At 38.6% G+C, this 71601-nt stretch overlaps 5 protein-coding genes across 7 annotated transcripts; 1 reads left to right on the top strand and 4 right to left on the bottom strand.

Annotated features, from left to right (window-relative positions):
• The first annotated feature begins 1750 nt into the window (after nucleotides 1-1750).
• On the top strand, nucleotides 1751-8059 carry LOC104100132 (PX domain-containing protein EREL2-like). Of its 2 annotated transcripts, none has more exons than XM_009607305.4 (10): nucleotides 1751-2140; nucleotides 2903-3013; nucleotides 3295-3393; nucleotides 3596-3682; nucleotides 3850-3958; nucleotides 4117-4889; nucleotides 5652-5816; nucleotides 5903-6145; nucleotides 6368-6586; nucleotides 7645-8059. In XM_009607305.4, the coding sequence occupies exons 1-10, from the start codon at nucleotides 1901-1903 to the stop codon at nucleotides 7888-7890; spliced, it is 2292 nt and encodes a 763-aa protein (XP_009605600.1). In that variant the 5' UTR covers nucleotides 1751-1900; the 3' UTR covers nucleotides 7891-8059. The 2 variants fall into 2 exon arrangements, with proteins under 2 accessions (XP_009605600.1, XP_009605599.1); XM_009607304.4 differs by having other exon boundaries at nucleotides 3572-3682.
• Nucleotides 8060-8471: 412 nt separating this feature from the next.
• On the bottom strand, nucleotides 8472-19447 carry LOC104100134 (signal recognition particle subunit SRP54 1). Its single transcript, XM_070197608.1, has 9 exons — nucleotides 19051-19447; nucleotides 18857-18956; nucleotides 18545-18698; nucleotides 13941-14091; nucleotides 13726-13874; nucleotides 12742-12842; nucleotides 12495-12652; nucleotides 9089-9203; nucleotides 8472-8987 (listed from the first exon to the last, which is right to left on the bottom strand). The coding sequence occupies exons 1-9, from the start codon at nucleotides 19279-19281 to the stop codon at nucleotides 8662-8664; spliced, it is 1485 nt and encodes a 494-aa protein (XP_070053709.1). The 5' UTR covers nucleotides 19282-19447; the 3' UTR covers nucleotides 8472-8661.
• A 15611-nt stretch (nucleotides 19448-35058) lies between these two features.
• LOC104098148 (uncharacterized) lies at nucleotides 35059-46426 on the bottom strand. The gene is made up of 11 exons (XM_009604815.4): nucleotides 45970-46426; nucleotides 45110-45178; nucleotides 44609-44701; nucleotides 43305-43423; nucleotides 42330-42525; nucleotides 40126-40301; nucleotides 38451-38580; nucleotides 37642-37802; nucleotides 37468-37559; nucleotides 35893-35998; nucleotides 35059-35433 (listed from the first exon to the last, which is right to left on the bottom strand). Exons 1-11 carry the CDS (start codon nucleotides 46312-46314, stop codon nucleotides 35388-35390), a joined length of 1533 nt encoding a protein of 510 aa, XP_009603110.1. The 5' UTR covers nucleotides 46315-46426; the 3' UTR covers nucleotides 35059-35387.
• Nucleotides 46427-47289: 863 nt separating this feature from the next.
• On the bottom strand, nucleotides 47290-51170 carry LOC104098149 (uncharacterized). 2 transcript variants are annotated; one of them, XM_070197607.1, is made up of 6 exons: nucleotides 51013-51147; nucleotides 50686-50940; nucleotides 50217-50337; nucleotides 49256-49476; nucleotides 48772-48945; nucleotides 47290-47708 (listed from the first exon to the last, which is right to left on the bottom strand). In XM_070197607.1, exons 2-6 carry the CDS (start codon nucleotides 50881-50883, stop codon nucleotides 47622-47624), a joined length of 801 nt encoding a protein of 266 aa, XP_070053708.1. In that variant the 5' UTR covers nucleotides 50884-50940; nucleotides 51013-51147; the 3' UTR covers nucleotides 47290-47621. The 2 variants fall into 2 exon arrangements, with proteins under 2 accessions (XP_070053708.1, XP_009603111.1); XM_009604816.4 differs by having other exon boundaries at nucleotides 50686-51170.
• A 517-nt stretch (nucleotides 51171-51687) lies between these two features.
• LOC104098150 (uncharacterized) lies at nucleotides 51688-53534 on the bottom strand. The gene is made up of 3 exons (XM_009604817.4): nucleotides 53321-53534; nucleotides 53067-53221; nucleotides 51688-52715 (listed from the first exon to the last, which is right to left on the bottom strand). Exons 1-3 carry the CDS (start codon nucleotides 53347-53349, stop codon nucleotides 52012-52014), a joined length of 888 nt encoding a protein of 295 aa, XP_009603112.1. The 5' UTR covers nucleotides 53350-53534; the 3' UTR covers nucleotides 51688-52011.
• Between the last annotated feature and the right edge of the window lie 18067 nt (nucleotides 53535-71601).

Here is a 71601-nt window from a genome sequence, read left to right as displayed (position 1 = left end):
TATTTTTATGATTATGAAATGAGGTGTCACATGGTGACTTTTAAATTGAAAGAATTATATTCAAAATATTATTTGGAAGGATCTTTTTATTCAAAAAGAATTATATGAAAGAATTGTATTTGAAAGATATTTATTTGAGGAAATTATATTTGAAAAAGAGTTTTATTCGTAAGAATTATATGTGAAAGATATTTAATTGAAGAACTTGATTTGATTAGGTGTAATTGTATTTATCAATTATTGAGCGATATTAATGGTGATTTTATTGTCTTACTGTGCATATCACTGGTTGTTTTATGTTGCCCTTATTGTTATTTGGTTCCTATTATTTTATATATTATATTACAAGGTTATTAGACTAGTGAGTGTCTTGATTGTACCTCATTTCTACTCCACTAAGGTTAGTCTTTATACTTACTGGGTACCGACCATGGTGTACTCATACTACACTTCTGCACATTTTTGTGCAGAGCCAGATATTGGAGATATCGGATTTGGGCAGAGTTTAAACGGGATCGTAAGGATTCAAGATAGAGCTGTTTGGTCGTCGCAGTCCCTTGGAGTCTTTTCATTTCATTGTACTGTTAATTTTTAATCAAACAGTATTGTATATTCGGTCCTCGTGATCATCCCATGTATTCGGTTAGAGTTTGTGACTCAGTACTATCAGTCTTGGGAGATTGTATATTCATATTTGTTCCGTTGTTAGTTTTGATTACTTATTTTTTTTTAAAATAGTTTCAAAATGTAATTGAAATCGGCTTACCTAGTCTTAGAGACTAGGTACCATCACGACGCCCGTGGTGAGATTTTGGATTGTGACAATAGATAGATATAGATACACACAATATTAGTTCCTATTAATTATTACGTACTTAATCCACAGAAAATCTTTTACATAAAATATTTGATCAACTTATTCTTTGTCATGGATTCATGGTAATGATAGTCCAAAAATAAAAGAAGAAAAATTACAGAGGACCTATAATAAACAAGACTAATGTCAAATTTGATTTGATTCTTTCAACTCCTTATTTACCGTTTAATTCAAGTCTTCAACACCATAAAGAAAGTATAACTTATCGGAAGTTTCTATGTTAGGTTTTATATATTACTTAATTACTATGTTTATCTTATAGGCCTATAAGGTAAATCTTTAATTAATATTTAATTTTTAAATATTAGAATTTCTTATCTAGTAGTTCAAATAAGGTAATTATTTAATACGCAAGATTTTTAGTTGATTTTAAAGTCTTAATAAATATTAGAATAATTAAATGATTATTTTACCTAATATGAAATTAAATTTTAAAGGGCAAAAAAGGCGAATGACATTATATATAAAAGTTGGAACCATGGGCCGTTGCCTTGGGTCATGGGACCGAGTTTAGGTCCGAGCTCAAAACCGGGGGTGGTGGTGGTCCAGTTTGTTTCTCATTCGGTTTTCGGGGGAGGGGGGTCGAGTTGTGAGACTAGTCTGGTAGATAATACTGTGTCTTACTACTCTTTCGTTTCTCACAATGTCCTGCCTATCGCTTTTACTTTGCATCTATTTTCTGATTTTTATATTGTTGTTATTTTTATTATGATCTCTATGATATTACTGATATTGTCTCTTTTTGTCTTGTTGAGCCGAGAGTGTTTCGGAAAAAACCTCTCCGGTGCTTCGGGTAGGTTAAATTATTTTTTATCGTCGGTTTTGCTCCGTTTCATTTTGGGAAAATAACGGGATTTTAGTTCTTGAGGATATTTTAAGTCAAAGAGACAGAACAGGGGTACAGGACCGTTAGTTGAGCCCAAGGAAGCTAAATTCGGCAGTTGAACTTGGAAGAGAAGAGAGCTGCCGGAGCTGAGTTGAAGTTTACCACAAAATATATTGACACTTAATTTGTTATAGGCGATGAACCTCTACGGTAATTACTCATTTCTGGACTTGGGATTTAATGATCCCACTTTCATCGAATCCCTTTCGCTTTCTCGCACTTCGTCGATCGACGACGACGATGAATTACAGCCGGCGAGGATTTCTTCGTTGCTTGACAAAGCTAGCAAAAGTCTAAGGAGTCCACCTAAGCACCGGCACGACGGCACCTCGCCGCTTCCGTTAGGGATGGATTGGAGTCCTCCCCCTCGCGTTTGGGTAAACAAATTCTCCGTTTTCCTCTTCGTCAGCTTTGTTGTTTGTTCTCGATATGAGTATTGATGTGCAGTAATATTTAATGAGTTCGTGGCTGGAGTTTCGTGTAGATTTCTGGCTATATATGATTATGTTATTATCTAGGAACATAATGTTGGTCAAATGAAAATTTAGCTGGTCTGCAGTAGCATATACATGTTTTTTTCTAGTTGCTTAAGGAAAGTTAAATTCTTCTTGGCACAAGTGTGAAATTAATGATATCCTTGAACTGCATACCGTAGAAACAGCAAAAGTCACTCAAGTTTATACTCTCTGAAGCGTGAGTGAGCAGAGACAAAAGGAGCTAATGCTTATTCCTTAAGAGAAGTGAGTTGCCAGGATTATGGATAAAGACACTGAGTTGTCCAGACAAGATAAAGACACTGTTTCAGCCTTATTGATGAGTATCTATGCGTGTTAATTTGCACACTGAGGCAAAAGTGTGATCCGCTAGGTTTTCTCTAAGCAGTAGGTCAATGCTAAAATCTTTCGGAAATCATTAGCTCCTTGAAACCTGGACAAACTATTGTTAGCTTGCTCTGTCATATTTGAAGATTCTATTGGTAGTTTAATCTGATTTGGAGTTTGTCTAATCTTTTGCTAATACATACGGGTCCCTGATTAGTTGTGAAGATAAACTTGAAGTGATTGTCATAGACATTTGGTTTAATTTGGTACAAGAACTTTCAGTGCATCTTCAAATGAGTGCTCCCGTATTTTACACAGGATGGACATGATACCATTTGGCCACATGATTCTCATACAGGATGGAGTTACTGTGCCACTATTCCTTCTTGGACTATCTTGTCACGCCCCAGAGGTTCAGCTACTGTAGTGGTATTTCCCTGTGAACTTTTTGAGTCAGGTTCTTTAATGCATTGAGCACTTAAAAAGGAATAAGCTATATTAGCATTCAAAAATGGTGTTACTTCCATCCAGGATTGGAGTTTAACTTGAAGATCTTTAGGTGTTTTCTTTTTCTTTTTAATGGTGAGCTGTACCTGGTCAAACGGGGGATTACCCTAGTGTATTTTCTTTCAGGAAAGAAAAGAAACTCCGTAATAACTTGAACAACTTATTGTTTCTTGTTTGAGATATTCACATTCGAATTGGGACAGTTGTACAGGGTTCAAATTGGTATACAATCACCTGATGGATTCACAACCACGCGAGAGATACTACGAAGATTTAGTGATTTCTTAAAGCTATCTTCAGAGGTAAGCTAGTTTCTTCGAGATCCTGCATAGTGTAACAAGTAGGATAATATTTCTACCCTCTATTTGTGCATATAAATGACATCTATGGCTTCATTAAGAATTGATTGGTTATTGGACTAAATCTCCATACTTTCTAGATATGGTATTAGTTGACCCAGTTGATCACTTAACATTGCAGTTTCACACCTCTCATTTGTTGCAGCTGAAGAAAGAATTCCCAAAGAAAAAGTTGCCCCCCGCTCCTTCAAAGGGGCTTCTGAGAATGCAAAGCAATGCACTTTTGGAAGAAGTTAGTAACATCCTATTTCTATCGTTCTCTTTTAAATTTTAAAAAAATATAGTTGCATGATTACTTCAATCCTAACCTGAAAATTGTTCTTGAGGAATGAGCTGGTAATAGGTGGTTCTTTAATATGGAATAAATCTTGGTATGTGCTCAAGCTGGTTTCATCTCAGCGTAGGTGTTTATTGGAGGATTGGATGACGAAAGTATTGTCTGACATCGAGTTATCAAGAAGTGCTCGCATAGGGATCTTTCTTGAGCTTGAAGCAGCTGCAAGGTCATGTAGGTGTCTCCTTGTTCCTTGTTTAAGTCTTGTGTTTTTTTCCTTGTACTTTCACCAAACAGTTGAAAGTTGTGTAATCAACCAGTAGGCAATGATTTATCAACCAGATCTTTGTTGAATTGATGTAAACCTTTTTTTTCTTTTACGAACTTCTCAGCATTCTATGAATTGAATCAGAACGCTGCAGATGTGAATTCATCCATCAGCGTAGTTCCATTGATCCAATTCTCAAATAGTTCAGATGTTTCTTTGCTTGCTGGTCAATCATCATTTGCTTCTGATTGCGGCAATGATTCTGCTTATGGGACCCCTGAGTTGGGATCACCAACAGAGGGCATGAGCAGGTTCTGCGAACTTGACAACGCAGCATTTTACCAGGGTTTCACCCCTTCAGTTGAAGCAATTTCTGAAGTTGCCAGGTTAAAACATGGTGATAGCAAGCCAGCAAAAGATTCTGAACAAGGGAACCAGGAGAATCGTTTGAAAATGCCTTACACAGAAGATAACGGTGACGTTTCCGCCAAGAGAATCATAGATAATGCTCAAGTCGCATGCAAGGATGAGATGGAGCTTTTCTCCGGGAGAGAAAATCTTACAGCTTTTGGCCATGATAAACAGACTCTTGAAACTGACATTTCTTCAGAAAGAATCTCTGACCTCTCAAATTTCCTGAAGCTTGAAGCATTGAGGAATACCTCATATGACTCGGCTGAAGGTGCTGAACTTTTAGAAGGACTAAATGCACCGGCAAGCTCCGACTTACAGTTCCCGGGCCGCTTAAAAGTTGTTATTCAATTGGAAGAACAAACTAAAATGAATAGGATTCTTAGTGCTATGCAACTGAGGCTGGCCACAGCAAAAACTGACATGGAAGATCTCCTTATGAGACTGAATCAAGAACATGCTGTAAGACAGTATCTTGCCACAAAGGTGTGATTCTTAGTCCAAAATTCTGCAATTTAGACATGCAACGTTACATTTTTTTCTCTGATCCAGTTATCTTAGCTGTTCAGACCATGTAGTATGTAGAATTGTGAGATTAAGATATATTACTTTCGATAATAAACTACCGAGTATATTGTCGTACATTACTCAGCAAATTCTCTTTTGCTTACTGCAGTGATGCATCACGAGATGTCCTCTGTTTGCCCTTTTCTTATATCAATATTGGAATTAATTCTTTTAAAGTTTCCAGAATAACAATTGGTTCCAACAATGCCCCAGAAAAGCCAGTCTTCCCAACTTTTTGTCTTCTGCCATTCCTCTCCTCTAATATCCTATCCCTAGCTAAGCTCTCTAATGACAAGCTCCTTTCCTATGCTCATAAATTTTCAGCCCCTACATGTTCGTGATTTTTTTCTCCTTGCGATCCCACCACTCTTTCCTCACTGTCAAGAGAGCTTCATTCAGATATTTCCTTACATAATATGCCGCACTTCTCTCTTCCTCCTTATTCCATCCTAAGTATAGGTGGACAATAGGAAATAGGGTTATGAAAGGGCCAGGTAATTTTAACGGATATAATTAGCAAACATTTTACCACTTAGAAGCTTATCTCAACCTGTAGACCCATACTTATTTTAACGGCTTACTTCTCTATTTGATGTGTGGGAGTTATGTTACTCCTGGCTTCTCTATTTTGCGTTATGATAATGATGCTATGAATGTTACCATCTGGGTGGTCTTTGACAGGTTAAAGATTTGGAAATTGAGCTTGAATCTCTAAAACAGAGTGGCAAAGAGAACCTGCAGCAAGCAATTCAAATGGAGAGGGAAAACTTTACTCACATGCTATGGGATATGGAGGAACTTAGAAGAAAGTGTGTGGAGATGGAATTGAACCTGACGTCTGAACAGGTATACTGACACTCTCTTCTATTGCAAAATGGAATATTTCTTCTATATCTTGGACAGTGAGCAAGTTCTTCTTGAAAATTGTTAAGGCTTACAAGGTTCAAATGGAATCAACTCAAAGAATCACAATACAAGAGAATGAAAGAATGTACGAAGAGTTGAATGCTGCTCAACAGCAGATCAATAGCTTGCGGAAACACCATTTGGAGTCAGAATCAAAGTCCAAAGCAGATGTCAAACTTTTAATCAAGGAGATTAAATCTCTACGAACTTCCCTGACAGAACAGAAGCAAGAGCTCTGCAAATTGGCAAAAGAGAAGGCAGAAGTAGAAGTAATCATTCACTTGATCAGTTCTTTACTAATGCATAGTCATTCTTTAAATGAGCTGGATGAGTAAAAGTGTAGTTGATTGTTTTGTTTTTAAGGTCAAACCAAGGGTTTTTATGTGCTTTTCACATTCTGTTCCTGGGGGGAGGGTGAGGTTGTAATTTTCTTCAAAAAACCATCCGTTACTTCAATAAGCTGTGCTTATGGTAATGTTGCTTTCTTTCAGAGGATTCTAAAGGAGGAAAGGCAAATTAGGGAACGTGCTAATGCTGCAAATATTAAGCTGCTGCATGAGTGTGAAATTGTTCGCAATAGACTTGAGGAATGCAGCGTCAGTTTCCTCATCGAGGAAGAAAATAAATTGGTCCTGGAGGCATCTAGCCCTTCTGATGCCATTGATATACTGTCAACATCTGATAATCGAATAGGTCTACTTCTTGCTGAGGTATGTCTCTTTCCTTTGTGTGTTTACCTTTGAGTTACTCTTGATGGGCTTTCCTAAATTCTCCAAATTGTATACATTTTCTCTAACAGAAGTACTCTACATACAATTTTTGTTCTACTTATCAAAAAAAAACATAGTACAATTTATGCTCTACTCAAATGCTTGAGATCATTTACGTCTCTTCCTAAGGTATAGATAGACATCCCAAACATCTCAGCAAAAGGAGAAATGAATACGAAGGAATTGATTTCCTGCCCTAAATGGTATTATTTGATTGAACAATTGGAGTAGGTTATAAACATTTCTTTTGCAGCTTGTGTGGACTGAGCGTTTTTTTTAACCGGGTTATATGAGATAATATCATAGTATTATATCGTGTACAGCCATTTTTATGTTGACCTACCAAACTAGCAATATGAATGTCCGAGATCCAACCCTATGTGGATGTCTATCAGAATTGACGAGCTATCCTTTACTTGTAATGTAATGTGTAACATAATTGGGTTATATCTTGCACTTGTAAGACAAGAGTGGGTTGCTCTAGTGGTGAGCACCCTCCACTTCCAACCAAGAAGTTGTGAGTTCGAGTCACCCCAAGAGCAAGGTGGGGAGTTCTTGGAGGGAAGGAGTCGAGGGTCTATCGGAAATAGCCTCTCTACCCCAGGGTAGGGGTAAGGTCTGCGTACACACTACCCTCCCTAGACCCCACTAGTGGGATTATACTGCGTTGTTGTATCTTGCACTTGTACCTTATGTTGGTTGCCCGTGTCATTATGATAATGAGAGAAGCTATATGAGCATGTTCATTCTTTCTACTTACACGGCTCACGTACACAAATAGTCCTCAAAGTGGATAGTCTTGAATTTTTTTCTCCACTTGCCCCATGGGCAGAACTTCAAGTTTAACAAGTGTTGCCTGTCGCTTGCCCCATGGACAACACTTATCTTTTGACCTTGAAGTTCTGCCCCGTAGGGCAAGCGTATGTCAACAGTTAAAGACCACACCAAAAAGTATCATATCTGCAATTTTTTGCTCAACTTTTTCTCGACTTAAACAGGCCCAGCTGCTTGCAGAAGATGTTGAAACTACTATTGCTAGTAGAAATCTTGATGGAGGTTATTCAAGGACAGCAGTGGATGAATTGAGGAAACAGCTAGCTGATGTTTACGTTGACAATGCCAAATTGAGGAAACAGATGAACTCCGTCATTCGTTATGCACTCCAAATATCTAATAGATTGGAGGAGAATGAAGAAGAAAGTCTTCCAACAAAGACAGCTCTTACGAAGTTTTTAGAGGGATAATTTATAAAATGCAACACACGTATCTATAACATGTATAATAAGCTTGTACAATTTCTCCTCCTTTTTCTTCTACTTCTCTAATAACCTTGTATATATGGCTTACTCCTTCCACATCATGTAATCCTGACTAATTGGAAAATTGCAATTGAAGATGTAAGTTTGAAATAAAGCTTTCGAATGTGCTTCTATAACCCAAGACTACAGAGAACCACCAGTATTTGTTAAAGACCGGTGATTTTTCACGCGACGTATAATTGTACTGTATAAGTGGTCATTGAAATGTTTTACCACACTCTGCAATACAAGTTTGTGCCACTCTTGAAAGTTCAAGAGCTTCTCGACTTCTCCACCAGGTGCAGCTCTATACACATACGCACGCTAGAGGTCAAAGAGCAACTTGGCTGCTCGTTATCAATCAACGACGAATGTCATCCAGTTTACAGATAATTTACATGGAGAGCCCTAAGCTTTAATAGCACTAAACAAGTTGAAGCTGCTCAAAAGGATGACTAACATGCCATCCTCCATGAGAAAGTATTTTGAAAAGATTGCACCTATAAAAGTGGATCATCAAAATCAAGTAGTGCAACCAATTATACCACATTTCATCATTCTAAATCAACCAAATTCACCAAATACATCTGATTCCAACAAATTCCAAAGATAGGGAATGACAGCTCTGGTTATATTCTTTACTACCAAACATGGATTGACAATGTAACTTCCCTATATATTTAACTCGTAAACTGTACTTTAATTGTGACCACAGTATTACTCTCCACCACCAAACATACCCATCATATCCTTCGCGGAACCCATTTGTTTCATCAAGCTCTGTAGACCACCCATACCACCTATCTGTTTCAACATCTGAGGGGGAAGAACTTTGCTCATGTTTTGTGCATTCATGTTTCTGGACAAGGAACTCATCTCTCCCTTCTTTGGAATCTTAAGCCCCTTCATCTTGCTGCATATCTTGGCAAGTCGTTTGTATTCTTCCAACATCTCCATCACCTCATGCACTAGGCGGCCTGATCCCCTAGCTATACGCATGATTCGAGATTCAGTCATAAGCTTTGGGTTGGTACTGTCCAATTCTGCAATTATGAAATCAATTTCAAATGAGAAGGTTACACATTATTTTAAGTGAGGTGTATAAATAGCTTAACTGAAACTCCATAAAATGTAGCTCACTTGCCTTCATTAGTCATGGAGTCCATCATCGTCATATACCGCTTAATTTTTGCTTGACTTTCCTTTTCGCGACCTTTTGGCATCATCTCTGCACTAAATCCGGGAAGCATTGAAAACACCTATACCACAAAAAAGGAACATCAATGATGTGCAACAAGAATGATGTCAATCAACCTCTAGAAGGACAAACAAGTAGGCATGCACATGCTTTGTAAAAGAAAAAAGACCCAAAGAGTGGGGGGAACAGCTGGCAGTCCGTTTCAGCAATTTGGCCCGGCATGCACCGGCCTTAGTTGCCACAGTCCGAGAGAGGGTTCGACGGTTTATTGAGGGACTCCACCCCAGCATCCTAATTAGTATGGCTAGGGAGTTGGAGATGGATATTTCTTATCAGCAGGTGGTGAGTATTGCCAGGAGATTGGAGGGCATGCTTGCCCGGGATAGAGAGGAGAGGGAGGCCAAGAGGTCTCGAGAGACTGGTTATTATTCTGGAGCTCATATCCCAGCAGCTCACCATGGTAGGGGTTATGTGAGTCGCCCAGTTCATTCAGCTCTTCCAGCCGCCAGTGGTGTTCCAGCTCCTTCTAGGCCCCGGGAGCCTTATTATGCCCCGCTAGTATCTAGTGTGCCTCCTGCACGGGATGTTCCTAGTGGCCAGTCCAGCAGACCTGGCCCGAGCCAGTCACAACAGCCACGCCCTCCCAGAGCTTGTTTTGAGTGTGGCGACACTCGCCATATGGTGAGGGATTGCCCCAGATTTAGGAGGGGTGCACCTCCACAGACTTCTCAGCCACAGCGTGCTCCACCGGGTCCTCAATTAAACTAATGTTTCATGTGTTAAAAATAATTGTGGAAAGAAATTAATGCTCAGACTAGATTCAACTGATTTAAAATCCATTAATTTATTACCAAGAATAAGCATCAAGATGCTTGAAAGTCAGTATATCAATGTTTCCTCAAGATGCATCTAGTCTCGATCGTCAAGTCAACTTCAATCAAATATTGTCCAAAACCTTACAAAGTGTTTTCCAACTATTTTCAGTGGATATCAAATTCTTTCAACATTTTATATTTTTTTGAAGAAATTCTTTCAATATTTGGTGGCATTCGAAATCCTTTTGCCATTTAAAATCCCTACGGTTTTTGCAATGGATAGCAATATAGGAAATTAAAATCAACATATTCAACTGATTTAAAATATTAATTTATTACCAAGAATAAGCATCAAGATGCTTGACAGTCAGTATATCAATGTTTCCTCTAGTAGATGCATCTAGTCTCGATCGGCAAGTCAACTTCAATCAAATATTGTCCAAAACCTTACAAAGTGTTTTCCAACTATTTTCAGTGGATATCAAATTCTTTCAACATTTTTTTTTTGAAGAAATTCTTTCAATATTTGGTGACATTCGAAATCCTTTTGCCATTTAAAATCCCTGCAGTTTTTGCAATGGATAGCAATATAGGAAATTAAAATCAAATACATTAATTTATTACCAAGAATAAGCATCAAGATGCTTGAAAGTCAGTATATCAATGTTTCCTCGAGATGCATCTAGTCTCGATCGTCAAGTCAACTTCAATCAAATATTGTCCAAAACCTTACAAAGTGTTTTCCAACTATTTTCAGTGGATATCAAATTCTTTCAACATTTTATATTTTTTTGAAGAAATTCTTTCAATATTTGGTGGCATTCGAAATCCTTTTGCCATTTAAAATCCCTACGGTTTTTGCAATGGAAAGCAATATAGGAAATTAAAATCAACATATTCAACTGATTTAAAATATTAATTTATTACCAAGAATAAGCATCAAGATGCTTGACAGTCAGTACATCAATGTTTCCTCTAGTAGATGCATCTAGTCTCGATCGGCAAGTCAACTTCAATCAAATATTGTCCAAAACCTTACAAAGTGTTTTCCAACTATTTTCAGTGGATATCAAATTCTTTCGACATTTTTTTTTTGAAGAAATTCTTTCAATATTTGGTGACATTCGAAATCCTTTTGCCATTTAAAATCCCTGCGGTTTTTGCAATGGATAGCAATATAGGAAATTTAAATCAAATACATTAATTTATTACCAAGAATAAGCATCAAGATGCTTGAAAGTCAGTATATCAATGTTTCCTCGAGATGCATCTAGTCTCGATCGTCAAGTCAACTTCAATCAAATATTGTCCAAAACCTTACAAAGTGTTTTCCAACTATTTTCAGTGGATATCAAATTCTTTCAACATTTTATATTTTTTTGAAGAAATTCTTTCAATATTTGGTGGCATTCGAAATCCTTTTGCCATTTAAAATCCCTACGGTTTTTGCAATGGATAGCAATATAGGAAATTAAAATCAATATTATGAAAAGGTTTGCGTGTATACAATAACTTGCCTACTGACAAATTTAAATTCTTGGAAGGATTCATAATCTACCAATCAACTAGCAGGCTCCAAATAGAGCTTAAATCAACTTGGAGGCTCCAAATGATCTTCGACTTGCTCAAGTTAATAGATCAGTATTTATAGGTTTCTAAAACAGAAGAACAAGGACAAATGGAAACAAGCCTAAGAGATTTTCTAGAAGAACAATGAAAAAAAAAAGACCTTCTAAGCTTTTGTGATATACTATAGGAAAGCTGTTTTTCCCAACCGAACTGTAAATAATGAAAATTCTCCAAACCAAAATTCTTCTTTTGGTATGGTTTGGGAATTTGTTTTGGAAACAAATGATTTTAGGTTTGGCTATCGAAAACAACTGTGTGTTTAGATTTAATATTGAAAAAAAAAGAGTAGTATTTCCAGATATGAACTACTGAAATGATATTACTAAATCCCTAAACCATCGAAACCAACTTCGTATGGTTAGAAATCCCAGAAATATTAGGAAATCATCTTCATTTGCAACTAAATTTGCCATTGAAAAACTTAAAAAACAAAACAGAGAAAAAAAGGGAGGGTAAAGGAAGGGAGAAAGAAAAGAAAGGAAGAAAGAAAAAACCAACTCTCTGGCCGTACGATACTAACAAAGGGAAAGAGAAAAAGAAAAAGCAAGGTGGGAGCAGTTGGAGGGGGGAGGGACTGTTTGCCCATAAGGTTCAAAAAGCATTAAGTAATAAAATTGGCCTAGAAACGTATCAACCTCTTACCTCAATGAACAAAAAGAAGGCTGAAAATCAAAAAGAAGACTGAAATCACTGATTTCTAATACCAACTTGTATTTTCATGTAGGTTTTACAACCTAACACCAAAACTGTTTGTTCCAGAAAAAGCCAGAAAACCAAAAATATTAGTTCTAGATTTGTGTCACGAATGGTATAATATTCAGAAAAATTTGCCAAGTTTCAAAAGAGAAGAGAGAGAGGGAGGGAGAGGATGCGCGGGGGGATCAGATTAATGTATATGAGCAGCAAACCTGGCCAAGAGGACCCATTTTAAGCATGTTCTGAAATTGCTCGTACATAATCCTGAAGGTAAAATGTCCTTCTGATAACTTCTGAAGAAGCTCAGGCTGTTGATCCATTGGGACCACGTCTTGTATCTTGTTCACCAATCCAGACAAGTCACCCATGCCTGGTATTTCAGGAGAACAAAGTCAATGGCAGTGGAAAGAGGAACATAGTTCAAGCAAAGTTGAAAATATCAACAGAAGAGATGCAAACCTAAGAGACGGCTGACAAATGGTTTAACATCAAAAGTTTCGAACTCGTCCATGTGTTCACCAGTTCCAATAAATATGACCGGACTTTTAGTTGCAGCAACTCTGCATATGGAAAGAGCAAAAGAGCAAATATATAAATCAAAAGAAACAGGTCATAAAAATTCACCAGAACATTTGGAGACAACTTGATCCTACTTATAATTTGAGAATATCAATAACCAATCCTTGTGAAGCCCCCAAGGGGATATGTCCTAGTGGTTGTGGCACAGAGTGACAACCTGGATATCCCAAGTTCTGTATCCCAGTTACAGCACTAGATGTGAGCCCATTTGCTCCTGCCTTGGTGAGCAAGATTACCACGGTAACTTGTGCCTGTGGGCTGCACAGGCTGTCTAGTGGATTAGTCGAGGTGCCCGCAAGACCGCAAACTTGACCCAGACACCACCAATATAAAGAAAAATTCGTGTAAACAAAAGATGCATATATCTGCTACAGAGGCAGTAAAGTTTTTTTTTTCCATGATGCAGTAAAAGTTGCAATTTTGCTGCTTTTTGAACCATAAAGCAACTTTAATGCCGATGTACAAGCCAAATCGTGTGTTGAAATTTCAAGGCTTAAGCAGTAGTTCAATTTTTCAAGGTTACAATTTCGCATCAATTGTTCAGCATCAATTTCTACATCTTGTTGGATAAAGAATAATCATTTTCCGCAGAGTATCTTTATGTTACTAGAGTATTTTGAACTGGTAACCAGAAAGAGATTCCCTCTTAACCAGAAAAGCAAATTAACAGCCTCTATCACTCCCAAAACAACAGCAACAACAACAACAGTTCCAGCAGCCTGCAACTTTGAGCTACCATAGGTGAAGTTTCTAATCTTAAAGAACTGACATCATGAGCTTAACATATGTTCCATATTTGGCAGAGTACCCAGAACTATAAGAAGAAAAAACTTTAAGGCTACATCCAAGTCATTAAATACTTACGCACTTAGGGCACCACCTCCTTTTGCATGGCCATCCATCTTAGTAATAATCACGGCTCCAACTGCAACACTTTGCCTAAATGCTTGAGCTTGATCAAAAGCAGCTTGTCCGATGCTACTATCCATAACAAATATCACGAGATCCGGTTTCTAGGGAAAACGATAAGATGAGCATCTAATTAAAGGGAAAAAAAAATAGAGCAGAGTAAAACATACCGTTGCTTCAGAAACTTGTCGCATCTCTTCAAAAAGAGCTGCTTCTTGTTTGTGGCGCCCACTGGTATCCACAATTATTAAATCACAATTTTCCTTCTTAAATGTCTCTACACCGTCCACAGCTATTTTGACTGGGTCTGATTCTGTATAGCTGTTGCAGAAACATTTGTTCAGTTTAACCAAGATGACCTGTAGTGCTGATCAGAACAATGATGCAGTTCAAAAGGACTTGATTATTAATTACAGGTTCAGTCCTATTCAGCAAGAGACACAACAACGGTAGATTCTATTCAAAGCAGGTAAACTGTATATTCCAACAACCTAATAACAATAGGAATGGCTTTTTCCTCCCTCCTCCTATACCCTTTTGGGGAAAATTCAGCTTAAAAGAATTTTAAAGAAAATGTTGTAGTAGTAGATGATGACTCTTGGGCAACTGGCAGCTAATCAATTTTAATCTTGTAACATTCTTTAGCAAAGTACCATTCAATTTTCACTATGCATGTAACGACCCGACTTGTCGTTTTAAGAATTTACGCCCCGTTCAGTGACTTAAGGTTTCGAACAGCCTCGCAATATGTATTATGACCCGCGTGTGTGGTAGAGTTTGATTTACGGATGATTCGGAGTGATTTGGGACACTTAGTCCCTAAGACGGAAGCTTAAGTTTTAGGATTTTGACCGTAGTCGGAACTGTGTGAAGACGACTCCGGAATGGAGTTCCAACGGTTCCGTTAGCTCTGTTGGGTGATTTTGGACTTAGGAGCGTGTCCGGACTGTGAATCTGAGGTTTGTAGCCAATTTAGGCTTACAATGGCGAAAGTTAAATTTTTGGGAAGTTTGACCCGGGGGTTGACTTTTTGATATCGGGTTCGGAATGCGATTCCGAGAGTTGGAACAGCTTCGTTATGTTATTTGGGACTTGCCTGCAAAATTTGACGTCATTCCGGGTTGGTTTGATAGGTTTCGGCACGAGTTTTAGAAGTTGGAAGTTTTGGAAGTTCATAAGTTCGATTCGTGGTGCGATTTGCATTTCCGGCGTTATTTGATGTGATTTGAAACCTCGAGCGAGTCCGTGATAGGTTATGGAACTTGTTGGTATGTTTAGACGGGGTCCCGAGGGGCTCGGGTGTGTTTCGGTGAGGTTACGGACCAAATTGGAGTTGTTTGTACTGTTGTTGCTGAAGTCTGGTTTCCTTCTTCGCGAACGCGAAGGGAGTCCCGCATTCGCGAAGAGGAATTTGAGGGGCTGATGATTTGTCCTTCGCGAACGCAAAGTTGTGAACGTGAACGCGAAGAAGGAGCAGGGCAAGCCTTCGCCCAGGCAACGCGAACGCGAAGAAGAAAAGGAAGATAGGGGCCTGGGGTCGTTTGGCCTTCGCGAACGCGAAGCGTGGAACGCGAACGCGAAGGAGTTGGTCAGCTGGTCATCGCGAACGCAACGAGGACTTCGCGAACGCGAAGAGGAAATGATGGGGCAGAAGCAGTTGGCCTTCGCAAACGCGAAGAAGGATTTGAGGCAGCTGGATTTTGGCCTTCGCGAACGCGAAGGAATGGTCGCGAACGCGAAGAAGGTGTATCTGGGCAATATTAAAAGTCCCAAAAATGGGGGTTTGAGTTTATAACACAAAAATCAAATTGGGAGCTCGGTAGAAGGCGATTTTTGGAGAAATTCTTGCGTGGGTGTTTGGGGTAAGTGATTCTTATCCAGTTTTGATTAATTTCCATGATTATGTCTTTGAATCCATCATTTAATTCGGATTTAATGGAAGAAAAATCAAGATTTTTGTAAAATCTTCCAAAAACGAAAATTTAAGATTTGGAGGTCAATTAGTTATTGGAATTCGATAAAATTGCTATGGTTGAACTCGTATCGGAATGGGTGTTCGGATTTCATTAAAATTATGTCGGGTTCCGAGAGGCGGGTCCCGCGTTGACTTTTGTTGACTTTTTGGAATAAATTTTTAAGTCGACATATTATTATCCGGAATTGTTTCCGACGAATTTTAATGGAGTTATACAATTAATTTGGATAGATTTGAGTTGTCCGGAGGTCAATTCAAGCAAAAGGGCTATTTTGGAATATCGGCCTAACTTCAAAAAGGTAAGTGTCTTGCTTAACCTCGAGTGGGGGAAATTCCCCTTAGGCATTGAGTCTTATGTGCAACTTGGGTAATTGAAAACCATGTACGCGAGGTGACGAGTACGTACTTGGTTTATATGTGCAAATTTTATGGAGTTAAGGTCTTGAACATATTGTGTAGTAAATTGAATAATGGTTGGCATATATTTAATCATCTACTTGTCGTGCCTAAACCCTTGTTGTTGACTCTGTTGTTATATGACAATGTGATGTGATTGTTATTTGATTATTTATGAAATTTCGTGAATTTGCTGGCTTGATAATTATTGGAATTTAATTCCATTTTGGGATTTTCCCCTCTGCAAATAATTAATTAAACGAGCTTAAGAAGAGGTGTTTATATAACTATTGAAAATTTGATCTTTTATGAAGACTTTGCTTTATGTTGAGTAATTTCTATCTCTATTGATTGTTTTTGGGTGTTATACACATTGTGTGGATCATTTGGCTATGTGCTGTGAAATTAATTGACTTGGTTGTAGCTTTGAAATTTGGTTGTGGCCATTGGGCAAATTGTGATATGAATTGGTTTTGTTATGTTGTGATAATTTCCCGTATAAATTGTTGTGTTGTATGAGTTGTTATTTTGGGGAGATAAAGGTGGCATTTCACCGTTGATGTTATGTGGTTATAAGGGCGGCATTTCACTGTTGTGTTTGTTGGCTATTGATATTGTCTGGGCGGAGCGATAAGGGTGGCTATATGAGCGATAAGGGTGGCAATAGGAGCGATAAGGGTGACTATTGTCAGGGACGATATGTGATGATGTGGGGTTGTGGTGTTGACAATTTTCATGTAATGTTGTGATTTTCTTGTGTTTATTTTTATACCTTGTGCAACTTATCTTGTTGTTAGTAAATTGATAATAATCTGATTTATGTTGAAATTGGAAGCCTGTGGCTATTGCCAGGCGATTTATAAAATAAAATGTGGGCACGAGGTGCCGTGAATTTTGATATGAGATAGGGATATTGGCACGTGAATTGTCCGTGCAGTTATGATATAAAATGTGGGCACGAGGTACTGTGATGAAATGATAATGATATTTGGCACGTGAATTGTCCGTGCAGTTGTGATATGAAATGAGGGCACGAGGTGCCGGGCAAATATGATGATTTAATTATGGGCACGAGGTGCCGTGGAAATATGAAAATGGGCTGAGACCCGTATTTACGAAAAATATGAAAATGGGCTGAGACCCGTATTTTGATGATTTTGAAATGAGGTGTCATGTGGTGACTTTGTAATTGAAAGAATTATATTCAAAATATTTATTTGGAAGGATTTTTACTTAGAAACTATTATATAAAAGAATTGTATTTTGAAAGATATTTATTTGAGGAAATTGTATTTGAAAAGATTTATTGAAAGAATTATATTTGAAAAATAATTATTTGAGAAAATTATATTTGAAAGAGAGTTATCTGGAAGAACTATGTGAAAGACATTTATTTGAAGGGCTTGATTTAATTGGGTGTAATTGTGCTTATTAATTGTTGAGTGATATTAATGGTATTCTTGTTGTCTGTTATGCATATCACTGGTTGTTTTATCCTGCCTTTATTATTATTTGTTTCCTATTATTTTGTATATTATATTGCACAGGTTATTAGACTAGTGAGTGTCTTGACTGTACCTCGTCTCTACTCCATTGAGGTTAGTCTTGATACTTACTGGGCACCGTTGTGGTGTGCTCACTCTACACTTCTGCACATTTTTGTGCAGAGCCAGGTATTGGAGTTATTGGACTTGAGAAGAATTAAAGTGGGATCGTAAGGATTCAAGGTAGAGCTACTTGGTCGTCGCAGTCCCTTGGAGTTTTTCCATTTCATTGTACTGTTAATTTTTAATCAAACAGTATTGTATATTCGGTCCTCGTGATCATTCTATGTATTCAGTTAGAGTTCGTGACTCAGTACTACCAGTCTTGGGAGGTTATATATTGTAATTATTTCCGATGTTAGTTTTGGTTACTTATTTAATTTTTTTTTAAAAAGGCTTCAAAAATGCAATGGAAATCGCCTTAGTACTACCAGTCTTGGGAGGTTGTATATTGTAATTATTTCCGATGTTAGTTTTGGTTACTTATTTAATTAAAAAAAATTGCTTCAAAAATGCAATGGAAATCGGCTTACCTAGTCTCTAAGACTAGGTGCCATCACGACTCCTGTGGTGGGATTTTGGGTCGTGACAATGCACCAGGCAATGCTTCTCAGATTTCATCCTCCACTTACCTAATCAAAATGCACTTTGAAATTAGCAACTCCTATGGACCTATGACGTGGTTTATTGATTTGATTAACCAAGCAAAAATTGATGAGTTTCGGCTTATTCTGTCAGGAAGAAGAACAAAGTAACATTGGTCATCATTACTCGTTAGATAGGAGAATGAGCATCATGCTTCTAAACGTGTGTACTGGGGAGATAAGAATAAAACTAATAGATTCAGAAGAGGATATACCTTCCATAAAAGGGAATTTTAGCTTTTGTTGCATTCTGCTTCAATTGATCGAATGCACCAGCTCTGAATGTATCTGCACACACTAGAGCTGGCTTCCAACCTTTTTTCTGGTGGTAAAAAGCATATTTTGTACATGTTGTAGTTTTTCCAGACCCTGCCCGAAATTACAAATAAATAAGAATACCATCTTGTAATTGAAAAATAAACGAGCTTGTAATTCTTCATTATAATAAAATTAATGCTAGCTCAGGTATTAGCTTTGCTACAATATCATAGAACATAAAACCAAAGTAGAAAATCAAATGAACACACCTTGCAAACCAACAAACATTACAACACTAGGTTTCCCTTTTTTTGGTGTAAATGAAGGCTTCCCAGGGTCCAATATCTTGCACAGCTCATCGAACACAGCCTATACAATTGAAAGAATGCAGTCAATTTCCAGCCTGTAATGAACATGTCTCAACAATTGATATAAAAAAAAGTAAAGAAAAAGAATATTGAACCTTTTGGATGATCCTACGCTTGTTGTGTCCAGCGGCAAGATCATCAAGATTGACAATTTTTTTTATATTTGTGGACATATCGCGGACAAGTTTAAATTGAACATCGGACTGGAGAAGAGCACGTGTGATCTCATTGAGGCATTCGTTAAGGACCTTCTCGTCAATGATTGTGGCATTGCTCATCTGCTGGAGAGCACGCGAGATGCTCCCCCCTAATTGTGCTAACACCATCTTGACGTAGATCTAGAAGCAGATCGATTAACGAAATCAACAAGTAGAACACAGGGCGTTTAAAGGAAATTAGTTCGTGAAATTGATTGGGGATACGTCTTTGGGGAGAAAAATTTGTTAACCGGCGGTAGACTGTCCAACGGTTTACTTATAAGGATATGCTTTGGCGAGAAAGAGGAACGCCGTCTTTGTTGGACCCGGATCCGAGAACTCGAACCAAACCCTCTTGTTTTTGTGGGCCCGGGCTTCAGAATTATTATAAGAACAAAGAATTATTATAAGAACAAAGAAAACTAAAATTGTGATTCAATTAATTGAGTATATGTTTCAAGTGTATTTCAAAATAAATCTTTTATATAATGAATTTTTTTACGATAACAACAACAACAATAACATACCCTTTTGGGGAGGGTAGAGTGTACGCAGACCTTACCCCTACCTTTAAAAGACAGAGAGATTGTTTCCGGAAGACCCTCGGCTCGGGAAGGGGAGAAGGGATGGGTAATAACAAGCAAACCGATCTGACAACCAAAGCAAAAAATACAAACCGAGCAAAAGATAATGCAATCACAAAATCAAAACACAAGACAACAGTTAGTAGTAAAAAGAACAAATACAAGATTAGGGGTACAAATACAAAAACAAAAAAAAACACGAAAGGCACCAAGTGGTGTATCAAAGCTACTGCTACAAACAAGGACAACACTCGACCACCTAACCCTTTACCTTAATTCTGAACCTCCACACCTTCTTATCCATGGTCATGTCCTCAGTGAGCTGGAGCAATGTCATATCTTGTCTAATCACCTTTCCCCAATACTTTTTCGGTCTGCCTCTACCTCTCCATCGACCCTTCCATACTAGCCTCTCATACCTCCTCACCGGAGCATCAGTGTTCGTCCTCTTCACATGTTCGAACCATCTAAGTCTCGTCTCCCGCATCTTGTCCTCCATAGGGCCACACCCACCTTGTCCCTAATAACTTTATTTCTAATTTTATCTAACTTGATATGCTCGCACATCCACCTCAACATCCCCATCTCCGCCACCTTCATCTTCTGTACATGACATGTCTTGACCGGCCAACACTCCGCCCCATACAACGTAGTCGGTTTAACCATCGCTCTATAAAACTTATCTTTAAGTTTTGGTGGCACATTCTTATCACACAAAACACCGGAAGCGAGCCTCCATTTCATCCACCTCGCCCCAATACGATGTGTGACATCCTCATCAATCTCCTTATTCCCGTGTATAATAGACCCAAGGTACTTGAAACTTTCTCTCTTAGGAACAACTTGTGACTCAAGCCTCACCTCTTCGTCCTTTTCCTGAGTCGCGCCACTAAAATTGCACTCCACGTATTCTGTTTTGGTCCTACTCAACTTGAAACCTTTAGACTCCAAAGTTTGTCTCCAAACCTCTAACCTCTCGTTAACATCACAACGCATCTCGTCAATCAGTACAATGTCATTTGCAAACAACATGCACCACGACACCTCCCCTTGAATGTGACGCGTCAGCGCATCGATCGCCAGGGCAAACAGAAATGGGTTGAGGGTTGATCCCTGGTGCAGCCTCATCAGAACCGGAAAGTGTTCTGAGTCCCCTCTCACTATCCTCACCCGAGTCTTAGCACCCTCGTACATGTCCTGAATAGCCCTAATGTATGCAATAGGAATGCCTCTAGCCTCCAAACATCTCCACAACACTTCCCTCAGCACTTTATCGTAAGCCTTCTCTAAGTCGACGAACATTATCTGTAAATCCCTCTTCCTCTCTTTATACTGCTTCATCAACCTCCTAACAAGATGAATAGCATCTTTAATAGAACGCCCCGCATAAATCCTAATTGGTTCTCTGAAAATAAACACAATCCTCCTCACTCTCAGCTCCACCACCCTCTCCCATACTTTCATAGTATGGTTCAGTAGCTTAATACCACGATAGTTGTTGCAATTTTGGATATGTCACGACCCCAATTAACCCTCCGTATAATGTCGTGATGGCACCTAGTCTCTAAGACTAGGTAAGCCTAACAAATTGCGGAATAACATAATAAGAGTCTGGAACTCAAACCTCAAAAAGATGTAATAAATGGAAACTGCACGTCAAAGAACTAAAATCTCCCAAAACCCGGTAGAAACAAGTCACAAGCTTTTAAAAGAAATACTAAGGTCTCTATACATTAGAGTCTACTAAAATAAGGAAAACAACATGATAAGGATAGAGGGGGACTCCGAGGTCTGCGGACGCTGGCAGATGTACCTTGAAGTCTCTGCACACAGGTAGTTCACTGATATCTGGACTGGTAAGAAGTACCTGGATCTGCACAAAAAGATGTGCAGAAGCATAGTATGAGTACACCACAACGGTACCCAATAAGTGTCAAGCCTAACCTCGGTAGAGTAGTGACGAGGTCAGGCCCTACTGGAAATAATAGAAAAATTAAGACAGAGGATATAATAATATAATGAAATAACTGTGGAGTGAACAACACAGCAAATAGAGGTAAACAACAGGGGCGCTCCCTAGATACCGTCTCGTAGTCCCAAAAGTAAATGCTCAACAGAGGATCTTCCGAGATACCGTCTCATAGTCCCAAAAGTAAATATGTAAGGGGATCTCCCGAAGTACCACCTCGTAGTCCCAAAGTAAATATGCAATACTGGGAGATCTCCCAAGGAACCACCTCGTAGTCCCAAAGTAAATATGTTGTACAATGAGATCTCCCGAGAAAACGCCTCGTAGTCCCAAAATAAATATGCAGCAGGTAATAGGAGGAACAATAAATTTTTAGCCAGGAATCTTACAGTTAAAGATTTAAATCAAATCGAGGAAAAACATGTAATTCAGCTAAGCATGTTCCACATATTGCAAGTAAGAGTTAAGGCACGTAGACATGTGATACTAGGCTAATCATGATCACTACATATACTAAGGCAACTCAGTTAAAGAATTTAAAAGAAGATTACTTATCCAGAACCGATATTTCCAAATTTAGCCCGTATACGCGCTTGTCACCTCGCGTACACGACGCTCACATATCACAAAATATTACAACAGTATCAAATCCTAGGGGATTTTCCCCACGTAGGGTTAGACAAGCCACTTGCCTTGAATCACGCTCAATCAGTCAAGTAGAATGCCTTTCCCTCGATTTTCCAACTCTGATCAGCTCAAATCTAGTCATAATTAATTCGATTCAGTCAATACAAATTATAGGAATAAATTCCATATGAAAATACAAATATTTCAACAAAAATTCGAAATTTAACTCAAAAATTACTCGTAGGGTCCATGTCTCGGAACCCGATAAAAGTTACAAAATATGAACGTCCATTCAACTACGAGTCCAACCATACCAAAATTATCCAAATCCGATATCAACTCGACCTCTAAATCATCAAATCTTATTTCCAAATTCCTATGTCCAAATCCCCGATTTACACCTCAAAAACACGTAATCTAATCGGATTATTCGATGATAATTCAATATTATAGAGTACCAATGATCACAAATGACTTAACTCAAGTTTTCCCGTGAAAACCTTGCTCAAAATCGCCAGCCCGAGCTTGAAATGCCCAAAAATGGCAAAAACTCAGAACCCCTCTGTTTTTGTACTGTCCAGGGGTTTCCGCTTCTGCGAGATTTTTAGCCGCATTTGTAGTCTCGCAGATGCAAGAATTCCTTCACTTTTGCGGACACGAAGTCCACTTCTATGGACTCGCATCTATGAGAAGTTGTCCGCTTCTGCGAAGCCGCCTAGCGCCCCCCATTTCTGCTTCTGCAATCAAACCTTCGCAGGTGCGACGCCGCTTCTGCGGACCACCCGTCCGCACCTGTGACCACTGCCTCACCAACCCCCCATCCGCTTCTGCGCTTTCCATGCTCGCTTTTGCGAGCTCGCACCTCTGAGCCAATTTCCGCAGGTGCGATTGCATAAGATGGCAGAAACTTTCACATTTTCTTCTAAGTCTGAATTCGATTCGTTAACCATCGAAACTCACCCGAGGCCCCCGGGACCTCAACCAAATACACTAACAAGTCCTAAAACATCATACGAATTTAGTCAAGCTTTCAAATCACGTCAAACAATGCTAAAACCACGAATCATACCCCCAATTCAAGCCTAATGAATCGTGAAATTTCAAATTTCTACAAACGACGCCGGAACCTACCAAATCACGTCCGATTGACCTCAAATTTTGCAAACAAGTCATAAATGACATAACATACATATTCAAATTTCCAGAATCAGATTTTGACTCCGATATCAAAATGTCAACCCCTCGGTCGAACTTCCCAAAAATTTAACTTTCGCCATTTCAAGCCTAATTCCACTACGGTCCTCCAAATAATTTTCTGGACACGCTTCTAAGTCCAAAATCTCCATACAGAGCTACTGGAATCATCAAAACTTTATTCCGGGGTCGTTTACACATAAGTTGATATCCGGTCACTATTTCAACTTAAACTTTAAACCTTGGAACTAAGTATTTCAATTTATTCCAACACCTCACCGGACCCGAACCAATCACCCTAGAGAGTCACATAACAATTGTAAAGCATAAATAGAGCAGTAAATGGGGGAACATGGTTGTAATACTCAAAATGATCGGCCGGGGCGTTACATTCTCCCCCTCTTAAATAAACGTTCTTCCTCTAACGGGTTTAGAATTGTACCTGGAGTGATGAAAAGATGAGGATAACGGATGTGCATATCATACTCGATCTCCCAAGTCACCTCCTCGACCGGATGACCCCTCCACTGTACTTTTACTGAAGCAATGCTCTTCGATCTCAACTTTCTAACATGTCTGTCCAAAATAGCCACCGGTTCCTTAACATAAGATAGATCATTGTCCAATTGGACTAAGCTGAAGTCTAACACATGAGACGGATTGCCATGATACTTCCGGAGCATGGAAACATGGAACACTGGATGAACTGCAGTGAGATTACCTAGGGCTCAACTTGCCCTTCTTCCCAAATCTCATAACACCCTTCATGGGTAAAACCCGGAGCAAAACCCGCTCACCAACCATGAATGCAACATCACGAACCTTCCGGTCCGTATAACTCTTTTGTCTAGATTGGGTTGTACGAAGTCGATCTTGAATCAATTTAACCTTTTCCAAAGAATCTTGAACCAAGTCCGTACCTAATAGCATAGTTTCACCCGGCTCGAACCAACCCACTGGAGACCGGCACTGCCTATCATACAAGGCATCATACGGTGCCATCTGAATACTCGACTGATAACTGTTGTTATAAGTAAACTCTGCAAGTGGCAAGAACTGATCCCAAGCACCCACAAAATCTATCACACACGCGCGAAGCATATCTTCCAATATCTGAATAGTGTGCTCGGGCTGTCCGTCTGTCTCAGGGTAAAATGTTGTACTCAACTCTACCCGAGTATCCAACTCACGTTGTACGACCCTCTAGAACCGTGACGTAAACTGCGTACCCCGGTCAGAGATGATAGATACTGGTACGCCATGAAACCTAACGATCTTGGGAATATAAACCTGAGCCAGCTGCTCCGAAGGGTAAGTAGTAACCACATGAATGAAATGAGCCGACTTGGTCAATCTATCCACAATTACCCAAACTGCATCGAACTTCCTCTGAGTTCGTGGGAGACCAACAACAAAATCCATAGTGATCCACTCCCATTTCCATTCTGGAATCTCTAGCTTCTGAAGCAATCCACCCTATTGCTGATGCTCATACTTCATATGCTAGCAATTTAGGCACCGAGCTACATATTCCACTATGTCTTTCTTCATCCGCCTCCACCAATAGTGTTGTCTCAAGTCCTGATATATCTTTACAGCACCCGGATGAATGGAGTACCGCGAACTGTGAGCTTCCTAGAGAATCAACTCACGTAAACCATCTATATTAGACACACATAGCCTGCCCTGCATCCGTAATACACCGTCATCTCCAATCGTGACTTCCTTAGCATCACCGTGCTGAATTATGTCCTTAAGGACAAGCAGATAGGGGTCATCATACTGACGCTCTCTGATACGATCATAAAGAGAAGACCGAGAAACCACACAAGCCAAAACTCGGCTCGGCTCAGAAACATCCAATCTAACAAACTGGTTGGCCAAGGTCTGAACATCCAAGGCTAAAGGCCTTTCTACTACAGGTAAGTATGCTAAGCTTTCCAAACTCTCCGCTTTATGACTCAAGTCATCGACCACCACATTTGCCTTCCCGGGATGATAGAGAATGGTGATATCATAATTCTTAAGCAACTCCAACCATCTCCGCTGCTGTAAATTAAGATCTTTCTATTTAAACAGATGTTGTAGACTCCGGTGATCAGTATAAACCTCACAATGGACACCGTACAGATAATGCCGCCAAATTTTTCAGGCATGAATAATAGCTGCTAACTCAAGGTCGTGGACCAGATAATTTTTCTCATGTATCTTTAACTGTCTAGACGCATAGGCAATCACCTACCGTCTTGCATTAACACTGCGCCGAGACCAATACGTGACGCATCACAATACACAGTATAAGATCCTGAACTTGTAGGTGACACTAATACTGGGGGCCGTAGTCAAAGCTGTCTTGAGCTTTTGAAAGCTCTCCTCACATTCCTCGGTCCACCTGAACGGAGCACCCTCCTGGGTCAATTTAGTCATAGGTGCAACAATAGAAGAAAAATCCTATACAAATCGACGATAATAGCCTGCTAAACCAAGGAAACTCCGGATCTCAGTTGCTGATGACGGTCTGGACCAACTCTACACTGCTTTAATTTTCTTCGGATCTACCTTGATCCCTTCGCACGAAACTATATGACCCAAAAATCCCACTAAATCAAGCCAGATTTCACACTTTGAAAATTTTGCATATAACTTTCTCTCTCTCAAAGTCTGAAGCACAGTCCTCAGGTGCTACCCATGACCTTCCCGGCTCCGGGAATACACCAGAATGTCGTCAATAAACACAATGATGAAGGAATCAAGATAGGGCTAAAATACACTATTTATTAAGTACATAAATGATGTTGGGGCATTGGTCAGCCCAAAAGACATCACAAGGAACTCGTAATGACCATACCGAGTCCTGAAAGCAGTCTTCGGGATATCTGGATCACAAATCTTCAACTGATGATAGCCTGAACGTAAGTCGATCTTAGAGAACAATCTGGCACCCTGAAGCTGATCAAATAGGTCATCAATACGTGGCAATAGATACATGTTCTTCACTTTGAGCTTGTTCAACTACGGTAATCAATACACATCCACATAGAACCATCTTTCTTCTTCACAAATAAGACAGGAGCACCCCAAGGCGATACACTATGCCGAATGAATCCCTTATCAAGCAACTCTTGTAACTGCTCTTTTAATTCTTTCAAATCTACCGGGGCCATACGATATGGTGGAATAGAAATGGGCTGAGTTCCCGGTAACAAATCAATTCCAAAGTCAATATCCTTGTCGGGTTGTATACCCGGAAGATCCATTGGAAATACATCAGGAAAATCCCTTACTACAGGAACTGACTCCACGGTAGGAGTATCAATACTAACATCTCTCACATAGGCCAGATACACATCACACCCATTCTCAACCATTCTTTGAGCCTTAAGAAATGAAACAACACTGCTAGGAACATGATCCAAGGTACCTCTCCACTCTAGCCGCGGTAGATCTGGCATAGCCAACGTCACCGTCTTGGAGTAATAATTAAAAATAGCGTGATAGGGCGACAACCACTCCATGCACAAAATAATATCGAAATCCACCATACTGAGCAATAATAAATCAACTCTAGTCTCAAAACCACTGATAACAATCAAACACGACCGATACATGCGGTCAACAATAATATATTCACCCACGGGTGTAGATACATAAACAGAAGAACTCAAAGAATCAAGGGATACGCCCAAATATGAGGCAACATAAGATGACACATAATAAGTGGAGCCTGGATCAAATAAGACTGATGCATCTCTATGACAGACCAGAATAATACATGTGATAACAGAATCGGATGCAACTGCCTCCGTCCTAGAAGGAAGGGCATAATATCTGGCCTGGCCTCCCCCTCTAGGGCGACCTCTACCTGTCCGACGTCCACCTCTAGTTGGCTATGCAAGTGGAGTGGTAACTGGAGCAGTAATCATGGCCTGAAAAGCCTGAGGGCCCTGTGGAATAGGAGGAGCCTGCTAAATATGTAGAGGTGCACCCCTCTTGAATCTAGGGCAATCCCTCACCATATGACGAGTGTCACCACACTCAAAACAAGCTCTCAGAGGACGTGGCTATTATGACTGGCTCGGGCCTGATCGACTAGACTGATCGCTGAAAGCACTCCTTACAGGAGGTACACTAGATACTGGCAGTGCATAATAAGGATCCTGGAGCCTAGGAATAGCCGGAGTACCGATGGCGGCTGGAAGTGCTGAATGAACAAGATGGCTCCCACAACCCTACCTTGACGAGCTGTAGATGGGGCACGAGAACTGTTATACGTACCAGAATCTCGGGGTCTCGTAGCTTTCCTCTCTTCTCTTTTTCGGATCCGCATACCCTTCAATCTCCTAGCAATAGAAACCACCTGCTGGTATGCGATGTCCATCTCCAACTCTCGGGCCATACCGAATCTGATACTAGGGTGGAGCCCCTCAATAAATCGGACCATCTCTCGAACAGTAGCAACCAAGGCTGGTGTATGCCTAGCCAAATCACTGAATCGGATCGCATACTCTGACACGGTCATAGAACCCCAGCGCAGCTACTCAAACTCTGCGCGCCATGCATCTCTAAGACTCTGAGGAACATACTCCCTCAAGAACATATCTCAAAATTGAGTCCAAGTAAGTGAAAATGCCTCAACCAGACTATCCAACTTGTATGCCCGCCACCACTGGTAGGACGTTCCTCTAAGATGGAATGCCTTGAAAGAACACGACCCTGAGCATCCTCTGAAGCTAAATCGGTGAAAGTGGGAGGGTGGTACTTCTTGTACCTCTCGAGCCTGAGTTGCTCCCCCTCCGAAACTGTTGCCCTAGCCTCGGGCCGAACAGGGACAACTGGTTACACTGGTATAACCTCTGGAGCAGGGTCAACTTGGGAACGTGGCTCTGGGGTACGGGCGACGGGAGTCTGTGCTCCTCCCCCGACCTGAGATGTAGCAGGAGCAAGTGGAATTAACCTTGCCTGAGCTAGAGTGCCAAACATGCTCAGAAACTAGGCAAGACTCTCCTGAAGTGCAAGGGCAGTAACATGCGTCTCAGGTGCTTGCCCTCCAACTGGAGCTACAGCTCGTGCAGGTGCTCTGGCTGCACTACGTGGTCTTCCTCGGCCTCTACCCCGGCCTCTTATGGCTCTAACAGGGGGCGTGAGTATCTGATCATCGGATCCAGTTATGTGTGTCCTCACCATCTGTGAGAGAATAGAAAGACAAGAGTTTAGAACTTCGAAGTCAACAAATGCGCACGATAAGGAATCAAAGAAGTGAAGATTTTCCTAACAGTTCCATAGCCTCCTGAAGATAAGTACAGGCGTACCGATCCGCGAGACTCTACTAAACCTGCTTGTGACTCATAACACCTATGAACCTAGAGCTCTGATACCAACTTGTCACGATCCCAATTCACCCTCCGTAGGATGTCGTGATGGCACCTAGTCTCTAAGACTAGATAAGCCTAACAAATTGCAGAATAACATAATAAGAGTCTGGAACTCAAACCTCAAAAGCTGTAATAAATGGAAACTGCAAGTCAAAGAACTAAAATCTCCCAAAACCCGGTAGAAATAAGTCACAAGCTTCTAAGAGAAATACTAAGGTCTCTATATATCAGAGTCTACTAAAATAAGGAAAACAACATGATAAGGATAGAGGGGGACTCCGAGGTCTGCGGACGCTGGCAGATGTACCTTGAAGTCTCTGCACACAGGTAGTTCACTGATATCTGGGCTGGTAAGAAGTATATGGATCTGCATAAAAAGATGTGCAGAAGCATAGTATGAGTACACCACATCGGTACCTAGTAAGTGCCAAGCCTAACCTCGGTAGAGTAGTGACGAGGTCAGGCCCTACTGGAAATAATAGAAAAATTAAGACAGAGGATATAATAATATAATGAAATAATTGAGGAGTGAACAACACAACAAATAGAGGTAAACAACAGGGGCGCTCCTGAGATACCGTCTCGTAGTCCCAAAAGTAAATGCTCAACAAGGGATCTCCCGAGATACCGTCTCGTAGTACCAAAAGTAAATATGCAAGGGGATCTCCCGAGGTACCACCTCGTAGTCCCAAAGTAAATATGTAGTACATGGGGATCTCCCAAGGAACCGCCTCATAGTCCCAAAGTAAACATGCAGTACATGGGGATCTCCCGAGGAAACACCTCGTAGTCCCAAAATAAATATGCAGCAAGTAATCGGAGGAACAACAAATTTTCAACCAGGAATCTTACAGTTAAAGATTTAAATCAAATCGAGGAAAAACAGGTAATTCAGCTAAGCATGTTGCACATATTGCAAGTAAGAATTAAGGCACGTAGACATGTGATACTAGGCTAATCATGATCACTACATATACTAAGGCAACTCAGTTAAAGAATTTAAAAGAAGATTACTCAGCAAGAACCTATATTTTCAAATTTAGCCCGTGTACGCGCTCGTCACCTCGCGTACACGACGCTCACATATAATAAAATGTTACAACAGTATCAAATCCTAGGGGAATTTCTCCCACGCAGGGTTAGACAAGCCACTTACCTCTAATCATGCTCAATCAGTCAAGTAGAATGCCTTTCCCTCGATTTTCCGCTTCTGCGATCGAACCTTCGCAGGTGCGACGCCGCTTCTGTGGACCACCCGTCCGCACCTGCGACCACTGCCTCACCAGCCCCTCGTCCGCTTCTGCGCTTTCCATGCTCGCTTTTGCGAGCTCGCACCTGCGAGCCAATTTCCGCAGGTGCGATTGCATCAGATGGCAGAAACTTTCAAATTTTCTTCTAAGTCAGAATTCGATCCGTTAACCATCTGAAACTCACCCGAAGCCCCCGGGACCTCAACCAAATACACCAACAAGTTTTAAAACATGATATGAACTTAGTCGACCCTTCAAATCACGTCAAAACAACGCTAAAATCACGAATCATACCCCAATTCAAGCCTAATGAACTTTGAAATTTCATATTTCTATAAACGACGCCGGAACCTATCAAATCACGTCCGATTGACCTTAAATTTTGCACACAAGTCATAAATGACATAACATACCTATTCAAATTTTCAGAATCAGATTTCTACCCCGATATCAAAAGGTCAACCCCCGGTCAAATTTCCCAAAAATTCAACTTTCGTCATTTCAAGCCTAATTCCACTACGGTCCTTCAAATAATTTCCGGATATGCTCCTAAGTCCAAAATCACCATACGGAGCTATTGAAATCATCAAAATTTTATTCCGGGGTCATTTACTCATAAGTCAATATCCTGTCACTATTTTAACTTAAACTTTAAACCTTGAAACTAAGTATTCTAATTTATTCTAAAACCTCATCGGACCCGAACCAATCACCCCGACGAGTCACATAATAACTGTAAAGTATAAATAGAGCAGTAAATGGGAAAACGGGGTTGTAATACTCAAAATGACCGGTCGGATCGTTATAGAATATCCCCCTTGTTCTTATACAACAGGACTATTGTACTCCATCTCTATTCCTCGGGCATCTTCTTCGTCCTAAAAATGACATTGAATAGCCCAGTTAGCCATTCCAAGCCCGCTCTACCCACGCTCTTCTAGAATTCTACCGGAATTTTGTCTGGCCCGGTCGCTCTCCCCCGCTCATCTTACGCATATCCCTCTCTACCTCCGCAACTTAATACGCCTGCAATACCCAAAGTCCTGACGACTCTCAGAGTTTTCTAAGTCCCTCAGCATAATGTTCCTATCCCCCTCCTCGTTCAGGAGTTTATAGAAGTATGCCTGCCATCTTTGTCGAACCAGAGCCTCGTCCAACAACACTCTACCTTTCTCATCCTTGATGCACTTCACTTGGTCCAGGTCACGGGCCTTCCTCTCTCGCACTTTGGCTAACCCGTACAACTTTTTGTCCCCTTCTTTGCCTCCAAGTTCTTCATACAAGCGCTTAAATGAGGCAGTCTTGGCCACAGTAACTGCTAACTTTGCTTCCTTCTTAGTCACCTTATACCGTTCCATGTTCGTCCTCTCTTTATCCTCGTCCTTGCTTTTCACAAGCTTCAAATAAGCTACTTTCTTGGCTTTCACTTTACCTTGGACCTCAGTGCTCTACCACCAGTCCCCTTTGCGGCCACCAGACGGGCCCTTCGAGACCCCTAATATCTCCCTAGCGGCCTCCCTAATACAATTCACAGTCGCGGTCCACATACAACTCGTATCCCCACTACTCCTCCATGCCCCCATAGTTAGAAATTTATCCCCAAACTTCTGGGCACTGACCTCAGTCAAAGCGCCCCACTTAATCATAGGAAGACCATACATAACCCTCTTTCTATGCTTCCTCCTAATCTCCAAATCCATGACCAAGAGCTTATGCTAGGTCGTGAGGTTCTCACTCGGGATAACCTTGCAATCCGCGCACAGACCTCTATCCGACTTTTTGAGTAGTAGATAATCAATCTAGGTCTTGGCTGCCGAACTTTGAAAAGTAACCAAGTGGTCCTCCTTCTTCGGGAAACTCGAGTTATCAATTACCAAATCAAACGCCTTAGCAAAATCCATAATTACCAGCAGGAATTTATGATAATGTTTTCGAAATACGAGAGATACATGTGAAAATAGTAAAATAACATAATTTGATATAATAAAAAAAATTAATAAAAAATTCTTATGTAATCCTATTTGATATCAAAAAAATAATAACATTATATCATGATAGACAATAAGATGATATTCTAGTACTTGATACTTATATTTTATCAGGAAATTTTGTGATATTTCATGTTTCAGAGATTTGAAAATTGGATATTTCAAAATCTAATTCTCTTATGTAATAAATTTGTAAAAAGGAATATTTATTCTCTTTGTTGTTTTTATTTCATAAATTACTCAATCTGTTTCATTTTATTATGTTTTAGAAAAGGCAGAATACATAATTTACCCCCCGGAACTATGGACCAAATCCCTACGACACACCTTTTGGGAACAAAAATCATCTTACATATTCAACCTTTTCCGAGTGTGTCTAATACACACCTCTTTAGTGTTTGACCACTTTTTTCTCAGCAAGTGTAGTCACACACTAATAATAATGTGACACGTGTGATTAACCTTTTTGTAAAATATAAAAAATACTTGAAATTATAATTATATCCTAATTGCCAAAATAATCTTCCATCTTCTTCATCTTCCCCAAGCTATACCACCATGTCTGCCAACCCTCCAAACCGAAACACTGATGCAAAAAGGAAAAAAAAATCACTACCTCATCCTACCACATTTAAGACCCACCACCCAACCGTATAAATTTCCCGCTAATCTTCATTTTCTTTGCCACATTCAACACCCCAACAGTTTAAATTTACTATACTCTCTATTTTTTTGCCACATTCAACATTCCACCCATTTAATTATAAAACTCAAATTTGTCTGTGCTATAGTTTTGGAAACTGGTGGTGTCTCTTCTAGTTCATGAGATCATAGACAAGGACTCCATATCAAGGTTGTTAGAGAGAAAAAAATAAAACCCGATTGGGATTAATCTGTATCTAGTTTATCAAAACTATAAAAGAGCAGCCATTCTAGGATTACATCACCTTCCTTATTATTTCAAGAAGCTAATCTAAATCTGAAAAACAATTGTCAATTTGAAGAATTTGAATCACGAGTCATAACCAAAGTACATTGGTATTCAAATATGGAAACTCTGGTTCTTTCTATTTTCTCGTTCCCCTTTAGATCTTGGGGAAAAAATCTGGCGGGGTGGTTGTGGTGTTGTGATGGAAGAACTTGGGAAAGAATTGATGGAATCTTTTTAAAAAATAAAAAAAATAGAAAATAAAAAATCTGCACAAATGGTTTCCAAATGACGCTTTAGATATAAAATTTTAACTCTTCACTCGCCTCTTATGCGTGTAAATCACGAGTGTAAAAGTAGTGTGTATTTTATTTTCTCTTTAATAACTTTATTGTATTTCATGATATATTTAGGATCACGTACTAAAAGACTTTTTCTTATTTTCACTTAAAAATGAACAGGAGAAAGCAAAATATGTAACTTTTAATTTGCTTATTCAATTTGTAGTTTAATTATTTAAGAAAAATATATATTTTTAGCTGCTCCAAAAAATAATGACCGATATATATATGAATATTTTATAAATTTTTCGACTAGAAAACGCAATTAATTTCTACCGATTGACGTGTTTTGAATTTTTGCCCTTAATTTTATTGAGAGGTAAAAGGAGAAAAGGAAGCCAGCTCTTTTGCCCATTGGATGAGGAGTTAAATTTCTGTGGCTATTGTGTAAGAGTTTCAGTTGCCATTGGAGGACATGGAGGCTGCCGCATTGCAAGCTACAAAATTTCCGGCGACATGTTCCGCCTCAACCTCAATGTCGTCTCTTCAGCCGCCGTCTGCATCCGTTGGATTCCTCGTTCCAAAATCTTTCAGAATGATTTCCTCCTTTAAGACTCCCATAATTGCCCGAGCTTCCGACCCCAAAACTGACCAACCAAATCTCAGCACTGATGAACCTGGCTTTCCTTTCCTACCACAGGTTATACCCCCAGTCCCTCCCGTCAATTAACTTTTCGTTTGATCACGATTTTCACAAGCATTTTGGCAATATTTTCAAATTCTTAACGAGTAATTTTTTGTATTATTATTTACATACTACTACTCACTTGTGAGGTCGTTTTTGAAATTTTATGACAAGCAGGAGGATTTGAACTTCTTATTAAAACTGGGAGTCGGTTCGGTCGCCGGAGGAGCTGCAATAAAGTACGGAAGCGTTATTTTCCCAGAGATAACAAGACCAAATATTTCATTGGCTCTCTTTATGATATCAGCTCCGGTGGTTATTTCCGCTGTGCTCTTATTTTTGCAAAGTCGTGCTGATTCAAAAGAGTAAAAATGAGGGTCATTTTTGGATGAACAAGCAATCTCTTGGACCGTACCAAAACGGAAAGTCTAGGGAGTGGACGTTAGGAGCTCTAGACCAATTGTTTTATCAGTCGATGAGATATTATTTAGTTCGCTTAATCTTGTGGTTTCTTTTTTCAGTGTAAAGCATGCGTGGTGAAACTCTGTAACCAACAATTGGACGTTGGGAATGCAATTATTACAGTGATGCCTTTTAATTTTAACACCGAGTTGGGGAACTATATACTCAATATTCATGTCTTTATGTAACACTGATAAGTCTACGTAATTTACAACTAGGCAGGATATCCGCAAAAGAAATCACTAGTTCATGCTTTATCAATGATGATTTATTTGGGTTTTAGACATTAATCCACCTCGTATATTTGCACTGGAGATATATGCCTGGACATCGTAACACAAACTCCTGTGGCTGTGACATGAATAATCTGCAACAATGCAAAGATAATTATCGGTATTTCACATTTATGTCCTGTGGAGTACTAGTATGGTGAGGGAAATACAAACATTTTTCATAATCGCAAACATTCCCTTTTCGGATTGATGAGTGTTGTGTTTCTCACGACACATTTTTTTAAAAGGACAAAGATAGAAGCAAATAGCAATCTACCTCCATTAAGATAAAAGGAAATCCAAAATGCTCCGACTTTTCTTCGTTTCTAGTAAATGCTTGTGACATACAAAATTTCTTACATAATAATTTAGCTGTTAGAATCCAACTCATGGACCTGTTTGAGGTGGAGAAGAAGTATTGCCAGAATTTACAAGGGCGAAGAATCAGGTTTCCTAAAATAAAATAGGGTGGCTGGATTCAATTTCTCGGGCAGAATCAACAAAAAGTTATTCTAAGAAATAAAGCGCCGCAAGATCCTCTAGAGGCTATTCTGAGGATCATAAAATTCAATGCCACTGCTGTATAAAGAGGATTGTATGAAGCAGTATCCCATAAATGAGGATTACAGGTTGTCTCTTAACCACTTTAGTGCACCATTCACGACAGACCTGTGATCACAAACCTTTACTTATGAGCAAGAAATATTGGAAACAGGAACAAAATTAGAGCGCTTGAATTTTAAAGGAAAATAAACCAAAACGTGGATAAGATCAATTATTTCAGAATTAAGGCGAATCTAATAAGAAGTGTCAGGGATGGTGCAAATTTTAGTGGTAAACCAAAAAAGTCCAACATCGAGCTAAAATATACGCCTATAAGTAAATTGTCATTCTACCGGGGCTCTGTGAATGTAAATAATGTCTATTTTCTAGCACGTTTGCTCAATTCATACAGAAAAATCACTTATATGGTTAATGATCATGGGCTCTACCCATGGTTTTACACCGCAAAAAGGTGATTTCCATGGTTCTAACAACATACGAATCTTTCACGTGAAGGCTAAATTACTAAGAAGTAAATACTTTCCAAGAAAAATCCTAATTAAAGAGTAATGTCAAGAAATTTACCCAGCAAAATCTGTTAACTTCTTCAATGGATCATCTTGATCTTCTGATGACTCATCGGTTTTTGCTGTACTTGAATCTGAATCTACTGGAGTTTCTGTAGTTTTAGCTGCAAAGAAGAAAAACATGGGTCAATTCTTATGCTAGAGGAATGGACCGACTATAAATGAGATATTCATTTTGACACCAAAGTGCCATGGCTTTTGGTTTACTCAACCTGATTATAATGTTCCTACATGGCTACATTTAGAGCAACAGGTGTTTCCCTTTTGAGTGAGGAGAATTTCTAACCTTTGACACGGAGAGTTCATTCAGAACATGATTTTCTTATCCTCGGAGTGAAAAGTACTTTTTTGGGACAGTTGTATAGAGGAAGGGTTCTGACACCTGACTGTAGTTCCTAATCAAGTGCTCTATATTATTTCCGAAGCACCCTCAAAAAAGGATTTCCTTTCCCACTAATATTCTAGGTTAAGAAAACGTGAAGGAGCATTTATATAGTATGGGGTGGAATCAATTACTTCATTTCTCAATTCACAAGTAATAATATATTCCTCTTGTTCTCCATATTTTGATTTTTGCATCAGTTTTGGACCCGTTTGGCCATGAGTTTTGCCAAAATAAATTTGGGATTTATTTGGCAAACACATGTTTGGCCATAGATTTTGCCCACATTTTGGCAAAATCCCAAATCCTAAATCCTAAATCCTAAATCCTAAATCCCAAAATCACCTCAATTGCTGATTTTGGGCCAAAACATGACCGTTACATTTTTTAAAATTTTTAAATATTACCCTAAACTTTTATAGTTTGTAAAAGAGCCCACATTTATTACGACCAACTAAATATTTGATGAATATGCTCCCTTATCAGCTCAATCCTTTGTGCATCTTACTTTTGCTTCTGATTTGTAGGCTAAATGGCTTTCTGAATACTCATATCAGTTAACTTTTTCTTTTTAATTAGGAGCCGTAATTCTCTAATGGGATTTCATTGTAATTAATGATTTATATAGTTCATTATAAAAATGATAATTTTGTACCAAACTTATTTACGTTCAGGACTATGGTTTGTGATAATGGTACTATTGGGTATTTGTGATAGTTTTTCGAACTTACGGGGTATAAGTCATGTTTCATGTTTTTTCAAATAAAAAGTGAAATATGTTTTGAAAAATCATGTCCAAACACATTTTCATCTTCAAACCAAACTTCACCCAAATCAGATTTTTCAAAACAAATTTGGGACTCTATGGCCAAACGCTACAAATTTCCAAGTCAAACGTAGTGATTGATCTTGGGGTGTTTAAGTGACTATCCAAATACCACGCTTCCTGCTGTTGCTGTTAAAGTAGCCAAAACCTATAACTGAACTTGCAAATGATTCATATTTATCAATAGCATCGCTTGCTGAACAGATGACCCAGGTCTAGTTCGAGACAAGATAAGAGGTAGCATTTATTAGGAAGGATATCTACCCTCAGCCAAACAAGTGAAAAATCACAACCCAGTATTCATTATCTCTACCATTCATGTATAGAGAATTGAGGAAATGATGAATCAAGAAGTAGTCATATACCAGTTGGCTGAACTGTTGCTCGAGGTTTTGTACGAATGCTTGATGTCTTATTTAGGGATGCAAGTTCTTCAAGCAATTCACGCTCCTTCACACTGCAAAATAAAGAAGAACCAAGTAGATAAGAGAACTGACATGTATAATTAGTTCATCATCTACAACTTAACACTTGCACACCTGATGCGTTTTGGTATGCTAACTTTAATCGTGAACAAATGATCACCACGTATTGATGGCTTATTCAGCTTCGGTGCACCTTTCCTTGCCAAGACAAGCACATCACCAGGTTGAGTGCCTGGAGGAATCTGGAGATCGGTCATCCCTTCCACTGTTTTAACCTGACGAAAACATCAGGAGAAGCAAAATCACTAAGAAATATGATGTCAATAAAGGCAATTGAAGGAAGGGCAAACTGAGGTGGCCTTTAGAGATGCCAGGGGTTAGTTCTTTCTCTCACACCTTCTTTTCCCTTTTTCACCAAGGAAGAAAGACTAATCTTCCAAGCGGACAAACATAGAATATAGAAAGATCTCATCATATGGCAGGAGAAGTTGAGTACAGTACTATCATGCATTTGTTGTGTGAAGAAATTTAAAAACTTGTGAAACTTTCAGAATCTTGTATTCATTTCTGTTTTATATTTCAAGTAGATGTACCTAGCCCCTGTAGGAACCCCCCGGATCTGATAGGGGAAATTTCTTGAAAGAGGCTCATTTGAAAGGAGCAAGCACCAAGTCTATGAGAACCAATTTGGGTTCATACTAAAGTATCTGAATTTCTATTTTTCTGATTCACCAAAAACATATGGATCTAGGCTCTTAAACAATACTTCCGCACATGCTTTATCTTGAGGATACCACAATTATTTACAGTGAGACAATTATAGTAGCGGTATAGAGACATAACGCTATAGTGCATCATTATCTTATTTCACATTCTTATCAGAATATGACGGGAGTCAAGGGAAAAATCATGTTAATATTTACCTTAACAACAGCCCCAAGTATAGCATCTAGATAACCAACTGAAACTGTTGAAATAAGATTTATGCCATCTCTTTGGATCTCAGGTATCTCTTCAATGTCAAGATAAACAAAAAGATCTCCAGGCGGGGCCCTGCAAAACAAAGACAAAGATCAATAAACAACCTGAGCTATAAGTTCTCAATCTCAATTTGTATATGAACATCTAACAAGTGATGGAGTCGTGTCTCAGAATTCACATTAAAGGTTTATATCTTTCCCTTTTCTTATATATGATTAGCATATTCACATTTGACAATGTAAAGGCCAACAGAAGAGTACTACGCGATTGCATAACAAATGATAGGACAGATCTATTAGGCTATTGGATCTCTTGGCAAATTATCACATCCGACAGAAAGTGCAAATAACACACATAGAAGACAAAATGAAATGGCCCCCTGAGATGGTTATCCTATCCTTTTTAGACCTCCATGTGCACCAGCCCGGAGGTTCCACACCATGATGATTCAAGATGTTAGAAGAAGACGAGGTAGACCTAAAATCACATATAAGGAAATTTTCTCAAAGATCTAGCATCTCTAGCAATCTGTGCAGACTTAGACGACTTAGAGAATAATAAAACAAAAATGGAAGCAAAAGGTCCATATAGGCGATACAAAGTATTTGGAATTAAATCTTACTCATGTTTGTACACTTACTTTAGGTCCAATATTTGTAGGAGTCTTTTTAAAATGATTAGAGATTTATATATTACGAAGGAGCTATGTTGCTCGGATCCTCCAAAAATATCGTCACACCAGCGTCGGTCCTCCAAAAATAATGCATCTTTTGAGAATATGAGACGAATGCTGTAATATTTTTGGAGGATTTGAGCAACATAGTCAGGGACTAAGGAGTATTTGTTGAATACTCATCCGGACGTGCTAGTTCTAATGAAAGAATGTCACTTGCATTCCTCACATGTCCAAACAGCAACAGGGAACCCCTATATTTCCCAAGATCGTGACATCACTTTGACAGAAATGCCCCACTGATTGTGTAGAACAACTAAAATTAAACACACTATAATACACTCTTAATCTGAAATCATCGTAATAGCAATGAAAAGCCTCATCTTTTATCTTCTCCTAACCCAACCCAACCCAACCCTTTTTTAAATCAACCTGGTATTTGACAGATGGAATTTGGACAATTATAAGCATGGTTGAATGGAAATAGTGAGCATAAGTTTAAGAAGGGTAGCTCAAACTTTTTGTCTCTTATTCTCATCTTTTGAGGTGTTGCTATGGGTTTAATTGTTTATAGCTAAGTAACAGCACATTTCTGTAAAGGAGTCAAGGCAGCAGCTTTTCCTTTTACTCTCTCTCTTTACAGAGTGAGTAAAGCATATTTGGAATACAACACTCAAATTTGACTCAGTTAAGAAGCTACAGTTGGCTGAAAGATTATCATGCTGGAGGTGTGTACCTAGGTCCTCCCTGTTTAACAACACCGGGGATAATTATGAAGCCATTATACTTATTCCTAAAGACTAAAGAAGAAAAATCATGCAAATGGTTGTTAATATGTTTTACTGAACATACAAGAATCCCAGAGATGTTTTACTGACCACAACCCAGGACAATTATGCAGATGACTGTTATAGATATGCAACTGTATAGCTTAAATACATTACCCCCTAGGACCTGCATCACCCTCACCAGCAACTCTGAGGATACTGCCCTTGCTCACTCCAGGAGGTATCTTGACTTTTATGTCTTTCTTCACTCGTATCCGCCCCTCGCCAGAGCATTTACGACAAGATTCAGAAATCATTTCACCATCCCCACCACAGTTTGGGCAGACAGAAACCTACACACAGTCCAAATAGGTGGAAAATGTAACAATGAGTATGGACATATACATTTCGTATAACAAAGATAAGAAAGCCAAGCAATGTTAGAACCTAGAGGACAAACAACCAATCAACAGAAAGATTAAAGCAATATAAATATATCATATCTGTTAAGAAACTGGACCTTGGGCCTAACTTAACCCCAAATCTAGCTCATCATACAAGGAGATAACACCTCATTCCATCAACCAACGCAGGACACTTAACACCTCCTCGTACATTCAGGACTGGAGATCTAGTGAGTGGATAATATAATATAGGGTTCCAACATTGGGTAAACTAAGAAGCGCGGTAGATCGGTGCCTAATACCATGTTAAGAAAATGGACACTTTGACATAACTCAACCCAAAAACTAGCACATGAAGTGTTGCCCAAAACCATATTAGGAGAAAACAACACATCCCATCCAATGAGGAACAATAACAATGTCCAGGCAAACAAGTAATCTTTTAACTTACAGATTCCTCCACAATTAGCACATCCTTGTGCATGGAAAGACTGACCTGCGGCCCTCATCATTTATCTGTAGTAGTCATGCCATGTTATGCATATTGCTTTGCTACATGATTTCAGATTATGTTTGACTATCTACTTTCAAATCAACTAAAGATGCACATTAAGGCCACCTTACCCGTGGTTTCTTCAATAATGAAAACTATCACCACATTCTAGATGTTAGCTCTCTGAAAAGCAAGCTAAAGGATTTTTATTCAGCCCCAATTATTTCTATTAAGTACGATGTATTTAACTTCAATTACTTATCACAAAAAAGATATATTTAATTTCAATCACAGATTTAGCACCATCAGTTCATAAGCGCTTCATGTTGCCTACCTAATTATTCCACAGGAGTTGGAAAGACATTATCATTTTTTTTATAACCATGGTGTCCGGGCTAGCTTGCGCACACCTCGACTAATTCCACGTATACCTGCCACCTCCCACCAGCAACAGGTACCAAGTAACTCTATCCACCAAGGCTTGGATAGATGGGAAGAAATCACCTAGTGTTTTGTCTCCGTTGGGATTTGAACGTGGTTCTCACCCACTTCATTGACCACTAGGCCACACCGTTGGGTGCAAGACATTATCATTTCAAAACTGCTAAAGGAATTCAAACCTCTTTGAATCATCCCTTCACTGTGTGTCTTTCTATGAATTTGCTGAGCCTCTTTGAAGGTGGAGCTATCCCTAAATGGAGAGTCGTGACCACTACCCAGAAACCACCTGATCTCCTCGAACATGTACAGTCAGCCTCACAGTTAATTCTAGGCAATATCAGGGTAACAGTGCTCAGATAAAACCCAGTGTTCCAAAAGTGACCCAGTTAGGGTAGGAGTGTCAAATTGGCAAGTTGGACCAAATTTGCGCGGGTTAAAACAGATTGAGTTAACATATGAATCATACCTAAACCACCCAAAGTTCACTTGGTGTCAAGATAAGTGTGTCAATTTGGCCGAACATTTGGTCATAACCGAATCTGCCTAATTCAAAATCATGTTTCATTTGCTTGTTTGTTCGTCTTATAATTTGTTTAATTTCCAAACCCAGCTAAAAACAACATATTCTTCTCTTTATAGAGAGAGAAAATGGATGAACACACATATACGACGAAAAATAATTCTACTTTTTGAGTCAATGAAATTATTCCCAACCCACACGAACTAGACAGCTTGGGAAGGTTATACTCATATGGGCTAAGTTTGACACCCCTAGTTAGCAGCTGATTCTCTCTACAAGCAACAGCAAACAGATTGATTCTCTTAAAAATGACTCGGGACTCCTGAAAACATGCTCATGTTGTAATATCAGATAAGGATGCTCTAGAGGATATGGATCCAGTAACTCATTTTTGAACAAAGAAAACTAATTCTGTCATCAACTGAAAGTGATAAAGAAATAATAAATGAAATCCCAACAAACTTATAATAAAAAAAAAATGTAATCTAAGAGCCAACCAAAGAATAGATTTATATGTTATTACCTGAGAAAACATGCCAAAAGGTGTTTGTTCAGTCCTCATAACTTGACCTCGGCCACCACAGGTTGAGCATATCCTCATTTTGGAACCTACTTTTGCTCCAGTTCCCACACAAACTTCACAAGTTTCAAGATGTGAAAGCTCGAATTCTTTTTCTGCTCCAAAGATAGCCGCTGAAAATCCTAATGTCATGTCGTAACTGAAAGGCATTGAAGTGTAAATAAACTCTATTAGGCTTGCCAGTATATTATTTGATCTGCAAACTTGAAGTTTATATCAAACAGTGTCTATTTCAACTTTTATGCTTCTAAACTATACATTGTTCCTAGGATAATATTGTATGCTTCATTTTGTGCAAGTATACACAATCCAATTTGAACTTGGCATACTTCTTTATGTCAGGGGATTGATATGTTAAAGAGACGGAAACCTACAATTCATGTAAAGACCATTTCAAGCACAAATGTATGCTGATATCATGCTCAGCTAGTTCTTCAGGTCGTAAGTAAAGATCAGTAACATGAATATAAATGATATCTGATAGCACCTAATTCCTAATAAAGATCCAGCACTATTTTGAAATGGAGTTAGAGACTTTGCTGTTCCCGAGTTTTACCAATCATACTACGTAACTACAAGACGCTATCAGTTGTCAGAATGAGCTTTGCCCGCATGGTTAGCAAGTCTAATTGTAACCATGATTTTGAAGAAGTTCCACTTGATACTACAAATTATCATTCTAATGGAGCTATGGTCCACTGCTATATGATAGGTTAGAGGCCATACTCGTCCTATAGTTTACCTGTCATACTATGGTAGCAATGCATATTTGTTATCAGAAAGACAGAAACAGTTTTCTCCTCATGATTAATGAAGCAGACGTGTGACCAAAGCCTTTTTTACAAGTATACCGGTGACCACAACTTAGTATAGGCTTTTATTTGATGATCAAATTATTCCAATCAGCTCCTGACTCACCGTAGATCTTCACCCTTGGTAGCAGTACTGCGGCGACGCGTTCCAAATCCAGATCCGTCCATTCCAAAACCACCCATAGAAGGTCCAAAGAATGTTTCAAATAGATCAAAAGGATTTGTCTGCAGTAGAATTCACCAAAATAGAAAAAGAAACAGATCAGAGTCGAAGACAATTTCCATATAACCATGCAAATATTATGCATCTTCCCACTTTCTTCTGCAACCTACTCATTTTACCATTTTTTTAAAAGTAAATAAATTAGAAGAATAGCATATGGGCATGCTGCCTGTACACATCGACACATTTACTTAGACTCAAGTCCAACTCCCATTCCTAAATCAAACAGAACCCAATCTATCGGCTGGCATGCAAAAAACAGAAAGTACACAGAAACCATCACCGCGATTCAACTTCTTCCGTTCACATTCTATTTGCAAAATGATAATATATTTATCTTCATAGGTAGGAAGAATTCTATTCTTCTTTTAATACATAATCTTGGTTGAACTAATAACTTTTCTGCTTTTTAAGTGGTGGGAGGAGGAATGGTAAAGTTTGCTGATATTACCTGTGTCATGCCATTCAACATAACTGAACAGCACTCTTTTCCCATTTGAAAATTGAATGAAACCTAAAGAATTCTATAAACCTTCTCAATTCACAATGTAATATATTTTCCTCTTCAAGTGGGGTGAGAGGAGGAAAAGGCAAAAAATTAGCACTCACAGTTGCGGGAAGGACAAACACTGGCAACCTGTAATTGCCAAAACTTGCAGATATTGTGTATGTAAGCGTAGTACAAGAACATACTAGAACTGCTTGGTAAAATAGATGACAAATGTCACCAAGGAAATAACTACTTCCAGACCCTTTCATACTTAGAGAAAAGCATGAACTAAACATACAATATTGAGTAAAGTAAATGTCAAAATTTTCCATCAAAGGATCCAAGTTACTACATGACAAAATTTATCATAACGATATTTGGTACTACTCTTTTTCGATAAGCCATGATTTTTGGTACTTTCTCTGTCCCATTTCCATGGTCCTACTTGGAATTGGCAGGGGAACTAAGAAAAAAGTAGAAAATGAGTTGTTTATTGGTAACACACTTGAGCCATAAAAGTTATTGCCAAAATAGAATATAAGGTGCATAAGAAGAGTAAAAGTTGGTCATACGTATTGTGTTCAGATAACATGAGTTAAAACTTCCCCTCTAAAGAAAGTGGATATTAATTCGAGAAGGACTAAAAGAAAATTATGCTATCTTTTTGGAACACAATAAATAAGAATTTATGGCATACCGTGTAAGCTCCTGCTTGGGCCCCTACAGTACTTTTCACCCCGGCTTCACCATATTGATCATATAATGCTCTTTTTTTGTCATCTGATAGTACCTGGAAAGTTAACACTTCAGAGTCGCACGAAAAAGTTAAAAAAAAAGGAGAAATATGTCAAGATACTAACAGCAGGATTCTAAACCTTTAGATAGTTTGAAAGATAAAATATGGCACTTCCACCTTAATTAAAAAGCAGACCATTTGCAAAATACGTGAGAAAATGGATCATTTCGGATTTAGCAGACAGACGACCATTGCAGTTTCAAAGGTAGATACATGAAGAAACAGATTGAATAAGTGGATAAACAGTAATTCCACCAAGCAAAGGGGAGAGAGGGGAATATAGAGATGACAATACCAGAATCTGTATAAAAGCCACGTATACCAGAAGATCAATATTTTCAGAAGGAAATAAGAAACACTGCCTGGGATCAGATGTTAAAATTACTAAACTTCCATATTTACCTCATAAGCATCCTTAATCTCCTTAAACTTTTCTGGTGCATTAGGTTCCTTGTTGACATCCGGGTGATACTATAAAACACCATCAAAGTAAGAAACAGATTATTGGAGAATAGAATAATGTGTTGCTGTGGAACTATCTTAATTGTGAAGGCCCAAAGAACTGGGCAAAAGTGTAGCAGTAGTTGTAAGACGAGCATAAGATTCATCATCCTACTAGAGTATATAAGTTATGGACGCGCACAGAAAGTAAAGAATCAAAAAATACAAAGAAAAAGATGCCATATGCAGACCAACGATTCATAACGCGTTATTAGCATCTTTTCAGTCTAAGCTCCTTCACGATAGAGGCAGTCCCAACCATACAAAATCAGATTGAGTAGCACAAAATACTTGAAATAGAAATGGAAATTTATAATTAGCAACTTGTGCTATCCAAAAAAAAATGCATATATTTTATGGTCCGCAACAAGGTTACATATTTCTAAATCCTATATACGAGGGCACTATATCATAATTCTTCATGATGTGTAGTGCCAGAGCTCCCTCCATCTGTGATCAACAGTAAACAATAAAGGTGCCAACTATCATCTAGTAAGGGTTCATTGAAAACTAAAAATCAATTAATCTGCTAATTCACAAGTTCATCAGAATCTTGGCAACACAATTTACATATGTTCAGTTACATTATTCCGGGGAATCTTCAACTTTCCCTCTTGTTCCCATCGAAAGACCACTAAATCGTAAATATCCTGCTAGTTCACTTCTTAAACCTTAAATTAAATACACTTATCCGCTTCCGCAAAAATAAACAGGAAATACGTAAATAAATCAAATGCCAATATCTTGGAATAATTCAGTACCTGGCGCGCTAACCTTCGATAAGCAGCCTTAATATCTTTACTGCTAGCAGATTTTGGGACCCCAAGAGTGGAGTAATAATCAGCGGCAGCAACCACCACCAATCTTCCAAAGCGTCGTGCCGATATCTTCTTATTGTACTGGGAGGAAGAAGAAGAAGAAGAAGAAGAAGAAAAGGAAACAGATATAAGCTTCTTGTGGGTCCACAAAGGGGTCCCACCGGAGAAGAAACAAGAAGAGGAAGAAGGAGGAAGCGAGGGACAATGGGAGCGGTCGGAGGTAGTGAAGCTGAGAAAAGAAGGGCGGAGAGATAGAGAAGCTGTGCTGGCCATTGCCGTAGAGTTCATGAATGAACTGGGAGAGTAGTTAACTGTTTTACAAGAAGATGAACAAGAGAGAGAACCGTTTGATTTTGGTCATTCCGTTGTTACCGAATTGGTATTTGGGGAATTGGGGAAAATAGAAAAAAAGAATATATATATATAAAGGAAAGAGATGAATGGTTATCCTATAGACAGGAGGTGAGAGCCAAAAGATGTGGTCCGATATTGTGACGCGCTTCAATACCATAATATGTTTCAATTATACAACACGTTTTATATTGTCCTGTGAAATACAGTACAAATTCTCACCAAGTTACATTACTTTTTAACGCAACTCCTCGACGCTAAAATTTTGAAAATTTTAGTTGAATTAAAATTTTTCGATGGCAACAAAATTTCAAAACCTCTCGGATTTATATAGTACTATAAACTATTTAACCATTCATAATTGTTTTTTCTAATTGGCAAAATGATTATAAATGCATTTTTCAGATTATTATAACAAAAAATATTTGAGAAAAGCGTGAAAATGACTGGCTATTCTACTACTATTTGATTAGCTGAGGAATAAAAAGAATTCATAAATGGTATAATATTGAATGACATTGCTGATCTTTTCTGTTGGCTTTAGATTCAAGACCATTTGCTACTAAAGTGAAAGAGGTATTTTTCTTTCAATCTGAATGTGTTAAAGGAGTCATGTGAATTTACTCCAACTTTAATCTCCCTACGTAATTCTACCACCTAATTGAACCAGAATCAGATACAACTAAAGGGATCCGAATGCACATGGATTCTCTGTTGATCAATTTTCTCCCGAATCCAGCTATTCTTGCTAAAAGAAATTTTCGACCAGAACACACACCAGGTGCTTTATTGCCAGAAAAGAGTACTTCATCTGCCTGCCAAAGTTGGTTACCACCATAGAAAATTGAGGGTAATATTTCTGATCTCACATTGGTCGATCAAATTGAAAAGAACAGGTTATAAAGTGGATGATTTTGCATATGAAATAACTAGACATTTTAATCTCCGGTTTCCTGATATCAAATGAATAGCAGAAAGCAAAATTAGACATTTTAGTCTCCAGTTTCCTGATATCACTTATACTAGCACATTTGAGGCCTTCACCCTTTGGATAATGCCCATTCCTCATTACTTAATCAGGATCATCAACCAAAGTGGCCTCAACTTAACATGCAAACCATTTCTCAATCTAAAAAACAATATTAGTATAGAATTCGCTTAATACATCCTATATCATGGCTGACAAGACGCCAACGGGCTTTGTCTTTGTATGTTCCACATCTTTATCTGAATGTGTCTCAACACTAGAAGATATCTGGATGGAACCGTCCAAGAATAGAGTTGCTTTGCTGAGCCTGGCGCAAATGCATTTTCAAAGCATAATTATTCACCTGCAATGACGACCACTGAGAATTAGGAATTCTGAGTAGACAATCTTGTTTGCATTCATTCCATAGAGAACAGAAAGAGGGAACATAAGAAAACTTTCCTCTCTTTTCTTCCTCTTTCCCATTTTCAATTCATGTTTGCACATGGACAGGGACTAGGCAGTGGTTCACAAAATTTCTAAAGCGCACGAGTCTAAAAACAAGGACGAAAGTAAAATACATGTGCACTGCAAAATAGCAGTAATGCAAAGATCTTTATGTCAATATTTTGAAAATTGTTTTACCTAAAAATATAGGTGCTACTAGCTTGGAGTAATGACATAATGTTTCACCAAAAAATATAGATGTACAATATCCAAAGTTTCAATCATTTATTAAGTAAAATGTTGCACTTTTCTCGATTATCGCTTCTGCTTCCAGCATAAACAAGTATAGCAGGCATTCTCAAAAGTAGAATTATTACTCTGAAGGCCTAGATATGACATATGTTATACTCACTCTATCCTAGTTTATAACATTCCTTGAATTTTGATACGCCAAAAATATTTGCAATTATATACCTAATAATAATATCATTTAATACTACTTTCACAAAATTCGAGGGTCTATTGGAAGCAGCCTCTCTACCTTCACAAGGTAGGGGGGTAAGGCGTGTGGGATTAGACTGGGTTTGTTGTTGTACTACTTTCACAAAATTCAAAATTCAAAAATGTAAATCCATCTATTTGTCAAAATTAAAGATCATATTCTCTCTATCAGAGTCACTCTAAACAACGTAATTTTTGAACCACTATTAATGTAACACAAAATCCAATTTAACTTAGACTCCCTATGCCTAGTTTCATGACATGGGATGGAGGAGGCATGGTACTGCAATGCAGACTATGCAGTATTAACCAACCACTCCTAAAAAATATGAGAATTAAGTGTTTGTTAAATAATATGAAAACCAATATGCAAAATAAGACCACCACCACCGGGAAACATCAATAGTAAAACTAAAAAGGTCAGATGAAAAAAGTGAGCCACTTCAAGAAAAGTTAGTCTCTAAAGCTCCAGCTTTTACCTCAAGCGTTTTTAATTGTTCCTGATATTGAGCGATCAACTGCTTCAATTGCTGCACTTCCTGATTTCTATCATCATACTCCTTTTGTCGTTCATGCTGGATGGAAACAGCACGTTTGAGAATGGTATTTTCTCTAAGAAGCACCTCAATTTGCTCCTTCAACATCATATTTTCCTGAAAAAGAAGTGACATGGTCAACATCCAAAAGATTTGTAGGTGAATACCAGTGAATTAGAAGGACAACATGGTAAATTACCGAACATACCCACTAAGCACTACAGTACCACAATAAAGCAAACAGATATAGTGCACTAAAATTGAAGCAGCATAGGCATGCTCAGTATATCTTTTTGTTGAAAGCTTAGTAAATATAGCAGAAAAAAGAAGTATGTGGAAGTCAGCAATTTCTTCTACTACAATGACATCAAAAAATTATTCTAGCTCAAACCTACAGATCTAATGGTCACACAAATCCAATACCAACCTTGTGAACATTTTGAGCTGCTCCTGCACCGGCATGCACACTAATTGATTGCTCTAGGCTCTCCAACACTCTTGTGGCACGAGCCCTAGCATCATCTATGCTTGTAGCACTCATCATTTCCTGGACCAACAACTCTACCCATTCTGCACCATCAGCTGGAAGATTATTCTGGAGAGGAGGACCTTCAGATCGGACATCTGGGCCATTAGCTGGTTTTTCTCCTGCAAGAGACTTGATTTGTAAGGTTTATAATTCACGAGAAACAGCATGGTGTATCAATAAGGACCAAAAAGTCGTGGAGAAACACAGTTGGCCGTAGTATTTTTATACAAATAGATAAACATCAGACGGTTACTTATCTGAAACATCTGAGAGCTCGCATAAATAGTTTCATACAACTCCATAGAAACATATATAGGCATAGACATGCAGTTAGGGGGATAAGAAAGCACTTACTTTCTCACTTTAGTTTATTGCTACCTTCTTGCTCATGTATTGGAATGAAAAGGCTCGAATACAGCTGAACAGATATGGCTAACCCCAACTAGTTTCGGTTTGAGGCTCCATTATTGATTTGTTTTTGACAAGGCTAGAAACTTCTCATAAAAGTTAAAATGTCCTCTCAGTGAGCATAAAGAACAACAAAATCCAACGTCCAACGTCCATACGAGACAGCAGCAAAGCACAATTTTAGGAATATTAATGTTGACCCGACAAAATCATTTATCAAGAAAAATTTGATGATCCAACCATATAATTTTTGCTGATCAAGGCATAGAGTTGTAGTTTCCCCAACAATCATACAACATAAAATTAACGACACAATCAATGACATTCTCATACATATATCTCGATCCAACCTCAGAAATGGGATAACAATGTATAACGTAAGGAATAATGAACATGAGCAAGAACTAAAACTCTGGAGCATCAAAGTAGGGGAAAATTATTTTATACATACCATTATCCATCTCTCCATCGGTAACTGACTTCCCATTGGCATACACAAGGTGAAGCTCATGTAGCCTCTTAATAGCTGCATCCAAGTCATTGCCACACTCTTCAAGAGCTTTCTCAATAAGCTGAACGGTAAATATAAAAGATTCAGAACATCAGAACTTCTATTAGAAAACAAAACAGCAAAACAGAAAAAATAATCAATTGGGTTTCAGTACCTATTATAATCATAGTCAATACTCAATAGCATATTTGCCACTGTTTGTAGTTAAAATGTTTACCATTATTTGTGGCAAACATAACCAAAGTAAATACTATAAGCCTTTTAAGATTCAAAAACATTTCTCATTTGTCGGAAATGAAGGTTAAGATTGCGGTTCAAGCGTCAGATAGAAAAATGAATATGGAATTGATAACTGAAAATGAACAAATACTAACAAAATTCTAAAGATTTAAAAAGAAAAAGGGGAAACCTGACTGTCCATATAAGGAAATAAAGCTCTCAGCTGATCGATGTACGTGGACGGCGGCGGCGGCGAAGCGGAGAATCGGACCGGAGAAGTGGAGGAAGAACAGCGAAGCTTCTTCGAGACAGGCGGCGACGCTGAAGTCGGCGACGGCGATTGTAAATCATCAAAGAAAGATCTCTTGCCGCAAACAATTGCAGACATTGTTTAATCTCCGTGTAAAACAATTCGACTCACAACAATCTTTCAATCTAATTTCCCCTACAATATAATTGAGAGATTGATTATATGATAGCCGATTTAAGAGATTAGGTTTAGGGTTTTGTGAGTTACATGTGATGTAAGGTTTTGAGATTCGAAGCTTTTCTTTAGGGATACACCTTTTAGCTTGGTGGCTTTGGTTTGCATCTCCTTTTGTGGTGTGCTTCTTCTTATATAGTGAAGATGAGGAGTTGTATCCCTTTGAGTTTGGGAACATCAAATTAAAAAAAAATATGAAAAAAAAGAGAATGGAAAGTTTGATGTGATGAAGGAAGAGGATTACAAACACGCGCTAAAAGGAGAGCGTTTGAATTTCCTTCCTGAAATTCATGGTGGAGGTTGTGGGAGTACAACGTCATGTTGCCGCAAGTAATGTTTGTTAGGAATATAAGGATTTATTTGTCTTTAATGCTAAAGAGAAAAAAAAATTCACACTTAAACGAAGGGGAGGACATATTAAATATCTCAAATAGGTTGAAAATGTACTTATTGAGCACTTTTTTTTATTGCAAAACATGCAAACGTAGATAGAGACGGAGCTAACATGTGAGATATGGAGTTGGCTATACCCTTAGTTTTAGTACAAATTATATATTGTCTTAAAAAATTCATTAAATATATATAATTTTTTTAATTTAAAATTCACTAACTTAAACGAATCTTAAATCCATAAACTTGAGATCCTATGTAGACGCATCAAATTCAAAGTGTAAATATTTGAAATATTAGAGATCACGGTACTAATGCTAGTAAGAAATTTCACATTTTCAATAAAAAGGACAAGCCAAGAACTAACGGTATTACTACGTATACAAAACTATTCAAGTGTTGGGAATTGAAATATTAGAAGTATATACGAAATTAGACGAGACTGTTTAAGAGTAAAGCTCAATAAGTTCTACCCATAAAAAGCTAATGCTAAAGTTGAGGTATCGTTTTAAAAGAAACAATGAAATCCTAAACGTATACAACCCCCTCCCTAAAAGAGCTACCGAGTACTTCAATTTGGAAAAGCATCAATCATAATATGATTCTCCTTATGAACTTCTCTAAGTTGGATCATGGGCCTTCTTATTGCTTCAGTGAGCTACCAGACTTCAGGGCTTTAGTACGTATACAAACTGGACCTTTGCGCATTTTCTGTTGGGTAGCCCATTGGTGAACTAAATCTTGAATTCCAGCAAATGCAACCAAGAACTCTGCTGCATCTGTTCTGCTTAACACTTTCTTCACCACCATTTCCATTGCCTTTAGCCTCAGGTTTTGGGCCTTAGTAATAACCCTGTGGATCTTCTTAAATTCAGATTGTATGCAAGCCATTGCACTCTCACCCTTTTGGGCCTTCTTTGGGCCAAATGGTAAATGGAAGATACAATTAGCCTGGATCTCAGCCATTTCCTCATCAATCACTGCCTCTTCAATTCGAAATTCGTTGATCAATTGCGGTAACGCCACCTCAATGGGAACTGATTCTAAAGCAGAAGAGTGAGCCAAGTGACAAAGCAGGCCCAAGATTGTGGAGGGCCGCCAATCGCCTAGCCAGGTCAATGTGGCTAGTTCTGGTGAAGGAGTCCATTTGGGCATGATTAATTGGGCCACATCCTTGAGTTTGGTTGGGACCATGGCCGTGTTATATTGGGCCCGAAAGCGGTTAAGTTCTTCCTCAATTAGTCCGTCGACGGCCCATCTTGCTTTTAGCTGTTTCTCTAATCTAGCTGCTCTGTTTATCTGCTCTCGCTTCCATATCCCCTGTTTTTCCCAAGAAAACTCTTCCCCTGCTCAAAATATGTTCACTCAAGTTTCTAAAAATATAATCTAAAGTATTAAGCGTCTAAGAACAAGTTTATTCATAATCCAATGAGATGAATTACTCAGAAAAATTTAAGTAATCAGAATCCTGACACATTAAGCCAGAGTTAACACTCTATAAACTGGGCAACCAAGAGCTTCAAATAATTACTGAATTTGATGGGCTACTGAAAACTTTCAAGAGAACAGAAAATTCCCTCATTCTGGTGGGAAGAAGGATTGTATTACCCCAAAAACCACATTCTTGATACAAAATGGAGGGGGAAGAAAAAAAGACAGAGATAAACAGAGGAGGAGAAAACAGTAATTTATTCTACCTCGTGAAGTGGGTTCCCATTTTTGTATTGTTTTGCATCTCACAGGTTCGCTAATTTTCTCGGAGTCAATGATCTCATCGTCATTGGAATCATCTTCAAGTATTTCCTTCCCTTTGTTATTGACATCTACGTGATGAGTTCCTTCAACAGTTTTCCTGCCATTGTAACAGAATAGTGGAGAAGAGAGCGAAGTAGAATTAGTGTAAAGCAAAAGAACCTGTCAGGAAAAAAGGAAAGGATTAACAAGAACGTACAATATGGGCAAAGACGAAGCTCGCTTCATTCTTTCTTCTTTTTGCTTTGTGTTTTCCTCTCTAGTTCTTGGTTCTTACCTCTCTCAGAAGCCGAAATTGTGAAATTTCAGTTACGTGGAGCTACGAATAGAAGAGAGTATGAACCTCCTAAGTGATTTTACCGACCTTTTATAGGTGGAAGAACATCTCTCATCTCTGTGTGAGTATTTTGTGGGTGGGTGGGTTAGGGGGGAGGGGTTAAGTAAACAAAAAATGAGATATGCTGCGGCATCAAATACCATTCGTTTGCTTAGAAGCATAGATAAAAAGGAATACACCCTTCAAATCTAGAGAAATTAATTAGCTCTAAATCAAATGAAAACAAGGTGCCTATTTCTAGCCTGTTGATCTTGATAACAACAATTTAATAGACGCATAATATTTGTTTTCACATAAACTATTTTTTTTAACTAAACGATGGTTAATTAGTAAATATTCTTAGCAAATTAAATTACTTAGTTATAAAAAGTTAGATATAATTTGGTGTAAACATCATATGTGAGATTATAAAAAGGTTATTATTTGCTCAAATCATTTTTTTTCTTTCTTTTTAAATGAGATTATGCGCGTCTTTACATAATAAAGCCCATGGTCCTTTTCAAGCTTGGAAGTTGGAACTAGAGCAATTACTTAGCAAATCACAAGTCTACCTAAGATGAGTTAAGGTTCCTATTTGTATTTTTTTTTTTTTTATTAAAAAAAGAAGAAGAGGAACAACCATTCCCAACCTGTAGATTAAAAACCAAAAGTAAATACAGGATTATGTAACCTAGTCACCTCCCTTCCTGCTGAATGAATTGGAAACCAATTCTTTACAATTGAGGATAGCAAAAAAGGACCTTTTATGCACTGCCTACAGGCCTAATAGTAAGAGAAGTGTTATGAATTTCTAGCTGGTTGATGCTAAGCTCATATATCTGCTCTAACTACTAACTAGGATATATTGGATAGCATAAATGTCTTACAAGTTGTAATAAGATAAACACCAATTGGTTTAAAAATATGGCCAAATGATGCATTTATACCAAGGAATCTCGGTGAAGATTAAGGAAATGTATAGTATTTGGGAGCAGCAAACGGATGGCTGCTTAAGGTTGTATGTGGGCTAAAAGGCATTACGGTCCCTTCATTATTTCATTCAAACACATTGGATTTCGATCTACTTTGGATCATTGGGTGAGCATTATTAGTTTCCAACTGTAGCTGTTACTAGTAACAAAGACTAATGTTCACTACACAAATATGCATTGAGCATTTTGTATCGAATTTCTGCCCTTTGCGGTTCTGACCTTACGTTTTTCTGTATACATGATAATCAAGGTCTCATTAGCCTAATGCTGCTCTGAACATTTGTCCTACAACAACGAAGTTCTCCACATGAAATTGTGACGTCTTATGGTTGCTAGAATGTTAATTCTTCAACCATCTTTTTATTGCTTTGGACCTGCAGCTTCAATTTGCCCAGCATGTGACATTACAAGATGTATCCGACTTTATGCTCTGGACTAGTTTTTCGATACGTGCGTTGCACGTATGTATCGAGTTCATTAATACACGTTGTTGCAAACTAATATTAAAATTAAAGTATAAGTATACATGAAAGAATAAAGCATAATTTTTTTTGAATGATCATTGGGGATCGTCGTCAATTGAATTGTTCGTCCGAACCTACAAAGATGAACAATCAAAGTGTATTACATACATGTGATTTGAATACTTAGTTATGAATTTGAGGTTAATAATTTATAATTAAGTGTATCTCACCAAATACTTTCTTGTAGATGATATTCCTTGTGTATGTTCCTTCCATCCGTTTTGGTTGTTCTGTCATAACAAGCACTCTTGTTATCGATATTGGTATCCCTCTTGAAAGTACGACGTAAAGTTGTCCATGTGAGAAAATATCTTGTGGTAGATACAATCCAACATTGGGTATTGTTTGACCTTGTACTTTTTTTATTGTCATTGCAAAACATAAGCGTACATGGAATTGTTTTCGCACGAATTTGAAAGGATATCCTTCATTTTCAGGTGGACCAAGTTGGATTCTTGGGATAAAAATATGTTTCTTAGCAGATTGATCCGTTGTAATTTCGGCATGTATGGCATTGTTGTCAAATCCTCCCCAGGTCATCCTTGTATAAGTACATAAGCCATTTGAAGGGTCTAAATTTCTAAGTAGTATGATGGGCGCATTTTCTTTCAAAACTAACCTATTTAAGAAAATATAAATATGTTTAATTTTATTGGTATTTGTAAATTAAAAAGTATGTATACACATGTATAGAGAGAGTGAAAGAAAGAGTTTAAGATAAACTTAAGTGACATAATAGGTTTGACGATGTACCTATATGGAGGAAGATCATTTGGTGTTAAAGTATTGATGTATTCTTCTTGATAGTAGTTGTTGGTATCATCTTTTGCAGGGGTCAAAACTAATAAATATCTTGCTTTTACCAGGAAACATTTCATTTTAATTGATCTACAAATTTATTTATACTTGCTAATATAGCTTTTTCTGTTATGAACTGTACAGAACTGGCATTTTGATGTAGTTGATGGAAATATTTCTCTTATCAAGCATTCTTCTCCTTTATCATCAGTATTGTGTTTGACAACTATTTGTTTTGGAAGAAGTATTAAGTTATCCTTTACTCTTTTCTCATCTCCATAACCAACACGAAGTAAGGAATTACTGAAATTTGGATATGCTCTTGCTCTCATATTAGTTGTGAAATATATCTTTTCCATTAAAGGCTACAAATATGATTTCACTAAACTTGCGTTAACCTTCTCTGTTCTTGTAGATTTTGGAACAACTGGCAATACTTGTCGAAAATCGCCTCCAAAGACCATGACTTTTCCTCCAAAAGGTACACTGACATCCATTATATCGCGAAAGCTCCTCAATTATGTGACGCTTTGCCATGGGTGCTTCATCCCATATTATTAATTTTATTTGTCTTATTAACTTAGCAGCACCGCTGTGTTTTGATATTTTTGTCATAGTTGTATCATTTGTTTGAAGAGGTATGTCAAATCTAGAGTGAGATGTACGACCTCCTAGTAATATTGTTGCTGCTACACCACTGGTTGCAATTGCCAAAGCTATCATACCTCTTGATCTAACATTTGCTAGTAATGCATGATATAATAATATTTTTTCCAGTTCTCCCAAGTCTATCTACAAAAAATAATCATATTGTTCTAGAGTCTACACTATGTAATATGGTCTTGAAAGCTTGTGCTTGTTTATGATTCAACTTTGATTGTGTCTCATAATCTTCTACATGTACCTTCATAGATATTTCTTCAATTATTTCTCTATATCCTGAAGTAATTTTTTGGCATGACTGTTGGTTGATTTTTGGTAAATCATATTTTTCAACACTTTAACCCATACTCCCTAGATAATAATTAATACTTTTTAGTGTACATTGGAGTTGAGTAGCAAGTGAATTTTCATGCATTCTTCGAAAGTCTTCTAATATATCATCGTAGTATGATTCCCATAGATTTCTAATATCCGTTGGATTGCAATGAACTAAAATTATTGCAAATAAACTTCGAAAAGCTGATGGCATTTTGAAGAAGACAACCTCACGTAAATATTCAAAAATGCTATTATCTAATTCTAATAATCCTCTTTCTTTGGCAGCTTCTTTGAAAGTTTCACATTTTTTTTTCATTAATAGTGAGCAAATCTTCAAATGAAAATGGTCCTCTAACGTGGTTTAGTAATAATATCTCGTAATATCTTTCACCTTCTCGGGGATTAGTTATATTATTGATTTTTTAATGTTAATAAGCATAATTTAAGAAGTGAATAATAATGTGAATTTAAGTAGTAGTTGTCTTACCAATAACAATCCGATCAATCACGGATCGTGTTTTTCTTTTCGTCCAAATTTTGGGCTGCGGGTTCCAAACATAATGCTTTGAAAATTCTCTGTAAAGATAATTCCGTGCCTCATCGTCTATTGAGCACATCCTGAAATACTTGGTGAGCATAGAATGCTTTACAGTGTCTGAGGCCATCACATTTCTGAGATTTTGCTTCTTCTAATAGTACACTAGAGTATGGATACAATAGTAGAACATAAATATTGACGTACATGCATGAAAAAATTTGTTATAAATTTTGCTATATGAGCTAATTAATTTTAGTACATGCTTGTTTGTAGGGTAGATGTAGTTGAAGGCTAATAACTGAAGATTGCATTTCACTTAAATTAAACTCATAAATTCTCCATAGTGCTTCTGGCGGAGAGACCTATCGTGCATCTTGAAAATTTCTAATTTCATCAACTATTTCTTCTCCATCACCCGACTCAATATAAATTGCACACCATATATATATATATATATATATATATATATATATATATATATATTTATTTGTAGAGATATTTTATTGCTTTTACTCCTGAGCAAGCTTCTACATTGACATGGCAATTATATCTCATCAACAAATATGGATTATAAGGCACAACCCACTGGTTATTCATATTCATTCCACGGACATTTACTGTTTTCCCATTATTTCTTCTCTTATAAATAGGATATACATCCTTTCCTTATATTGATTTGTTACTGAATGGTCGTGGATAATGGAATTTATATTGATCATTCTTCATGCATGGACTTGTTGGCCGATTTTCACCGTAAGGTCCATGCATCATATGCCTTATAACTAATTCATTCAGGTGCGGTTGTTTGTCATTGTCAAATAATTCTGCTGAAATAAATCTATCATACTAATATGTTGTTGCTATCCTGTGAGCTTCTTTAAATATTACCAAAAGGTGTACATGAGGTAAGCCTTTCTTTTGGAATTCAATGACAAAAACATGTGCTACAATAGGGCTAAATATTTCTTTGTTGAAAATTTGGTCTTTAAGGTCTTGTAACTTTGTTCTAAAAACTCTAGTCACTATGTCTGGCCTATCTTGAGAGAGTTGACCTTCACACAACTCTTCTTGAATCTCTACCCATTCAATGTTATATGTCATCGTGATAAATAGTTCTGGTCTTCCAAAATATTGAACCGGAGCCATAACATCCATGTAGCGTCGCCGCATATCTCTAGGACCCCCAATAAATGATGTTGAAAGTAATACCCTTTCACCAACTTTTTCTCCTCTACATTCTCCTGTCATGACACTATCCACGATACCTTGATATATCTCTCTTCTGAAATTTGATTGTTCAAATCTAAAATATTCCAGTGTTGTCGTTTCTAATTTTATATACATATCAACCACAAATTGTTGCAATAATCTATCACATTGTAGTAATATGCAATTATCTTCTTTGCGAATTTGTAGTTTATAGCAATAATACTCTCTGCAAGACACATATCCTTTAGTTTCACGACGGGCACCTATAAGTAAGATTTGTAAATGGAGAATTAATAATAATTTTAAACTCATAAAAATGTATTTGCTAAATTCTTAAATATTACCTTGTTCTTCGTTGGCACACACCTTAGTCGCAGATACAAATATTTGTGTATTAGTGTTGGAACCAAACAGTTTTACTATAACCCATTACTGTTTATAACCTGAGAATATGGATTGATACCTGGTCTCATGTGGGTACTCGAATAGGATTACCTTATCCCTGCGTTAACTATTCCCTCCGTTTTAAATTAGATGAACTACTTTTTTTTTAGTATGTTCCAAAATAAATGACATATTTTTAAATTTGGAATTAATCTAACTTTAAACTCTTCATTTTACTCAATTTATTCTTAATGAGAAGCTTTTATAACCACACAAATGACATGGTCCCACAAAACTTTTACCCTTTAAACTTTTAAGACTACAAGTTTCAAAAGTCTTTTTTTTCTTCTTAAATTCCGTGAAGTCAAACTATCTAATCTAAATTGAAACGGAGTGAGTAGTAACTAATGGTGAGGAATAAAAGAGCTCAACAAATGTTACCATAGTGGTCAGACACTAGCATAACCTTAGGCATGTCAGTATTCAGCCAAAATTTCCGTAGACCACTGGAGTGGAGGACCAGTTATCAAAAGAGACATTGTTGTATTTCATAGTAGATTTTTCACAGTAGTGTCCAATTGATTGCCTATTTTTTTCCCTCCAATAAACTAAGGACGAGGGGGTCAGTATCAGGTGAAGATAAAATTTGTCTTCTATACGGCTCACGGATGCAGGTAAAATAACTGTATGGTATTTTTTTTTTTTTTAAATTCCCTTTCAAATTAGGAAAATTTATAGTGTTTTTACATTTCTCCTCCTGACTCAAATCCAGGACCTAACAATCGTGGGGAAGGTGGTTTACTGACTGACCAACCCTCACTCCTCAAATGTATGGTATTTCAATTCTGATATCAATGATGAGTAGGCATACCTACTAAAGAAGTGCTCACTATAAAATGGGAAAGAATGAATGAACTCACATTATTGGGTAGTTGTATTTTGCCTTGGTGTCGGCTAATCATATATTCTTTCGTATCTTTTCTTATTGGATATATTGGACCCACTAAAGTTAACGCTTCCATATGATAAAATGTAGTAACTCCCAACTCCCAAGCCTGAAGCATAATTATCCCTAAAATTAATTATTGTATTGTATTGTATTCGGACGACAAATATTGATGTATAAAACTTGCCAAATTGGGATATTAAACTGTATTTTACCAAGTAAAAGATGTAGAGCCCCAGAGTTTTCTAGTAACAATACATTATCCTTGGTGCAATCACGTGACTATGGCCAAGTTGCAGAGTTTGTGGTCTCCAATAATTTGTTTAGTAAACCAAAACGTAATTATAATCTTTTTTACTTCCAAAATCTTTGCCATTTTCTTGTTGTGCTGTAGAGTTAGTAGAATATTGACTGCCTAGAAGACATACAAGTGATAGAATGTTGTGATTCAACACCTGATATTAGCTTTGCAGCAATTGTCATCTCCAAGAAAACTAGATAACTGCACAAAAAATGTTGTGCTAGTACATAAGTAAGAAAATATTCACACTCATATTTACACCAAGTTATACCAAATTATCATCATTAACAGCTTGTTTTGATGGTTGTTACTTATTATATTGAATCGTATTGTTACTTTAAATATAATATTTGTTTTGATTGTAACTTAAATTTTATTGTATCGTATTGTTAAATCTGTCGTTATGTAATGACGAAAAATGTCACTTTATGTAACAACAGATTTGGTGTGGGCGTCGTTACCTTTGTTTTTACTCTCATCTTGCCCTTCCTTATTATGAAATAATTATATTTTATCATTTATTCTACTTTTTTATATAATATCTCCACCTCTTATCATATTTTTTCTTAGTAATATTACAAGCCTATTATTCATATTGTTGGTGCGTGACATCATGAAATAACGACAAATGATACAATCTATCCAAACGAGTATCCTCCTAACAAACTGTAAGTGATTTTAATGAGGTAGAATATACGTTATCTAATCATAGATAAGTTCCAAAACTCTGTGTGAAACACATGTTATGCATCTTTTGGCTCGGAGTTACTGGATTACCTAAAGGGAAATAATGTATTGACACCCAACATCTTACCAACCCAATAAAAATATAACATGTGTTTTCTACATAAATTTTATTACTTTTACCATAATTAAAATGTGTGTTATTTCCTAAATTAATTTTTTAACAATAGTGTAACAACTAAATTTAAAAATAATTTTTTCAAATTATATTAAAATAATACTCCATGATTTAGTATAAATTTTGAATGTCGCTAAGTTTTTCTCCCTACATAAAGTGTCCCAGTTTTGTTGTCTCAAAATTGTTTATTGTGGACCACAACTCACAGGATACCGGCTTTTTTGAAAAGGTCGCATATTTTTAAATGTATGAAATTGTTTCGATACTTGCCACTTTTCTCAATCAAACAATCAAATAGAAATGCCACTCAATTATTTAGCTTTAATTAATGGAGACACGGTGACTGGATTCAGCTAATAAATCACGGCTGCTGACAGCGATATTAATTTGTCAAATAAAATTGAACAGTTTGATGTAATAAAGCAAATTGACAGTTCAACCAATGTAACCAAAGCTAATCTTGCCCTTTAAGCTATTTTGGCCCCTCTAGATTAAAATTCGTTTTGGAAAAGTTTCAAAAAAGTTAAAAACAGTCGTATTTATCTTTTAATAAAGATAATTTTTTTTTTCCGGATATGCAAACTAATAAAATTCCTGATTTTTAGAAAAACTTTAACATTTTTTTGAAATACTAGCCTCTATGTTCGTGCGATGGACGAAATATCTTGTGTATGTATCAAAACTCAAAAGTAATAGACTTTCACTTGCATATATATTCTAAAACTACTTGTCAGTAAATATGTGTGAATTTCATAATCGATTAAAACAAAAAATAAAAAATATATAAAAGTCATTCAATATTTGAATTAGAAGGATACGTCTTTGGGGGAAAAGGAACTAATGGCCTAATCATAATAATTTATTCATATTTTTGTTTAATCCTACATAAATTTATAGACTATTTTGGTATAAACAATAGAAAATAAAACTATAATTTAAGACTACCTCTTGATTTTGAAGCCATGCGTCTTTGGGGGAAAAAAGGAACTAATGGCCTAATCATAATAATTTACTCATATTTTTGTTTAATACTGCATAAATTTATAGATTATTTTTGTATAAACAATAGAAAATAGAATTATAATTAAAGACTACCTCTTGATTTTGAAGCCGAAAAAATAGGCTGCTAATTATGTATTATCCGCTTTTAAACTTACTCTAATTTTTTGTTTCTTTTAGATATTGTTAGGATGGCATTGGAATATTACGTTATATTATGGCTTAAGAGATTCTTTTTTTTTCAATGATATTTAAGAAATTCTATTATTAGTTGGTAACAAACTCCTATATTTTATGCACTATAACTTAATTCATGTTATTTTATATTTTAAAACTTTTTTAGTATTAGTTGGTGTATACGGGTAAAATCGGGCTTATGGTACACCCCGCTCTCCGACAAAATAAGCCGAGATCGAGACATGATGACAAGGGACCGAAATCAAGGCAAAAGTCTCATCGAGTCACGGTTCAGAATCGGTCTTAGCCTTGAACGACTTCGAAGCACATTGTCGGGCAATCAAGCACGGCCAACGGAGGGCCGTTATATCCTGGACCGGCCGGAGATCACAGCGGGAATCTCAGTACGTATCGATAAAGAACCGGTAATCAGTTAATCAGAGGAATGTTTTACCTTTTATAGAGTTGTACCTAGAGTAGGATTCCCCTACTATATAAAGGGGGTCTGATAATTCATTAAACACATGGTAACACGCATTCCAAAGTAATATATTATTATTTTTTCTATTATTAGCTCTTTCTCTTGTTCATCAGTGCTGGCCATAGCGAGCCCGGATTGAGGGTAAATATTTCACTAAGGCTGGAACTATCCTCGTGCGATTTGAATCTGTTTTATCTTTGTTTGTTCACTTTAACTTAGTCTATCACTTTGTATTAAATTAATTCGTGTATCTTTAAAACCACTTATAAATTTAATTGTTATCCGCATTTGAGGGTAAACAGTTTGGCGCCCACCATGGGGCTAAGGATAATAGCGGCAATTTGATACAAATTCCCATAACATACCCTATTTTATACTTGTTCTTTGGAATATCTTTGATTCTAGGTTAAAGTTGAAATGTCGAACTCCAAGTCTGCCCCTCTAAACGTGGATGCCTAATCCGGCTACCATGGCGAGAACAATAATGTAGCACCCAGTAACGAGGTATCCCCCGTCGATCTCGGGGGAGTTCCAGCCGCGGACCCGATCGACGCTAGCTCGCATATGGCCATCAATGTAAGTTTGCCTACCGATCCTGAGAACAACGTCTGCAGGGAAGTCCGATCGATTGCCCAAAATACGCACAACGGTGAAGATGATGGGATTAATTTACGGGTGATCTTTGAAATGTTACAGGCTCAACAGGCAGCGATAACCCAGTTGCAGAACCAAAGCCGCGCGCCAAGCAGAATTGAGCCAGAGCCATCCCGAGAAGTCACCCGCATAAATGAACCGGTCACCGAGAGGCCAAATGGAAATGAATCGGGGACCAACCCCGATATCATAAAGATGCTCGAGGACTCACAAAACGGGTTGAATCAGGAGAGAAGAAAATCGAAGCCAATGACAAAAAAGTGAAAACTTACAATTCCAGGGTCGACCAAATCCCAGGGGCACCTCCGATGTTAAAAGGCCTGGATTCCAAGAAGTTTGTTCAAAAAATCTTTTTTCCAAGTGCAGCTCCAAAGTCGATCCCTAAGAAGTTCCGCATGCCCGAGATTCCTAAATACAACGGAACAACCGACTCAAATGAGCATGTGACCGCCTACATGTGCGCCATCAAAGAGAACGACTTGGAGGATGATGAGATCGAGTCTGTCCTGCTGAAAAAGTTTGGGGAAACTCTATCAAAGGGATCTATGATATGGTATCACAACCTACCTCCTAATTCCATTGACTTGTTTGTTATGCTTGCAGATTCCTTCGTAAAAGCACACGCCGGTGCTATCAAGGTTGAGACCAGGAATTCGAACCTTTTCAAAGTGAAATAGAGGGATAATGAGATGCTCAGAGAATTCATGTCCTGGTTTCAAATAGAACGGATGGACCTGCCTCCAGTCGCAGATTATTGGTCCGTTAAGGCCTTCACCCAAGGACTCAATGTTCGAAGCTCGTTGGCTTCACAGAAGTTGAAACAAAATCTAGTAGAATACCCGACTGTTACTTGGGCCGACGTGCATAACTGGTATCAATCAAAAATCAAGGTCGATGATCAGCTTGGGGGCCCTTCCGGGTCTGTTTATCCCGTCAGAGCCATTGAAGGAATCAAGAGAGACATTGATCGTGAACCAAGATCAAACAGGGATCGGTATTAACCATATAATGGAGACCGAAGAAGTAGTGGGTCTGGGTGAAACCCTGTGAGAAACGAAAGGAGGAGTGATCGAGGTCAAAACAACTGGGGACTCATGAGCAAAAACAGTTTCGATAAGCCCATCGGGCCTAAGGAAGCGCCAAGGTTATCAGAGTACAACTTTAACATCGACGTCGCCATCATCGGACGCATCAAAGACACCAAATGACCTCAACCTCTATAGTCTGATCCAGTCCAAAGAGATCCTAACCTAATGTGCAAATATCATGCCACTCACGGCCACAGAACATAGGATTGCCGACAACTAAGAGAGAAAGTAGCCCGGCTATTCAACAACGAACATCTACGAGAGTTCCTGAGCGATCGAGCCAAGAATCATTTCAGGAATAGAGATTCTAATAAATAGATCGATCTGGAGGAACCTCAGCACGTCATTAACATGATCATCAGTGGGGTCGACATTCCCCAGGGGCCGATGATGAAGCGCACAAAAGTATCCATCACAAGGGAAGAACAAACTCGGGATTACGTGCCAGAGGGAACCTTCTCGTTCAACGACGAGGATGCTAAAGGGATTGTGCAGCACCACAATGATGCACTGGTAATAACTGTACTCATAAATAAATCTCGAGTTAATCTTGTGTTAATTGATCCAATAAGCTCGACCAATATCATCAGATCAAGGGTCGTGGAACAACTCAGTCTACAAGATCAAATCGTGCCTAGAGGACGAGTTCTAAACGGATTCAACATGGCATGTGATACCACTAAAGGGGAGATAACATTATCGGTGAACACCACCGGGACCATTCAGGAAATGAAGTTCTGCGTGATCGAAGGGGACATGAGGTACAACGCTTTGTTCGGGAGACCGTGGATTCACAACATAAGGGCAGCACCCTCGACTCTACACCAAGTGTTAAAATTCCCAATGCTAGGAGGGATAAAAACAATTTACGGAGAACAACCAGTCGCAAAGGAGATGCTCGCGATCGACGAGGTAGTCCCGATATCCGTACTTTCTACACCAAAGGATCCGAGTTTGGCCGCCAAGGGAGAAACCAAATAGCAACTACTGACACCGGCCCTGACCGAACCAGAAAAGCAGGGAACATGTGAGGATAACGACTACAGAGTTCCCAGGTCTTTCATAGCCCTTGGCGATTCCGACGCTACCAAATTGACAGTCGAGGAACTGGAGCAAGTCGTACTGATCGAGCACTTGCCCGATCGAAAGGTATACCTAGGCACGGGGTTGAGTCCCGAGCTCAGGAAAAAACTCATTCAATTCCTTATAGCTAACATATATTGTTTTGCTTTGTCCCACCTTGACATGACAGGGATCCCGCGAAAATAACCCCTCACAAGCTGAGCCTGGACCCAAAGTTCCACCCGGTCAATCAGAAGAAGAGGCCCCAGTCCGAAGTCGAGCATGCTTTCATCAAGGACGAGGTATCTAAACTCCTTAAAATAGGGTCCATCCGGGAGGTTAAATACCTGGGCTGGTTAGCAAACATAGCAGTAGTCCCTAAAAAGGGAAACAGATTAAGAATGTGTGTAGACTATAAAGACTTGAATAAAGCATGTCCCAATGACTCTTTCCATTTGCCTAACATCGATCATATGATTGATGCAACAACCGTCTACGAGATCCTTAGTTTTCTCGATGCTTATTCCAGGTATAACTAAATTCGGATGGACCCAACGATCGGAGAAAAACTTCCTTCATCACTAAGTACGATACCTATTGCTATAACGTGATGCCATTCGAACTAAAAAATGCCGGTTCCATTTACCAATGCCTAGTAAATCGGATGTTCGAAGAACAAATATAAAAATCAATTGAGGTTTATATTGACCATATATTGGTTAAGTCCGTGTGAGCAGAGGATAATTTGAAACATTTGCAGGAAACCTTCAGCATATTGAAGAAGTACAATATGAAGTTGAACCCGGAGAAATGTGCATTCGGAGTCGAGTCCCAGAAATTCCTCGGATTCATGGTGTCCAACTAGGGAATCGAGATTATTCCCTATAAGATCAAGGCCATCGAAGATATTACTATTTGGACAACGTCAAGGCCGTTCAAAGGTTAACAGGATGCATAGCCACCTTGGGGCAATTCATCTCAAGGTCCTCCGACAAGAGCCACCGGTTCTTCTCACTGTTGTAGAAAATGAATAACTTCTCATGGACCCCGGAGTGCAAACGAGCCTTAGAGAAACTCAAAGGTATCTCTCGAGCCCACCTCTACTTTCATACTCTGAAGACAGACGATCAACTATACCTGTACTTAGCAGTATCCGAGATAGAGGTAAGTGGAGTCCTGGTCTGGAAAGAGGAAGGTACGCAATTTCCAATTTCCAATCTATATACCCTCTAGGCGAGGACAAAACTAGATACCCTCACCTACAAAATTTGGCGCTCGCTTTGCTAAGCGCCTCTAGGAAGCTGAAACCGTACTTTCAATGTCACCCCATATGTGTTGTAACTATTTACCCATTGAGGAATGTAATGCATAAACCCGAGCTCTCGGAATGATTGGCCAAATGGGTCGTAGAGATCAGCGGGTAGAATATCGAATATTGGACCCGGACCGCCATTAAATCTCAAATTTTGGCGGACTTTGTGGCCGAATTTACGTCGACCCTAATACCGAGGTCGAAAGAGAGTTGTTATTAAACTCGGGGACTTCTTTGGGAATCTGGACCCTCTTTACGGATGGTGCCTCGAACGCAAAAGGGTCCGGACTTGGCATCGTATTGGAGCCACCAATAGGCAATGTAGTTAGATAATATATTAGGACTATAAAATTAACAAACAACAAGGCCGAATATGAGGCCATGATTGCAGGTCTCGAACTGGCCAAAAGCTTGGGGGTAGAGGTGATCGAAGCTAAGTGCGACTCCCTCCTTGTGGTAAACCAAGTCAATGGGACGTTCGAAGTCAGAGAGGAACGAATGCAAAGATACCTGGATAAGTTGGAGGTAATGTTACGTCAGTTCAAGGAGTGGACTCTACAACATGTACCTCGGGATCAAAACAGTGACGCCGATACCCTTGCTAACTTGGGACCGTCGGTCGATGACAATGATTTCAACTCGAGGGCAGTCGTACAACTCATGATATCGGTGGTGGAGGAAGGTCACACCTAGATAAACTCAACAAGCCTAAGTTAGGACTGAAGAAATAAATATATAGAGTATCTGAAGACCGGAAAACTACCCTCGGATCCTAAAGAATTGAGGGCTCTGCATACGAAGGATGCCCGGTTCAGCTTGTCCGAAAGCGGTACCATGTTCACAAGAACATTCGATGGCCCATGCACAATATGTCTAGGATCGAGAGATACCGAGTATGTTCTGAGGGAGGTCCATGAAGGCACCTGCGAAAATCATTCGGGCGCCAAATCATTAGTTCAGAAAATAATCAGAGCCGGCTATTACTGGATCGACATGGAAAAGGACGCGAAGGAGTTCGTACGAAAATGCGACGAATGTCAAAGGCATGCTCCAATGATTCATCACCCCGAGGAGCTGCTGCATTTGGTCTTGTCACCCTGGCCGTTCATGAAATAGGGGATGGATATCGTCGGCCCCCTTCCATTGGCACCCGGTAAGGCTCAATTTATATTATTTACGAGTGACTATTTTTCTAAGTAGGTGAAAGACCAGACGTATGAGAAAGGCAGGGAGAAGAAAGTCATCAATTTCATTTGGGACCACATAATATGCCGGCCGAGATCATGTGCGACAATGGAAAACAATTCATCGGTAACAAAGTAAGCAAGTTTCTCGAAGACCATAATATCACAAGGATTCTATCAACCCCCTAACACCCTAGTGGGAACGGGCAAGCGGATTCCACGAACAAAACCGTACTCCAAAAACTCAGAAAGAGATTGACCGATGCCAAAGAAAAATGGAAAGAAATCTTGCCCAAGTCCTATGGGCGTACCGTACGACCTCAAAGTCCAGTCCGGGGCCACCCGTTCTCGTTGGTTTATAGTGCCGGAGCGCTAATACAGATCGAAGTAGGAGAACCGAGTCTCAGGTTCCGATATGCGACCGAAGAATTAAACGATGAGGCCATGAATACGAGCCTGGAATTGCTATATGAAATGCGTGAGTCCGCCTCGTCCAGATGGCCGCCCAAAAGCAACGAATTGAAAGGTATTACAATCGAAGAGCCAACCTTCGACACTTCGGTATCGGGGACTTAGTGTTAAAGAAGGTGACGTTGAGCACCCGAAACCCGAATGAGGGGAAGCTGGGGCTGAATTGGGAAGGTCCATATCAAATTATCGACATCACCGACAAAGGATCATACAAACTCGAAGCAATGAACGGTAAGAGATTACCGAACAACTGGAACGTGGCCCACTTAAAATGATACTACTGTTGAGGTACGATGCCATTCATTTGTTTTCTTTACATATTAGACTAACACTTGCATGTAACGATCAAGGGACAATACGACTATTAGGCTTGAAAGCACGCGATGCACTCTTTTTTCCTTAGACCGGTTTTGTCCCAAATGGGTTTTCCGGCAAGATTTTTAACAAGGCAATAGTGGACCGTGCTACCTTAGAATCAAAGACCGAAGTCAAGGACCACATCAACTGTATCCTAGGCCTCTATATGATGGGCCTCCGATACTGGGGGCATCACCCTCGGATAATGATTTTGGCAAGGAGAGAAACTTTATGCTCGAACTACCTCAGCTCGATGGATAGGATTTATTATAAGAGCCAAATGGTCAATTGAACCGTGACCACACAAACCTCCTAAGCTCTGACACCAAGCATGTACATAATTATAACCTTGTATATTACACATAGAAATGAAAGAAAGTTTCTCCTTACGGATAAATATTTTGTCCATTAAAAGTTTCTACATTCGGTCCCCTAAAAATTTTGAGCCCAAGGGCTACCTCTGTCCGGATCCGAGAGGTCACCCTCATTCGGGGACTATCATCCAATGCAGGCTCGGGTAACCCGAGGTATCGAAGTCCAGAGGCACAAAGCTTATTAAGCAGTTCCCAAATTTTAAAGGCTACGACCATCCCCATTCGAAACTATCATCCTGGGCAAGCCTGGATAACCCGGGGTAACGAGCCCATTGGGAAATACCCGAACTTTAAAGGCTATGACCATCCCCATTCGAAACTATCATCCTGGGCCAGCCCGGATAACTCAGGGTAAATTTCTCCCGGGTTTTTCAGAAGCCAACCGGTCCATATTTTCCTTCCACTCCTTGGCCATGGCCTTGACTTCATCTATCTCAGCCCGGAGCTGGTCAACCCGATCAATCTTCTGCTGTACCTGTGGATTTTGACAATTAGACACCGTGTATAGCTCATCATCTCTAGCTTCAAAAATATTTACCTGTTTCAATAGGTCGGCATGTTCTTTCTGAGCCGCATCTAACTCGTCTCGGAGGCTCTTGATTTTACCCTCACGTTGCTCGCTAAGAAGTTTATACACATTTCTTTTCTCAACAAGCTCTTTTTGGCTTCGGCCTCGAGTTGGCGCAACTCATCTTGGTACTAGAGGAAGGTCTCGTGGTGGAGCACCGAGGCCTGCAAATATGAGGAAAGATATTAGAATTATCAAAAAATTAGTTCAAATATCAGAAGAACTGTATTCACATGTATATAAATGTATTCTGAATTATGTATATTGCTGTATATATGATTAAACTGAAGAATAGTAAAAGCTGATTAACAATATATATTCAGAAAATCATGAATACAAATACAACACTATATTCACATGTTTAAAAATGTATTCTAAATCATGTATGTTGTTGTATTCATGATTATACTGAATAATAGTAAAAGCTGATTTACCATATGTATTCGGAAAATCATGAATATAATTATAGCAACATATAAATACACTGATTAGACATGTATTATTATACTACATATATACTAAAGAGGTTAAAAAATTTTAACCTCTGAATTCTCCCTAACAGCTATATCATGCTTTGTTTGGCCTTTGGGATTATCATGTAAGTTAGCCTCGGTTGATATTTGAATACCACCTTCATGTCTCCCAGTATATTTCTTTCTTTGATATTCCCTTTCTGTATTTTGATTGGCTTTAACATGTTCTGTATTTTGATTGGCTTTAACATGTTCGAAAATAAATTAGAATCATCAGGAATTATCAAGATTTACCCGGTTCAGCACCTGTTATGCTTCGTTGAACAGGCATGTCGCATCTACCTCGTTTATTTTGGTCTGGTCTTCTTTAGTCACTAGGCAACGTAGGTAACTGGCTATCCCTACGGGTGCGGAAAGAACCTGGGCATCCTCCGAAACGGTGATGATAATTTACCGCTTTTGACAAGGATTCGCACTCAGGGCAGGGAACCGGTTGACCAGTCTCGGGCTCGAGTTAAGCCCACATGCCCCCAGGACGAACCTTTCCTAGGTACCTCTAAGTCACCTAACCCGGTGATGTCCTCCGTGGCGGTGGAATCCACGCCATCAAAAGAATAGCGGAGTGGATAGTTGTACATAGACTTGGTAAATGAGGGTGACTCAGTGATGTCTATCACATCGAGTGCCTCTTTCGGGGCACTGCCCGCATCCCGGGAAGCCTCATCCCCAGGCTCCTCATCGACCTCCCTAGCCTGAGGTAGATTGGCCTACGAGTCTCTAGTTCAATGGCCCCCTGCTCTTCGAGGGGCGATGACTCACTGACCACAAAAACAAAAGGCTCTTCCCCCTTGGACTTGTCCTTAAGTCGATAGAGCAAGTCTGAAGCTGGTGCTTGGGACCTGGTGTTTTCCTTTAGCTTGCGCACCAGCCTTCTCCTTGTTTTCTTTTTCTCCGAGCTCGGGGAACTCGAAGCCCTCCTCCTTTTCCTCTCTCCGGCTTGCCCCGGAGCAGGAGACTCAACAGGCAAGTCCTCGTCCCCGACCGAAGGCCTAAGCTCGACATTCTTAGGCAAACCTGCAAAAGAAAGTAAAGGAGATAAGGACACGATGTTAGAAGAAAAAGTTCAATACGACTTGTTCGTGAAAAGAACCTTACCATGAAAACGGGCCTCTCAACAACCTTTTGAAAGTTTGCGCTATGAGCGTTCGGAGTAGAGTGACACAATGCTCTCGACCCAGTCCTCGAGTCTAGGGATAGAATTTGGAACTCGAGCAAGGGCTACAACATAACGAGCACCAATAAGAAAAGGGAAGATAACTCATAAAATCGACACTTAAAGGGAATACTTACGTGATGCATTCCACCTTTCGGGGAACGACCTCCACTCGGTTGGTACCAGGTCGACGGTCCTCACTTGAACATAACCTCC

The sequence above is a fragment of the Nicotiana tomentosiformis genome, chromosome 3, assembly GCF_000390325.3.
Source record: "Nicotiana tomentosiformis chromosome 3, ASM39032v3, whole genome shotgun sequence".
Classification (NCBI taxonomy): domain Eukaryota; kingdom Viridiplantae; phylum Streptophyta; class Magnoliopsida; order Solanales; family Solanaceae; genus Nicotiana; species Nicotiana tomentosiformis.
This window is presented reverse-complemented; position numbering and strand designations above follow the sequence as displayed.

Excerpts from the sequence above, each read along its gene's own strand:
- LOC104100132 (XM_009607304.4), top strand. The coding sequence starts at position 1,901 with ATGAACCTCTACGGTAATTACTCATTTCTGGACTTGGGATTTAATGAT. Across the intron at positions 3,959-4,116 it reads TGAAGCAGCTGCAAGGTCAT|CATTCTATGAATTGAATCAG; the intron begins GTAGGTGTCTCC and ends CGAACTTCTCAG. Across the intron at positions 4,890-5,651 it reads GACAGTATCTTGCCACAAAG|GTTAAAGATTTGGAAATTGA; the intron begins GTGTGATTCTTA and ends GGTCTTTGACAG.
- LOC104100134 (XM_070197608.1), bottom strand. The coding sequence starts at position 19,281 with ATGGTGTTAGCACAATTAGGGGGGAGCATCTCGCGTGCTCTCCAGCAG. Across the intron at positions 14,092-18,544 it reads AAAATTCCCTTTTATGGAAG|CTATACAGAATCAGACCCAG; the intron begins GTATATCCTCTT and ends TTTCTGCAACAG. Across the intron at positions 12,843-13,725 it reads GGAGGTGGTGCCCTAAGTGC|AGTTGCTGCAACTAAAAGTC; the intron begins GTAAGTATTTAA and ends TTCCATATGCAG.
- LOC104098148 (XM_009604815.4), bottom strand. The coding sequence starts at position 46,314 with ATGAACTCTACGGCAATGGCCAGCACAGCTTCTCTATCTCTCCGCCCT. Across the intron at positions 43,424-44,608 it reads CCCAAGCAGGAGCTTACACG|ACAAATCCTTTTGATCTATT; the intron begins GTATGCCATAAA and ends ATTCTACTGCAG. Across the intron at positions 40,302-42,329 it reads CTTTTGGCATGTTTTCTCAG|GTTTCTGTCTGCCCAAACTG; the intron begins GTAATAACATAT and ends GACTGTGTGTAG.
- LOC104098149 (XM_009604816.4), bottom strand. The coding sequence starts at position 50,883 with ATGTCTGCAATTGTTTGCGGCAAGAGATCTTTCTTTGATGATTTACAA. Across the intron at positions 50,338-50,685 it reads TTCCTTATATGGACAGTCAG|CTTATTGAGAAAGCTCTTGA; the intron begins GTTTCCCCTTTT and ends TTTACCGTTCAG. Across the intron at positions 48,946-49,255 it reads CAGCTCAAAATGTTCACAAG|GAAAATATGATGTTGAAGGA; the intron begins GTTGGTATTGGA and ends CTTCTTTTTCAG.
- LOC104098150 (XM_009604817.4), bottom strand. The coding sequence starts at position 53,349 with ATGAAGCGAGCTTCGTCTTTGCCCATATT. Across the intron at positions 53,222-53,320 it reads GCTTCGTCTTTGCCCATATT|GAAAACTGTTGAAGGAACTC; the intron begins GTACGTTCTTGT and ends TTACAATGGCAG. Across the intron at positions 52,716-53,066 it reads ATGGGAACCCACTTCACGAG|GGGAAGAGTTTTCTTGGGAA; the intron begins GTAGAATAAATT and ends TATTTTGAGCAG.